The sequence below is a fragment of the Pongo pygmaeus genome, chromosome 3, assembly GCF_028885625.2.
Source record: "Pongo pygmaeus isolate AG05252 chromosome 3, NHGRI_mPonPyg2-v2.0_pri, whole genome shotgun sequence".
NCBI classification, from domain to species: Eukaryota; Metazoa; Chordata; class Mammalia; order Primates; family Hominidae; genus Pongo; species Pongo pygmaeus.
The window spans coordinates 72,535,454-72,606,700 of record NC_072376.2 but is presented as its reverse complement, the minus strand read 5'-3'; positions in this window follow the sequence as shown (position 1 = coordinate 72,606,700).

The following is a 71,247-nucleotide window of genomic DNA, read 5'->3' as shown; positions in this document are numbered from 1 at the left end:
CAAATTCTGCAAAAAGAGTGTTTCAAAAAACTGCGCTCTCCAAAGGAAGAGTCCTCTCTGTGAGTTGAATGCATAAAGCTCAGGGTAGTTTCTGAGAACGCTTCCGTCCAGTTTTTAAGTGAAGATATTTCCTTTTCCAGTGTTGGCCTCTCGGCACAACGAATATCCCCTTGAAGATTCTACTCAAAGAGAGTTTCAAAACTGCTATAGCAAAGGGAAGCTTCAACTCTGCGAGTTGAACGCGCAGATCACAAAGAAGTTTCTGAGAATGCTTCTCTCTAGTTTTTATGTGAAGATATTTCCTTTTCCAGCATAGGCCTCAAAGCGTTCCAAGTATCGACTTGCAGATTCTACCAAAAGAGCGTTTCAAAGCTGTTCTATCAAAAGGAAGGTTCAACTCTGTGAGTTGAATGCAGAAAGCACAGGGAAGTCTCTGAGAATGCTTCCGTCTAGGTTCTAAGTGAAGTTATTTCCTTTTCCGGGGTAGGACTCAAAGCACTCCAAATCTCCACTTGCAGATTCTACAAAAAGAGTGTTTCAAAACTGCTCTATCGAAAGGAAGGTTCAACTCGGTGAGTTGAATGCGCACATCAGGAAAGGTTTCTGAGAATGCTTCTGTCTAGTTTTCGTGTGAAGATATTTCCTTTTCCAGCATAGGCATCAAAGCGCCCTAGGGATCCCCTTGCAGATTCCACAAAAAGAGTGTCTCAAAACTCTTCTCTCGAAAGGAAGGTTCGACTCTGTGAGTAGAAGGCACTCATCGCAAAGAAGTTTCTGACAAGAGTTCAATCTAGTTTTCATCGTAATGTATGTTCCTTTCCACTAGATGCCGCAATCGCACCAAATATCCACTTGCAGTCTCCACAAAAAAGTCACGCAGAACCGCTCTACGAAAAGGAATGTTCAACACTGTGAGTTCAATCCCCACGTGACAAAGAAGTTTCGGAGAATGCTTCCGTCTAGTTTGTATGTGAAGATATTTCCTTTTCCAACTCCAGCCTCAACGCGCTCCAAATATGCACTTGCGAATACTACAAAAACAGTGTTTCAAAACTGTTCTATCCAAACGAAGGTTCAACTCTGTGAGTTGAATGCACTCACCACAAAGAAGTTTGTGAGAATGCTTCCATCTAGTTTTTATGCAATGTTATTTCCTTTTGCAGCGTAGGCCTCAAAGCGCTCCAGTTATCCACTTGCAGACCCTACAGAAAGAGTGTTTCCAAACTGCTCTATCAAAAAGAAGGCTGAACTCTGTGAGTTGAATGCACAAAGCACAGGGAACTTTCTGAGAACGCCTTTGTCTCGTTTCTACGTGAAGACATTTCCTTTTCCAGCATAGGCCTCAAAGCACTCCATACATCCACCTGAAGATTCTACTAAAAGAGTGTTTCCAAACTTCTCTATCAAAAGGAAGGTTCTACTCTGTGAGTTCAATGCACACATGACCAAGACGTTTCTGAGAATGCTTCTGTCTAGTTTTTCTGTGAAGATATTTCCTTTTCCAGCAGAGGCCTCAAAGCGCTCCACATATCCACTTGCAGATTCTACAAAAAGAGTGTTTCAAAACTGCTCTTTCCAAAGGAAGCTTCAAGTCTGTGCGTTGAATGCACTCATCGCAAAGAAGTTTCTGAGAATGCTTCTGTCTAGTTTCTATGTGAAGATATTTCCTTTTCCAGCATAGGCCTCAAAGCGCTCCAAATAAACACTTGCAGATTCTACAAAAGGAGTGTTTCAAAACTGTTCTCTCAAGAGGGACGTTCAAGTCTGTGAGTGGAACGCACTCATCACAAAGAAGTTTCTGAGAATCCATCTGTCTAGTTTCTATGTGATGATATTTCGTTTCCCAGCATTGGCCTCGAAGCGCTCCCAAGATCCTCATTCAGATGCCTCTAAAAGAGTGTTTCAAAACTTCTCTATCAAAAGGAAGGTTCAAGTCTGTGAGTTGAATGCACTCATCACACAGAAGTTTCTGAGAAGGCTTCTGTCTAGTTTCTATGTGAAGATAGTTCCCTTTCCATCATAGGCCTCAAATCGCTCCAAATATCCACTTGCAGATGTTACAAAAAGGCTGTTTCCAAACGGCTCTATCAAACGGCCGGTTCAACTCTGTGAGTTGAATGCACACATCACAAAGAAGTTTCTGAGAATGCTTCTGTCTAGTGTTTATGTGAAGATATTCCCTTTTCCAGCACAGGCCTCAAAGCCCTCCAAATATCCACTTGCAGATTCTACACAAAGTGCGTTTCAAAACTGCTCTCTCAAAAGGAAGGTTCAACCCTGTGAGTTGAATGCACACATCGCAAAGATGTTTCTGAGAATGCTTCTGTCTAGTTTTTAGGTGAAGATATTTCATTTCCCAGCAAAGGCCTCAAAACGCTCCAAATATCCACTTGCAGATTCTACAAAAGGAGTGTTTCAAAACTGCTCTTTCAAAAGGAAGGTTCAAGTCTGTGAGTTGAAGGCACTCATCACAAAGAAGTTTGTGAGAATGCTTCCGTCTACTTGGTATGTGAAGATATTTCCTCTTCCAGCATAGGCCTCCAAAAGCTCCAAACATCCCCTAGCAAATTCTGCAAAAAGAGTGTTTCAAAAAACTGCGCTCTCCAAAGAAAGAGTCCTCTCTGTGAGTTGAATGCATAAAGCTCAGGGTAGTTTCTGAGAACGCTTCCGTCCAGTTTTTAAGTGAAGATATTTCCTTTTCCAGTGTTGGCCTCTCGGCACAACGAATATCCCCTTGAAGATTCTACTCAAAGAGAGTTTCAAAACTGCTATAGCAAAGGGAAGCTTCAACTCTGCGAGTTGAACGCGCAGATCACAAAGAAGTTTCTGAGAATGCTTCTCTCTAGTTTTTATGTGAAGATATTTCCTTTTCCAGCATAGGCCTCAAAGCGTTCCAAGTATCGACTTGCAGATTCTACCAAAAGAGCGTTTCAAAGCTGTTCTATCAAAAGGAAGGTTCAACTCTGTGAGTTGAATGCAGAAAGCACAGGGAAGTCTCTGAGAATGCTTCCGTCTAGGTTCTAAGTGAAGTTATTTCCTTTCCCGGGGTAGGACTCAAAGCACTCCAAATCTCCACTTGCAGATTCTACAAAAAGAGTGTTTCAAAACTGCTCTATCGAAAGGAAGGTTCAACTCGGTGAGTTGAATGCGCACATCAGGAAAGGTTTCTGAGAATGCTTCTGTCTAGTTTTCGTGTGAAGATATTTCCTTTTCCAGCATAGGCATCAAAGCGCCCTAGGGATCCCCTTGCAGATTCCACAAAAAGAGTGTCTCAAAACTCTTCTCTCGAAAGGAAGGTTCGACTCTGTGAGTAGAAGGCACTCATCGCAAAGAAGTTTCTGACAAGAGTTCAATCTAGTTTTCATCGTAATGTATGTTCCTTTCCACTAGATGCCGCAATCGCACCAAATATCCACTTGCAGTCTCCACAAAAAAGTCACGCAGAACCGCTCTACGAAAAGGAATGTTCAACACTGTGAGTTCAATCCCCACGTGACAAAGAAGTTTCGGAGAATGCTTCCGTCTAGTTTGTATGTGAAGATATTTCCTTTTCCAACTCCAGCCTCAACGCGCTCCAAATATGCACTTGCGAATACTACAAAAACAGTGTTTCAAAACTGTTCTATCCAAACGAAGGTTCAACTCTGTGAGTTGAATGCACTCACCACAAAGAAGTTTGTGAGAATGCTTCCATCTAGTTTTTATGCAATGTTATTTCCTTTTGCAGCGTAGGCCTCAAAGCGCTCCAGTTATCCACTTGCAGACCCTACAGAAAGAGTGTTTCCAAACTGCTCTATCAAAAAGAAGGCTGAACTCTGTGAGTTGAATGCACAAAGCACAGGGAACTTTCTGAGAATGCCTTTGTCTCGTTTCTACGTGAAGACATTTCCTTTTCCAGCATAGGCCTCAAAGCACTCCATACATCCACCTGAAGATTCTACTAAAAGAGTGTTTCCAAACTTCTCTATCAAAAGGAAGGTTCTACTCTGTGAGTTCAATGCACACATGACCAAGACGTTTCTGAGAATGCTTCTGTCTAGTTTTTCTGTGAAGATATTTCCTTTTCCAGCAGAGGCCTCAAAGCGCTCCACATATCCACTTGCAGATTCTACAAAAAGAGTGTTTCAAAACTGCTCTTTCCAAAGGAAGCTTCAAGTCTGTGCGTTGAATGCACTCATCGCAAAGAAGTTTCTGAGAATGCTTCTGTCTAGTTTCTATGTGAAGATATTTCCTTTTCCAGCATAGGCCTCAAAGCGCTCCAAATAAACACTTGCAGATTCTACAAAAGGAGTGTTTCAAAACTGTTCTCTCAAGAGGGACGTTCAAGTCTGTGAGTGGAACGCACTCATCACAAAGAAGTTTCTGAGAATCCATCTGTCTAGTTTCTATGTGATGATATTTCGTTTCCCAGCATTGGCCTCGAAGCGCTCCCAAGATCCTCATTCAGATGCCTCTAAAAGAGTGTTTCAAAACTTCTCTATCAAAAGGAAGGTTCAAGTCTGTGAGTTGAATGCACTCATCACACAGAAGTTTCTGAGAAGGCTTCTGTCTAGTTTCTATGTGAAGATAGTTCCCTTTCCATCATAGGCCTCAAATCGCTCCAAATATCCACTTGCAGATGTTACAAAAAGGCTGTTTCCAAACGGCTCTATCAAAAGGCCGGTTCAACTCTGTGAGTTGAATGCACACATCACAAAGAAGTTTCTGAGAATGCTTCTGTCTAGTGTTTATGTGAAGATATTCCCTTTTCCAGCACAGGCCTCAAAGCCCTCCAAATATCCACTTGCAGATTCTACACAAAGTGCGTTTCAAAACTGCTCTCTCAAAAGGAAGGTTCAACCCTGTGAGTTGAATGCACACATCGCAAAGATGTTTCTGAGAATGCTTCTGTCTAGTTTTTAGGTGAAGATATTTCATTTCCCAGCAAAGGCCTCAAAACGCTCCAAATATCCACTTGCAGATTCTACAAAAGGAGTGTTTCAAAACTGCTCTTTCAAAAGGAAGGTTCAAGTCTGTGAGTTGAAGGCACTCATCACAAAGAAGTTTGTGAGAATGCTTCCGTCTACTTGGTATGTGAAGATATTTCCTCTTCCAGCATAGGCCTCCAAAAGCTCCAAACATCCCCTAGCAAATTCTGCAAAAAGAGTGTTTCAAAAAACTGCGCTCTCCAAAGGAAGAGTCCTCTCTGTGAGTTGAATGCATAAAGCTCAGGGTAGTTTCTGAGAACGCTTCCGTCCAGTTTTTAAGTGAAGATATTTCCTTTTCCAGTGTTGGCCTCTCGGCACAACGAATATCCCCTTGAAGATTCTACTCAAAGAGAGTTTCAAAACTGCTATAGCAAAGGGAAGCTTCAGCTCTGCGAGTTGAACGCGCAGATCACAAAGAAGTTTCTGAGAATGCTTCTCTCTAGTTTTTATGTGAAGATATTTCCTTTTCCAGCATAGGCCTCAAAGCGTTCCAAGTATCGACTTGCAGATTCTACCAAAAGAGCGTTTCAAAGCTGTTCTATCAAAAGGAAGGTTCAACTCTGTGAGTTGAATGCAGAAAGCACAGGGAAGTCTCTGAGAATGCTTCCGTCTAGGTTCTAAGTGAAGTTATTTCCTTTCCCGCGGTAGGACTCAAAGCACTCCAAATCTCCACTTGCAGATTCTACAAAAAGAGTGTTTCAAAACTGCTCTATCGAAAGGAAGGTTCAACTCGGTGAGTTGAATGCGCACATCAGGAAAGGTTTCTGAGAATGCTTCTGTCTAGTTTTCGTGTGAAGATATTTCCTTTTCCAGCATAGGCATCAAAGCGCCCTAGGGATCCCCTTGCAGATTCCACAAAAAGAGTGTCTCAAAACTCTTCTCTCGAAAGGAAGGTTCGACTCTGTGAGTAGAAGGCACTCATCGCAAAGAAGTTTCTGACAAGAGTTCAATCTAGTTTTCATCGTAATGTATGTTCCTTTCCACTAGATGCCGCAATCGCACCAAATATCCACTTGCAGTCTCCACAAAAAAGTCACGCAGAACCGCTCTACGAAAAGGAATGTTCAACACTGTGAGTTCAATCCCCACGTGACAAAGAAGTTTCGGAGAATGCTTCCGTCTAGTTTGTATGTGAAGATATTTCCTTTTCCAACTCCAGCCTCAACGCGCTCCAAATATGCACTTGCGAATACTACAAAAACAGTGTTTCAAAACTGTTCTATCCAAACGAAGGTTCAACTCTGTGAGTTGAATGCACTCACCACAAAGAAGTTTGTGAGAATGCTTCCATCTAGTTTTTATGCAATGTTATTTCCTTTTGCAGCGTAGGCCTCAAAGCGCTCCAGTTATCCACTTGCAGACCCTACAGAAAGAGTGTTTCCAAACTGCTCTATCAAAAAGAAGGCTGAACTCTGTGAGTTGAATGCACAAAGCACAGGGAACTTTCTGAGAATGCCTTTGTCTCGTTTCTACGTGAAGACATTTCCTTTTCCAGCATAGGCCTCAAAGCACTCCATACATCCACCTGAAGATTCTACTAAAAGAGTGTTTCCAAACTTCTCTATCAAAAGGAAGGTTCTACTCTGTGAGTTCAATGCACACATGACCAAGACGTTTCTGAGAATGCTTCTGTCTAGTTTTTCTGTGAAGATATTTCCTTTTCCAGCAGAGGCCTCAAAGCGCTCCACATATCCACTTGCAGATTCTACAAAAAGAGTGTTTCAAAACTGCTCTTTCCAAAGGAAGCTTCAAGTCTGTGCGTTGAATGCACTCATCGCAAAGAAGTTTCTGAGAATGCTTCTGTCTAGTTTCTATGTGAAGATATTTCCTTTTCCAGCATAGGCCTCAAAGCGCTCCAAATAAACACTTGCAGATTCTACAAAAGGAGTGTTTCAAAACTGTTCTCTCAAGAGGGACGTTCAAGTCTGTGAGTGGAACGCACTCATCACAAAGAAGTTTCTGAGAATCCATCTGTCTAGTTTCTATGTGATGATATTTCGTTTCCCAGCATTGGCCTCGAAGCGCTCCCAAGATCCTCATTCAGATGCCTCTAAAAGAGTGTTTCAAAACTTCTCTATCAAAAGGAAGGTTCAAGTCTGTGAGTTGAATGCACTCATCACACAGAAGTTTCTGAGAAGGCTTCTGTCTAGTTTCTATGTGAAGATAGTTCCCTTTCCATCATAGGCCTCAAATCGCTCCAAATATCCACTTGCAGATGTTACAAAAAGGCTGTTTCCAAACGGCTCTATCAAAAGGCCGGTTCAACTCTGTGAGTTGAATGCACACATCACAAAGAAGTTTCTGAGAATGCTTCTGTCTAGTGTTTATGTGAAGATATTCCCTTTTCCAGCACAGGCCTCAAAGCCCTCCAAATATCCACTTGCAGATTCTACACAAAGTGCGTTTCAAAACTGCTCTCTCAAAAGGAAGGTTCAACCCTGTGAGTTGAATGCACACATCGCAAAGATGTTTCTGAGAATGCTTCTGTCTAGTTTTTAGGTGAAGATATTTCATTTCCCAGCAAAGGCCTCAAAACGCTCCAAATATCCACTTGCAGATTCTACAAAAGGAGTGTTTCAAAACTGCTCTTTCAAAAGGAAGGTTCAAGTCTGTGAGTTGAAGGCACTCATCACAAAGAAGTTTGTGAGAATGCTTCCGTCTACTTGGTATGTGAAGATATTTCCTCTTCCAGCATAGGCCTCCAAAAGCTCCAAACATCCCCTAGCAAATTCTGCAAAAAGAGTGTTTCAAAAAACTGCGCTCTCCAAAGGAAGAGTCCTCTCTGTGAGTTGAATGCATAAAGCTCAGGGTAGTTTCTGAGAACGCTTCCGTCCAGTTTTTAAGTGAAGATATTTCCTTTTCCAGTGTTGGCCTCTCGGCACAACGAATATCCCCTTGAAGATTCTACTCAAAGAGAGTTTCAAAACTGCTATAGCAAAGGGAAGCTTCAACTCTGCGAGTTGAACGCGCAGATCACAAAGAAGTTTCTGAGAATGCTTCTCTCTAGTTTTTATGTGAAGATATTTCCTTTTCCAGCATAGGCCTCAAAGCGTTCCAAGTATCGACTTGCAGATTCTACCAAAAGAGCGTTTCAAAGCTGTTCTATCAAAAGGAAGGTTCAACTCTGTGAGTTGAATGCACAAAGCACAGGGAAGTCTCTGAGAATGCTTCCGTCTAGGTTCTAAGTGAAGTTATTTCCTTTTCCGGGGTAGGACTCAAAGCACTCCAAATCTCCACTTGCAGATTCTACAAAAAGAGTGTTTCAAAACTGCTCTATCGAAAGGAAGGTTCAACTCGGTGAGTTGAATGCGCACATCAGGAAAGGTTTCTGAGAATGCTTCTGTCTAGTTTTCGTGTGAAGATATTTCCTTTTCCAGCATAGGCATCAAAGCGCCCTAGGGATCCCCTTGCAGATTCCACAAAAAGAGTGTCTCAAAACTCTTCTCTCGAAAGGAAGGTTCGACTCTGTGAGTAGAAGGCACTCATCGCAAAGAAGTTTCTGACAAGAGTTCAATCTAGTTTTCATCGTAATGTATGTTCCTTTCCACTAGATGCCGCAATCGCACCAAATATCCACTTGCAGTCTCCACAAAAAAGTCACGCAGAACCGCTCTACGAAAAGGAATGTTCAACACTGTGAGTTCAATCCCCACGTGACAAAGAAGTTTCGGAGAATGCTTCCGTCTAGTTTGTATGTGAAGATATTTCCTTTTCCAACTCCAGCCTCAACGCGCTCCAAATATGCACTTGCGAATACTACAAAAACAGTGTTTCAAAACTGTTCTATCCAAACGAAGGTTCAACTCTGTGAGTTGAATGCACTCACCACAAAGAAGTTTGTGAGAATGCTTCCATCTAGTTTTTATGCAATGTTATTTCCTTTTGCAGCGTAGGCCTCAAAGCGCTCCAGTTATCCACTTGCAGACCCTACAGAAAGAGTGTTTCCAAACTGCTCTATCAAAAAGAAGGCTGAACTCTGTGAGTTGAATGCACAAAGCACAGGGAACTTTCTGAGAATGCCTTTGTCTCGTTTCTACGTGAAGACATTTCCTTTTCCAGCATAGGCCTCAAAGCACTCCATACATCCACCTGAAGATTCTACTAAAAGAGTGTTTCCAAACTTCTCTATCAAAAGGAAGGTTCTACTCTGTGAGTTCAATGCACACATGACCAAGACGTTTCTGAGAATGCTTCTGTCTAGTTTTTCTGTGAAGATATTTCCTTTTCCAGCAGAGGCCTCAAAGCGCTCCACATATCCACTTGCAGATTCTACAAAAAGAGTGTTTCAAAACTGCTCTTTCCAAAGGAAGCTTCAAGTCTGTGCGTTGAATGCACTCATCGCAAAGAAGTTTCTGAGAATGCTTCTGTCTAGTTTCTATGTGAAGATATTTCCTTTTCCAGCATAGGCCTCAAAGCGCTCCAAATAAACACTTGCAGATTCTACAAAAGGAGTGTTTCAAAACTGTTCTCTCAAGAGGGACGTTCAAGTCTGTGAGTGGAACGCACTCATCACAAAGAAGTTTCTGAGAATCCATCTGTCTAGTTTCTATGTGATGATATTTCGTTTCCCAGCATTGGCCTCGAAGCGCTCCCAAGATCCTCATTCAGATGCCTCTAAAAGAGTGTTTCAAAACTTCTCTATCAAAAGGAAGGTTCAAGTCTGTGAGTTGAATGCACTCATCACACAGAAGTTTCTGAGAAGGCTTCTGTCTAGTTTCTATGTGAAGATAGTTCCCTTTCCATCATAGGCCTCAAATCGCTCCAAATATCCACTTGCAGATGTTACAAAAAGGCTGTTTCCAAACGGCTCTATCAAAAGGCCGGTTCAACTCTGTGAGTTGAATGCACACATCACAAAGAAGTTTCTGAGAATGCTTCTGTCTAGTGTTTATGTGAAGATATTCCCTTTTCCAGCACAGGCCTCAAAGCCCTCCAAATATCCACTTGCAGATTCTACACAAAGTGCGTTTCAAAACTGCTCTCTCAAAAGGAAGGTTCAACCCTGTGAGTTGAATGCACACATCGCAAAGATGTTTCTGAGAATGCTTCTGTCTAGTTTTTAGGTGAAGATATTTCATTTCCCAGCAAAGGCCTCAAAACGCTCCAAATATCCACTTGCAGATTCTACAAAAGGAGTGTTTCAAAACTGCTCTTTCAAAAGGAAGGTTCAAGTCTGTGAGTTGAAGGCACTCATCACAAAGAAGTTTGTGAGAATGCTTCCGTCTACTTGGTATGTGAAGATATTTCCTCTTCCAGCATAGGCCTCCAAAAGCTCCAAACATCCCCTAGCAAATTCTGCAAAAAGAGTGTTTCAAAAAACTGCGCTCTCCAAAGGAAGAGTCCTCTCTGTGAGTTGAATGCATAAAGCTCAGGGTAGTTTCTGAGAACGCTTCCGTCCAGTTTTTAAGTGAAGATATTTCCTTTTCCAGTGTTGGCCTCTCGGCACACCGAATATCCCCTTGAAGATTCTACTCAAAGAGAGTTTCAAAACTGCTATAGCAAAGGGAAGCTTCAACTCTGCGAGTTGAACGCGCAGATCACAAAGAAGTTTCTGAGAATGCTTCTCTCTAGTTTTTATGTGAAGATATTTCCTTTTCCAGCATAGGCCTCAAAGCGTTCCAAGTATCGACTTGCAGATTCTACAAAAAGAGCGTTTCAAAGCTGTTCTATCAAAAGGAAGGTTCAACTCTGTGAGTTGAATGCAGAAAGCACAGGGAAGTCTCTGAGAATGCTTCCGTCTAGGTTCTAAGTGAAGTTATTTCCTTTTCCAGGGTAGGACTCAAAGCACTCCAAATCTCCACTTGCAGATTCTACAAAAAGAGTGTTTCAAAACTGCTCTATCGAAAGGAAGGTTCAACTCGGTGAGTTGAATGCGCACATCAGAAAAGGTTTCTGAGAATGCTTCTGTCTAGTTTTCGTGTGAAGATATTTCCTTTTCCAGCATAGGCATCAAAGCGCCCTAGGGATCCCCTTGCAGATTCCACAAAAAGAGTGTCTCAAAACTCTTCTCTCGAAAGGAAGGTTCGACTCTGTGAGTAGAAGGCACTCATCGCAAAGAAGTTTCTGAGAAGAGTTCAATCTAGTTTTCATCGTAATGTATGTTCCTTTCCACTAGATGCCGCAATCGCACCAAATATCCACTTGCAGTCTCCACAAAAAGAGTCACGCAGAACCGCTCTACGAAAAGGAATGTTCAACACTCTGAGTTCAATCCCCACGTGACAAAGAAGTTTCGGAGAATGCTTCCGTCTAGTTTGTATGTGAAGAGATTTCCTTTTCCAACTCCAGCCTCAACGCGCTCCAAATATGCACTTGCGAATACTACAAAAACAGTGTTTCAAAACTGTTCTATCCAAACGAAGGTTCAACTCTGTGAGCTGAATGCACTCACCACAAAGAAGTTTGTGAGAATGCTTCCATCTAGTTTTTATGCAATGTTATTTCCTTATGCAGCGTAGGCCTCAAAGCGCTCCAATTATCCACTTGCAGACCCTACAGAAAGAGTGTTTCCAAACTGCTCTATCAAAAAGAAGGCTGAACTCTGTGAGTTGAATGCACAAAGCACAGGGAACTTTCTGAGAACGCCTTTGTCTCGTTTCTACGTGAAGACATTTCCTTTTCCAGCATAGGCCTCAAAGCACTCCATACATCCACCTGAAGATTCTACTAAAAGAGTGTTTCCAAACTTCTCTATCAAAAGGAAGGTTCTACTCTGTGAGTTCAATGCACACATGACCAAGACGTTTCTGAGAATGCTTCTGTCTAGTTTTTCTGTGAAGATATTTCCTTTTCCAGCAGAGGCCTCAAAGCGCTCCACATATCCACTTGCAGATTCTACAAAAAGAGTGTTTCAAAACTGCTCTTTCCAAAGGAAGCTTCAAGTCTGTGCGTTGAATGCACTCATCGCAAAGAAGTTTCTGAGAATGCTTCTGTCTAGTTTCTATGTGAAGATAGCAACATAGGCCTCAAAGCGCTCCAAATAAACACTTGCAGATTCTACAAAAGGAGTGTTTCAAAACTGTTCTCTCAAGAGGGACGTTCAAGTCTGTGAGTGGAACGCACTCATCACAAAGAAGTTTCTGAGAATCCATCTGTCTAGTTTCTATGTGATGATATTTCGTTTCCCAGCATTGGCCTCGAAGCGCTCCCAAGATCCTCATTCAGATGCCTCTAAAAGAGTGTTTCAAAACTTCTCTATCAAAAGGAAGGTTCAAGTCTGTGAGTTGAATGCACTCATCACACAGAAGTTTCTGAGAAGGCTTCTGTCTAGTTTCTATGTGAAGATAGTTCCCTTTCCATCATAGGCCTCAAATCGCTCCAAATATCCACTTGCAGATGTTACAAAAAGGCTGTTTCCAAACGGCTCTATCAAAAGGCCGGTTCAACTCTGTGAGTTGAATGCACACATCACAAAGAAGTTTCTGAGAATGCTTCTGTCTAGTGTTTATGTGAAGATATTCCCTTTTCCAGCACAGGCCTCAAAGCCCTCCAAATATCCACTTGCAGATTCTACACAAAGTGCGTTTCAAAACTGCTCTCTCAAAAGGAAGGTTCAACCCTGTGAGTTGAATGCACACATCGCAAAGATGTTTCTGAGAATGCTTCTGTCTAGTTTTTAGGTGAAGATATTTCATTTCCCAGCAAAGGCCTCAAAACGCTCCAAATATCCACTTGCAGATTCTACAAAAGGAGTGTTTCAAAACTGCTCTTTCAAAAGGAAGGTTCAAGTCTGTGAGTTGAAGGCACTCATCACAAAGAAGTTTGTGAGAATGCTTCCGTCTACTTGGTATGTGAAGATATTTCCTCTTCCAGCATAGGCCTCCAAAAGCTCCAAACATCCCCTAGCAAATTCTGCAAAAAGAGTGTTTCAAAAAACTGCGCTCTCCAAAGGAAGAGTCCTCTCTGTGAGTTGAATGCATAAAGCTCAGGGTAGTTTCTGAGAACGCTTCCGTCCAGTTTTTAAGTGAAGATATTTCCTTTTCCAGTGTTGGCCTCTCGGCACAACGAATATCCCCTTGCAGATTCTACTCAAAGAGAGTTTCAAAACTGCTATAGCAAAGGGAAGCTTCAACTCTGCGAGTTGAACGCGCAGATCACAAAGAAGTTTCTGAGAATGCTTCTCTCTAGTTTTTATGTGAAGATATTTCCTTTTCCAGCATAGGCCTCAAAGCGTTCCAAGTATCGACTTGCAGATTCTACAAAAAGAGCGTTTCAAAGCTGTTCTATCAAAAGGAAGGTTCAACTCTGTGAGTTGAATGCAGAAAGCACAGGGAAGTCTCTGAGAATGCTTCCGTCTAGGTTCTAAGTGAAGTTATTTCCTTTTCCGGGGTAGGACTCAAAGCACTCCAAATCTCCACTTGCAGATTCTACAAAAAGAGTGTTTCAAAACTGCTCTATCGAAAGGAAGGTTCAACTCGGTGAGTTGAATGCGCACATCAGGAAAGGTTTCTGAGAATGCTTCTGTCTAGTTTTCGTGTGAAGATATTTCCTTTTCCAGCATAGGCATCAAAGCGCCCTAGGGATCCCCTTGCAGATTCCACAAAAAGAGTGTCTCAAAACTCTTCTCTCGAAAGGAAGGTTCGACTCTGTGAGTAGAAGGCACTCATCGCAAAGAAGTTTCTGACAAGAGTTCAATCTAGTTTTCATCGTAATGTATGTTCCTTTCCACTAGATGCCGCAATCGCACCAAATATCCACTTGCAGTCTCCACAAAAATGTCACGCAGAACCGCTCTACGAAAAGGAATGTTCAACACTGTGAGTTCAATCCCCACGTGACAAAGAAGTTTCGGAGAATGCTTCCGTCTAGTTTGTATGTGAAGATATTTCCTTTTCCAACTCCAGCCTCAACGCGCTCCAAATATGCACTTGCGAATACTACAAAAACAGTGTTTCAAAACTGTTCTATCCAAACGAAGGTTCAACTCTGTGAGTTGAATGCACTCACCACAAAGAAGTTTGTGAGAATGCTTCCATCTAGTTTTTATGCAATGTTATTTCCTTTTGCAGCGTAGGCCTCAAAGCGCTCCAGTTATCCACTTGCAGACCCTACAGAAAGAGTGTTTCCAAACTGCTCTATCAAAAAGAAGGCTGAACTCTGTGAGTTGAATGCACAAAGCACAGGGAACTTTCTGAGAATGCCTTTGTCTCGTTTCTACGTGAAGACATTTCCTTTTCCAGCATAGGCCTCAAAGCACTCCATACATCCACCTGAAGATTCTACTAAAAGAGTGTTTCCAAACTTCTCTATCAAAAGGAAGGTTCTACTCTGTGAGTTCAATGCACACATGACCAAGACGTTTCTGAGAATGCTTCTGTCTAGTTTTTCTGTGAAGATATTTCCTTTTCCAGCAGAGGCCTCAAAGCGCTCCACATATCCACTTGCAGATTCTACAAAAAGAGTGTTTCAAAACTGCTCTTTCCAAAGGAAGCTTCAAGTCTGTGCGTTGAATGCACTCATCGCAAAGAAGTTTCTGAGAATGCTTCTGTCTAGTTTCTATGTGAAGATATTTCCTTTTCCAGCATAGGCCTCAAAGCGCTCCAAATAAACACTTGCAGATTCTACAAAAGGAGTGTTTCAAAACTGTTCTCTCAAGAGGGACGTTCAAGTCTGTGAGTGGAACGCACTCATCACAAAGAAGTTTCTGAGAATCCATCTGTCTAGTTTCTATGTGATGATATTTCGTTTCCCAGCATTGGCCTCGAAGCGCTCCCAAGATCCTCATTCAGATGCCTCTAAAAGAGTGTTTCAAAACTTCTCTATCAAAAGGAAGGTTCAAGTCTGTGAGTTGAATGCACTCATCACACAGAAGTTTCTGAGAAGGCTTCTGTCTAGTTTCTATGTGAAGATAGTTCCCTTTCCATCATAGGCCTCAAATCGCTCCAAATATCCACTTGCAGATGTTACAAAAAGGCTGTTTCCAAACGGCTCTATCAAAAGGCCGGTTCAACTCTGTGAGTTGAATGCACACATCACAAAGAAGTTTCTGAGAATGCTTCTGTCTAGTGTTTATGTGAAGATATTCCCTTTTCCAGCACAGGCCTCAAAGCCCTCCAAATATCCACTTGCAGATTCTACACAAAGTGCGTTTCAAAACTGCTCTCTCAAAAGGAAGGTTCAACCCTGTGAGTTGAATGCACACATCGCAAAGATGTTTCTGAGAATGCTTCTGTCTAGTTTTTAGGTGAAGATATTTCATTTCCCAGCAAAGGCCTCAAAACGCTCCAAATATCCACTTGCAGATTCTACAAAAGGAGTGTTTCAAAACTGCTCTTTCAAAAGGAAGGTTCAAGTCTGTGAGTTGAAGGCACTCATCACAAAGAAGTTTGTGAGAATGCTTCCGTCTACTTGGTATGTGAAGATATTTCCTCTTCCAGCATAGGCCTCCAAAAGCTCCAAACATCCCCTAGCAAATTCTGCAAAAAGAGTGTTTCAAAAAACTGCGCTCTCCAAAGGAAGAGTCCTCTCTGTGAGTTGAATGCATAAAGCTCAGGGTAGTTTCTGAGAACGCTTCCGTCCAGTTTTTAAGTGAAGATATTTCCTTTTCCAGTGTTGGCCTCTCGGCACAACGAATATCCCCTTGAAGATTCTACTCAAAGAGAGTTTCAAAACTGCTATAGCAAAGGGAAGCTTCAACTCTGCGAGTTGAACGCGCAGATCACAAAGAAGTTTCTGAGAATGCTTCTCTCTAGTTTTTATGTGAAGATATTTCCTTTTCCAGCATAGGCCTCAAAGCGTTCCAAGTATCGACTTGCAGATTCTACCAAAAGAGCGTTTCAAAGCTGTTCTATCAAAAGGAAGGTTCAACTCTGTGAGTTGAATGCAGAAAGCACAGGGAAGTCTCTGAGAATGCTTCCGTCTAGGTTCTAAGTGAAGTTATTTCCTTTTCCGGGGTAGGACTCAAAGCACTCCAAATCTCCACTTGCAGATTCTACAAAAAGAGTGTTTCAAAACTGCTCTATCGAAAGGAAGGTTCAACTCGGTGAGTTGAATGCGCACATCAGGAAAGGTTTCTGAGAATGCTTCTGTCTAGTTTTCGTGTGAAGATATTTCCTTTTCCAGCATAGGCATCAAAGCGCCCTAGGGATCCCCTTGCAGATTCCACAAAAAGAGTGTCTCAAAACTCTTCTCTCGAAAGGAAGGTTCGACTCTGTGAGTAGAAGGCACTCATCGCAAAGAAGTTTCTGACAAGAGTTCAATCTAGTTTTCATCGTAATGTATGTTCCTTTCCACTAGATGCCGCAATCGCACCAAATATCCACTTGCAGTCTCCACAAAAAAGTCACGCAGAACCGCTCTACGAAAAGGAATGTTCAACACTGTGAGTTCAATCCCCACGTGACAAAGAAGTTTCGGAGAATGCTTCCGTCTAGTTTGTATGTGAAGATATTTCCTTTTCCAACTCCAGCCTCAACGCGCTCCAAATATGCACTTGCGAATACTACAAAAACAGTGTTTCAAAACTGTTCTATCCAAACGAAGGTTCAACTCTGTGAGTTGAATGCACTCACCACAAAGAAGTTTGTGAGAATGCTTCCATCTAGTTTTTATGCAATGTTATTTCCTTTTGCAGCGTAGGCCTCAAAGCGCTCCAGTTATCCACTTGCAGACCCTACAGAAAGAGTGTTTCCAAACTGCTCTATCAAAAAGAAGGCTGAACTCTGTGAGTTGAATGCACAAAGCACAGGGAACTTTCTGAGAATGCCTTTGTCTCGTTTCTACGTGAAGACATTTCCTTTTCCAGCATAGGCCTCAAAGCACTCCATACATCCACCTGAAGATTCTACTAAAAGAGTGTTTCCAAACTTCTCTATCAAAAGGAAGGTTCTACTCTGTGAGTTCAATGCACACATGACCAAGACGTTTCTGAGAATGCTTCTGTCTAGTTTTTCTGTGAAGATATTTCCTTTTCCAGCAGAGGCCTCAAAGCGCTCCACATATCCACTTGCAGATTCTACAAAAAGAGTGTTTCAAAACTGCTCTTTCCAAAGGAAGCTTCAAGTCTGTGCGTTGAATGCACTCATCGCAAAGAAGTTTCTGAGAATGCTTCTGTCTAGTTTCTATGTGAAGATATTTCCTTTTCCAGCATAGGCCTCAAAGCGCTCCAAATAAACACTTGCAGATTCTACAAAAGGAGTGTTTCAAAACTGTTCTCTCAAGAGGGACGTTCAAGTCTGTGAGTGGAACGCACTCATCACAAAGAAGTTTCTGAGAATCCATCTGTCTAGTTTCTATGTGATGATATTTCGTTTCCCAGCATTGGCCTCGAAGCGCTCCCAAGATCCTCATTCAGATGCCTCTAAAAGAGTGTTTCAAAACTTCTCTATCAAAAGGAAGGTTCAAGTCTGTGAGTTGAATGCACTCATCACACAGAAGTTTCTGAGAAGGCTTCTGTCTAGTTTCTATGTGAAGATAGTTCCCTTTCCATCATAGGCCTCAAATCGCTCCAAATATCCACTTGCAGATGTTACAAAAAGGCTGTTTCCAAACGGCTCTATCAAAAGGCCGGTTCAACTCTGTGAGTTGAATGCACACATCACAAAGAAGTTTCTGAGAATGCTTCTGTCTAGTGTTTATGTGAAGATATTCCCTTTTCCAGCACAGGCCTCAAAGCCCTCCAAATATCCACTTGCAGATTCTACACAAAGTGCGTTTCAAAACTGCTCTATCAAAAGGAAGGTTCAACCCTGTGAGTTGAATGCACACATCGCAAAGATGTTTCTGAGAATGCTTCTGTCTAGTTTTTAGGTGAAGATATTTCATTTCCCAGCAAAGGCCTCAAAACGCTCCAAATATCCACTTGCAGATTCTACAAAAGGAGTGTTTCAAAACTGCTCTTTCAAAAGGAAGGTTCAAGTCTGTGAGTTGAAGGCACTCATCACAAAGAAGTTTGTGAGAATGCTTCTGTCTACTTGGTATGTGAAGATATTTCCTCTTCCAGCATAGGCCTCCAAAAGCTCCAAACATCCCCTAGCAAATTCTGCAAAAAGAGTGTTTCAAAAAACTGCGCTCTCCAAAGGAAGAGTCCTCTCTGTGAGTTGAATGCATAAAGCTCAGGGTAGTTTCTGAGAACGCTTCCGTCCAGTTTTTAAGTGAAGATATTTCCTTTTCCAGTGTTGGCCTCTCGGCACACCGAATATCCCCTTGAAGATTCTACTCAAAGAGAGTTTCAAAACTGCTATAGCAAAGGGAAGCTTCAACTCTGTGAGTTGAACGCGCAGATCACAAAGAAGTTTCTGAGAATGCTTCTCTCTAGTTTTTATGTGAAGATATTTCCTTTTCCAGCATAGGCCTCAAAGCGTTCCAAGTATCGACTTGCAGATTCTACCAAAAGAGCGTTTCAAAGCTGTTCTATCAAAAGGAAGGTTCAACTCTGTGAGTTGAATGCAGAAAGCACAGGGAAGTCTCTGAGAATGCTTCCGTCTAGGTTCTAAGTGAAGTTATTTCCTTTTCCAGGGTAGGACTCAAAGCACTCCCAATCTCCACTTGCAGATTCTACAAAAAGAGTGTTTCAAAACTGCTCTATCGAAAGGATGGTTCAACTCGGTGAGTTGAATGCGCACATCAGAAAAGGTTTCTGAGAATGCTTCTGTCTAGTTTTCGTGTGAAGATATTTCCTTTTCCAGCATAGGCATCAAAGCGCCCTAGGGATCCCCTTGCAGATTCCACAAAAAGAGTGTCTCAAAACTCTTCTCTCGAAAGGAAGGTTCGACTCTGTGAGTAGAAGGCACTCATCGCAAAGAAGTTTCTGAGAAGAGTTCAATCTAGTTTTCATCGTAATGTATGTTCCTTTCCACTAGATGCCGCAATCGCACCAAATATCCACTTGCAGTCTCCACAAAAAGAGTCACGCAGAACCGCTCTACGAAAAGGAATGTTCAACACTGTGAGTTCAATCCCCACGTGACAAAGAAGTTTCGGAGAATGCTTCCGTCTAGTTTGTATGTGAAGATATTTCCTTTTCCAACTCCAGCCTCAACGCGCTCCAAATATCCACTTGCGAATACTACAAAAACAGTGTTTCAAAACTGTTCTATCCAAACGAAGGTTCAACTCTGTGAGTTGAATGCACTCACCACAAAGAAGTTTGTGAGAATGCTTCCATCTAGTTTTTATGCAATGTTATTTCCTTTTGCAGCGTAGGCCTCAAAGCGCTCCAGTTATCCACTTGCAGACCCTACAGAAAGAGTGTTTCCAAACTGCTCTATCAAAAAGAAGGCTGAACTCTGTGAGTTGAATGCACAAAGCACAGGGAACTTTCTGAGAACGCCTTTGTCTCGTTTCTACGTGAAGACATTTCCTTTTCCAGCATAGGCCTCAAAGCACTCCATACATCCACCTGAAGATTCTACTAAAAGAGTGTTTCCAAACTTCTCTATCAAAAGGAAGGTTCTACTCTGTGAGTTCAATGCACACATGACCAAGACGTTTCTGAGAATGCTTCTGTCTAGTTTTTCTGTGAAGATATTTCCTTTTCCAGCAGAGGCCTCAAAGCGCTCCACATATCCACTTGCAGATTCTACAAAAAGAGTGTTTCAAAACTGCTCTTTCCAAAGGAAGCTTCAAGTCTGTGCGTTGAATGCACTCATCGCAAAGAAGTTTCTGAGAATGCTTCTGTCTAGTTTCTATGTGAAGATAGCAACATAGGCCTCAAAGCGCTCCAAATAAACACTTGCAGATTCTACAAAAGGAGTGTTTCAAAACTGTTCTCTCAAGAGGGACGTTCAAGTCTGTGAGTGGAACGCACTCATCACAAAGAAGTTTCTGAGAATCCATCTGTCTAGTTTCTATGTGATGATATTTCGTTTCCCAGCATTGGCCTCGAAGCGCTCCCAAGATCCTCATTCAGATGCCTCTAAAAGAGTGTTTCAAAACTTCTCTATCAAAAGGAAGGTTCAAGTCTGTGAGTTGAATGCACTCATCACACAGAAGTTTCTGAGAAGGCTTCTGTCTAGTTTCTATGTGAAGATAGTTCCCTTTCCATCATAGGCCTCAAATCGCTCCAAATATCCACTTGCAGATGTTACAAAAAGGCTGTTTCCAAACGGCTCTATCAAAAGGCCGGTTCAACTCTGTGAGTTGAATGCACACATCACAAAGAAGTTTCTGAGAATGCTTCTGTCTAGTGTTTATGTGAAGATATTCCCTTTTCCAGCACAGGCCTCAAAGCCCTCCAAATATCCACTTGCAGATTCTACACAAAGTGCGTTTCAAAACTGCTCTCTCAAAAGGAAGGTTCAACCCTGTGAGTTGAATGCACACATCGCAAAGATGTTTCTGAGAATGCTTCTGTCTAGTTTTTAGGTGAAGATATTTCATTTCCCAGCAAAGGCCTCAAAACGCTCCAAATATCCACTTGCAGATTCTACAAAAGGAGTGTTTCAAAACTGCTCTTTCAAAAGGAAGGTTCAAGTCTGTGAGTTGAAGGCACTCATCACAAAGAAGTTTGTGAGAATGCTTCCGTCTACTTGGTATGTGAAGATATTTCCTCTTCCAGCATAGGCCTCCAAAAGCTCCAAACATCCCCTAGCAAATTCTGCAAAAAGAGTGTTTCAAAAAACTGCGCTCTCCAAAGGAAGAGTCCTCTCTGTGAGTTGAATGCATAAAGCTCAGGGTAGTTTCTGAGAACGCTTCCGTCCAGTTTTTAAGTGAAGATATTTCCTTTTCCAGTGTTGGCCTCTCGGCACACCGAATATCCCCTTGAAGATTCTACTCAAAGAGAGTTTCAAAACTGCTATAGCAAAGGGAAGCTTCAACTCTGTGAGTTGAACGCGCAGATCACAAAGAAGTTTCTGAGAATGCTTCTCTCTAGTTTTTATGTGAAGATATTTCCTTTTCCAGCATAGGCCTCAAAGCGTTCCAAGTATCGACTTGCAGATTCTACCAAAAGAGCGTTTCAAAGCTGTTCTATCAAAAGGAAGGTTCAACTCTGTGAGTTGAATGCAGAAAGCACAGGGAAGTCTCTGAGAATGCTTCCGTCTAGGTTCTAAGTGAAGTTATTTCCTTTTCCAGGGTAGGACTCAAAGCACTCCCAATCTCCACTTGCAGATTCTACAAAAAGAGTGTTTCAAAACTGCTCTATCGAAAGGATGGTTCAACTCGGTGAGTTGAATGCGCACATCAGAAAAGGTTTCTGAGAATGCTTCTGTCTAGTTTTCGTGTGAAGATATTTCCTTTTCCAGCATAGGCATCAAAGCGCCCTAGGGATCCCCTTGCAGATTCCACAAAAAGAGTGTCTCAAAACTCTTCTCTCGAAAGGAAGGTTCGACTCTGTGAGTAGAAGGCACTCATCGCAAAGAAGTTTCTGAGAAGAGTTCAATCTAGTTTTCATCGTAATGTATGTTCCTTTCCACTAGATGCCGCAATCGCACCAAATATCCACTTGCAGTCTCCACAAAAAGAGTCACGCAGAACCGCTCTACGAAAAGGAATGTTCAACACTGTGAGTTCAATCCCCACGTGACAAAGAAGTTTCGGAGAATGCTTCCGTCTAGTTTGTATGTGAAGATATTTCCTTTTCCAACTCCAGCCTCAACGCGCTCCAAATATCCACTTGCGAATACTACAAAAACAGTGTTTCAAAACTGTTCTATCCAAACGAAGGTTCAACTCTGTGAGTTGAATGCACTCACCACAAAGAAGTTTGTGAGAATGCTTCCATCTAGTTTTTATGCAATGTTATTTCCTTTTGCAGCGTAGGCCTCAAAGCGCTCCAGTTATCCACTTGCAGACCCTACAGAAAGAGTGTTTCCAAACTGCTCTATCAAAAAGAAGGCTGAACTCTGTGAGTTGAATGCACAAAGCACAGGGAACTTTCTGAGAACGCCTTTGTCTCGTTTCTACGTGAAGACATTTCCTTTTCCAGCATAGGCCTCAAAGCACTCCATACATCCACCTGAAGATTCTACTAAAAGAGTGTTTCCAAACTTCTCTATCAAAAGGAAGGTTCTACTCTGTGAGTTCAATGCACACATGACCAAGACGTTTCTGAGAATGCTTCTGTCTAGTTTTTCTGTGAAGATATTTCCTTTTCCAGCAGAGGCCTCAAAGCGCTCCACATATCCACTTGCAGATTCTACAAAAAGAGTGTTTCAAAACTGCTCTTTCCAAAGGAAGCTTCAAGTCTGTGCGTTGAATGCACTCATCGCAAAGAAGTTTCTGAGAATGCTTCTGTCTAGTTTCTATGTGAAGATAGCAACATAGGCCTCAAAGCGCTCCAAATAAACACTTGCAGATTCTACAAAAGGAGTGTTTCAAAACTGTTCTCTCAAGAGGGACGTTCAAGTCTGTGAGTGGAACGCACTCATCACAAAGAAGTTTCTGAGAATCCATCTGTCTAGTTTCTATGTGATGATATTTCGTTTCCCAGCATTGGCCTCGAAGCGCTCCCAAGATCCTCATTCAGATGCCTCTAAAAGAGTGTTTCAAAACTTCTCTATCAAAAGGAAGGTTCAAGTCTGTGAGTTGAATGCACTCATCACACAGAAGTTTCTGAGAAGGCTTCTGTCTAGTTTCTATGTGAAGATAGTTCCCTTTCCATCATAGGCCTCAAATCGCTCCAAATATCCACTTGCAGATGTTACAAAAAGGCTGTTTCCAAACGGCTCTATCAAAAGGCCGGTTCAACTCTGTGAGTTGAATGCACACATCACAAAGAAGTTTCTGAGAATGCTTCTGTCTAGTGTTTATGTGAAGATATTCCCTTTTCCAGCACAGGCCTCAAAGCCCTCCAAATATCCACTTGCAGATTCTACACAAAGTGCGTTTCAAAACTGCTCTCTCAAAAGGAAGGTTCAACCCTGTGAGTTGAATGCACACATCGCAAAGATGTTTCTGAGAATGCTTCTGTCTAGTTTTTAGGTGAAGATATTTCATTTCCCAGCAAAGGCCTCAAAACGCTCCAAATATCCACTTGCAGATTCTACAAAAGGAGTGTTTCAAAACTGCTCTTTCAAAAGGAAGGTTCAAGTCTGTGAGTTGAAGGCACTCATCACAAAGAAGTTTGTGAGAATGCTTCCGTCTACTTGGTATGTGAAGATATTTCCTCTTCCAGCATAGGCCTCCAAAAGCTCCAAACATCCCCTAGCAAATTCTGCAAAAAGAGTGTTTCAAAAAACTGCGCTCTCCAAAGGAAGAGTCCTCTCTGTGAGTTGAATGCATAAAGCTCAGGGTAGTTTCTGAGAACGCTTCCGTCCAGTTTTTAAGTGAAGATATTTCCTTTTCCAGTGTTGGCCTCTCGGCACACCGAATATCCCCTTGAAGATTCTACTCAAAGAGAGTTTCAAAACTGCTATAGCAAAGGGAAGCTTCAACTCTGTGAGTTGAACGCGCAGATCACAAAGAAGTTTCTGAGAATGCTTCTCTCTAGTTTTTATGTGAAGATATTTCCTTTTCCAGCATAGGCCTCAAAGCGTTCCAAGTATCGACTTGCAGATTCTACCAAAAGAGCGTTTCAAAGCTGTTCTATCAAAAGGAAGGTTCAACTCTGTGAGTTGAATGCAGAAAGCACAGGGAAGTCTCTGAGAATGCTTCCGTCTAGGTTCTAAGTGAAGTTATTTCCTTTTCCAGGGTAGGACTCAAAGCACTCCCAATCTCCACTTGCAGATTCTACAAAAAGAGTGTTTCAAAACTGCTCTATCGAAAGGATGGTTCAACTCGGTGAGTTGAATGCGCACATCAGAAAAGGTTTCTGAGAATGCTTCTGTCTAGTTTTCGTGTGAAGATATTTCCTTTTCCAGCATAGGCATCAAAGCGCCCTAGGGATCCCCTTGCAGATTCCACAAAAAGAGTGTCTCAAAACTCTTCTCTCGAAAGGAAGGTTCGACTCTGTGAGTAGAAGGCACTCATCGCAAAGAAGTTTCTGAGAAGAGTTCAATCTAGTTTTCATCGTAATGTATGTTCCTTTCCACTAGATGCCGCAATCGCACCAAATATCCACTTGCAGTCTCCACAAAAAGAGTCACGCAGAACCGCTCTACGAAAAGGAATGTTCAACACTGTGAGTTCAATCCCCACGTGACAAAGAAGTTTCGGAGAATGCTTCCGTCTAGTTTGTATGTGAAGATATTTCCTTTTCCAACTCCAGCCTCAACGCGCTCCAAATATCCACTTGCGAATACTACAAAAACAGTGTTTCAAAACTGTTCTATCCAAACGAAGGTTCAACTCTGTGAGTTGAATGCACTCACCACAAAGAAGTTTGTGAGAATGCTTCCATCTAGTTTTTATGCAATGTTATTTCCTTTTGCAGCGTAGGCCTCAAAGCGCTCCAGTTATCCACTTGCAGACCCTACAGAAAGAGTGTTTCCAAACTGCTCTATCAAAAAGAAGGCTGAACTCTGTGAGTTGAATGCACAAAGCACAGGGAACTTTCTGAGAACGCCTTTGTCTCGTTTCTACGTGAAGACATTTCCTTTTCCAGCATAGGCCTCAAAGCACTCCATACATCCACCTGAAGATTCTACTAAAAGAGTGTTTCCAAACTTCTCTATCAAAAGGAAGGTTCTACTCTGTGAGTTCAATGCACACATGACCAAGACGTTTCTGAGAATGCTTCTGTCTAGTTTTTCTGTGAAGATATTTCCTTTTCCAGCAGAGGCCTCAAAGCGCTCCACATATCCACTTGCAGATTCTACAAAAAGAGTGTTTCAAAACTGCTCTTTCCAAAGGAAGCTTCAAGTCTGTGCGTTGAATGCACTCATCGCAAAGAAGTTTCTGAGAATGCTTCTGTCTAGTTTCTATGTGAAGATAGCAACATAGGCCTCAAAGCGCTCCAAATAAACACTTGCAGATTCTACAAAAGGAGTGTTTCAAAACTGTTCTCTCAAGAGGGACGTTCAAGTCTGTGAGTGGAACGCACTCATCACAAAGAAGTTTCTGAGAATCCATCTGTCTAGTTTCTATGTGATGATATTTCGTTTCCCAGCATTGGCCTCGAAGCGCTCCCAAGATCCTCATTCAGATGCCTCTAAAAGAGTGTTTCAAAACTTCTCTATCAAAAGGAAGGTTCAAGTCTGTGAGTTGAATGCACTCATCACACAGAAGTTTCTGAGAAGGCTTCTGTCTAGTTTCTATGTGAAGATAGTTCCCTTTCCATCATAGGCCTCAAATCGCTCCAAATATCCACTTGCAGATGTTACAAAAAGGCTGTTTCCAAACGGCTCTATCAAAAGGCCGGTTCAACTCTGTGAGTTGAATGCACACATCACAAAGAAGTTTCTGAGAATGCTTCTGTCTAGTGTTTATGTGAAGATATTCCCTTTTCCAGCACAGGCCTCAAAGCCCTCCAAATATCCACTTGCAGATTCTACACAAAGTGCGTTTCAAAACTGCTCTCTCAAAAGGAAGGTTCAACCCTGTGAGTTGAATGCACACATCGCAAAGATGTTTCTGAGAATGCTTCTGTCTAGTTTTTAGGTGAAGATATTTCATTTCCCAGCAAAGGCCTCAAAACGCTCCAAATATCCACTTGCAGATTCTACAAAAGGAGTGTTTCAAAACTGCTCTTTCAAAAGGAAGGTTCAAGTCTGTGAGTTGAAGGCACTCATCACAAAGAAGTTTGTGAGAATGCTTCCGTCTACTTGGTATGTGAAGATATTTCCTCTTCCAGCATAGGCCTCCAAAAGCTCCAAACATCCCCTAGCAAATTCTGCAAAAAGAGTGTTTCAAAAAACTGCGCTCTCCAAAGGAAGAGTCCTCTCTGTGAGTTGAATGCATAAAGCTCAGGGTAGTTTCTGAGAACGCTTCCGTCCAGTTTTTAAGTGAAGATATTTCCTTTTCCAGTGTTGGCCTCTCGGCACACCGAATATCCCCTTGAAGATTCTACTCAAAGAGAGTTTCAAAACTGCTATAGCAAAGGGAAGCTTCAACTCTGTGAGTTGAACGCGCAGATCACAAAGAAGTTTCTGAGAATGCTTCTCTCTAGTTTTTATGTGAAGATATTTCCTTTTCCAGCATAGGCCTCAAAGCGTTCCAAGTATCGACTTGCAGATTCTACCAAAAGAGCGTTTCAAAGCTGTTCTATCAAAAGGAAGGTTCAACTCTGTGAGTTGAATGCAGAAAGCACAGGGAAGTCTCTGAGAATGCTTCCGTCTAGGTTCTAAGTGAAGTTATTTCCTTTTCCGGGGTAGGACTCAAAGCACTCCAAATCTCCACTTGCAGATTCTACAAAAAGAGTGTTTCAAAACTGCTCTATCGAAAGGAAGGTTCAACTCGGTGAGTTGAATGCGCACATCAGAAAATGTTTCTGAGAATGCTTCTGTCTAGTTTTCGTGTGAAGATATTTCCTTTTCCAGCATAGGCATCAAAGCGCCCTAGGGATCCCCTTGCAGATTCCACAAAAAGAGTGTCTCAAAACTCTTCTCTCGAAAGGAAGGTTCGACTCTGTTAGTAGAAGGCACTCATCGCAAAGAAGTTTCTGAGAAGAGTTCAATCTAGTTTTCATCGTAATGTATGTTCCTTTCCACTAGATGCCGCAATCGCACCAAATATCCACTTGCAGTCTCCACAAAAAGAGTCACGCAGAACCGCTCTACGAAAAGGAATGTTCAACACTGTGAGTTCAATCCCCACGTGACAAAGAAGTTTCGGAGAATGCTTCCGTCTAGTTTGTATGTGAAGATATTTCCTTTTCCAACTCCAGCCTCAACGCGCTCCAAATATGCACTTGCGAATACTACAAAAACAGTGTTTCAAAACTGTTCTATCCAAACGAAGGTTCAACTCTGTGAGTTGAATGCACTCACCACAAAGAAGTTTGTGAGAATGCTTCCATCTAGTTTTTATGCAATGTTATTTCCTTTTGCAGCGTAGGCCTCAAAGCGCTCCAGTTATCCACTTGCAGACCCTCCAGAAAGAGTGTTTCCAAACTGCTCTATCAAAAAGAAGGCTGAACTCTGTGAGTTGAATGCACAAAGCACAGGGAACTTTCTGAGAACGCCTTTGTCTCGTTTCTACGTGAAGACATTTCCTTTTCCAGCATAGGCCTCAAAGCACTCCATACATCCACCTGAAGATTCTACTAAAAGAGTGTTTCCAAACTTCTCTATCAAAAGGAAGGTTCTACTCTGTGAGTTCAATGCACACATGACCAAGACGTTTCTGAGAATGCTTCTGTCTAGTTTTTCTGTGAAGATATTTCCTTTTCCAGCAGAGGCCTCAAAGCGCTCCACATATCCACTTGCAGATTCTACAAAAAGAGTGTTTCAAAACTGCTCTTTCCAAAGGAAGCTTCAAGTCTGTGCGTTGAATGCACTCATCGCAAAGAAGTTTCTGAGAATGCTTCTGTCTAGTTTCTATGTGAAGATATTTCCTTTTCCAGCATAGGCCTCAAAGCGCTCCAAATAAACACTTGCAGATTCTACAAAAGGAGTGTTTCAAAACTGTTCTCTCAAGAGGGACGTTCAAGTCTGTGAGTGGAACGCACTCATCACAAAGAAGTTTCTGAGAATCCATCTGTCTAGTTTCTATGTGATGATATTTCGTTTCCCAGCATTGGCCTCGAAGCGCTCCCAAGATCCTCATTCAGATGCCTCTAAAAGAGTGTTTCAAAACTTCTCTATCAAAAGGAAGGTTCAAGTCTGTGAGTTGAATGCACTCATCACACAGAAGTTTCTGAGAAGGCTTCTGTCTAGTTTCTATGTGAAGATAGTTCCCTTTCCATCATAGGCCTCAAATCGCTCCAAATATCCACTTGCAGATGTTACAAAAAGGCTGTTTCCAAACGGCTCTATCAAAAGGCCGGTTCAACTCTGTGAGTTGAATGCACACATCACAAAGAAGTTTCTGAGAATGCTTCTGTCTAGTGTTTATGTGAAGATATTCCCTTTTCCAGCACAGGCCTCAAAGCCCTCCAAATATCCACTTGCAGATTCTACACAAAGTGCGTTTCAAAACTGCTCTCTCAAAAGGAAGGTTCAACCCTGTGAGTTGAATGCACACATCGCAAAGATGTTTCTGAGAATGCTTCTGTCTAGTTTTTAGGTGAAGATATTTCATTTCCCAGCAAAGGCCTCAAAACGCTCCAAATATCCACTTGCAGATTCTACAAAAGGAGTGTTTCAAAACTGCTCTTTCAAAAGGAAGGTTCAAGTCTGTGAGTTGAAGGCACTCATCACAAAGAAGTTTGTGAGAATGCTTCCGTCTACTTGGTATGTGAAGATATTTCCTCTTCCAGCATAGGCCTCCAAAAGCTCCAAACATCCCCTAGCAAATTCTGCAAAAAGAGTGTTTCAAAAAACTGCGCTCTCCAAAGGAAGAGTCCTCTCTGTGAGTTGAATGCATAAAGCTCAGGGTAGTTTCTGAGAACGCTTCCGTCCAGTTTTTAAGTGAAGATATTTCCTTTTCCAGTGTTGGCCTCTCGGCACAACGAATATCCCCTTGAAGATTCTACTCAAAGAGAGTTTCAAAACTGCTATAGCAAAGGGAAGCTTCAACTCTGCGAGTTGAACGCGCAGATCACAAAGAAGTTTCTGAGAATGCTTCTCTCTAGTTTTTATGTGAAGATATTTCCTTTTCCAGCATAGGCCTCAAAGCGTTCCAAGTATCGACTTGCAGATTCTACCAAAAGAGCGTTTCAAAGCTGTTCTATCAAAAGGAAGGTTCAACTCTGTGAGTTGAATGCAGAAAGCACAGGGAAGTCTCTGAGAATGCTTCCGTCTAGGTTCTAAGTGAAGTTATTTCCTTTTCCGGGGTAGGACTCAAAGCACTCCAAATCTCCACTTGCAGATTCTACAAAAAGAGTGTTTCAAAACTGCTCTATCGAAAGGAAGGTTCAACTCGGTGAGTTGAATGCGCACATCAGGAAAGGTTTCTGAGAATGCTTCTGTCTAGTTTTCGTGTGAAGATATTTCCTTTTCCAGCATAGGCATCAAAGCGCCCTAGGGATCCCCTTGCAGATTCCACAAAAAGAGTGTCTCAAAACTCTTCTCTCGAAAGGAAGGTTCGACTCTGTGAGTAGAAGGCACTCATCGCAAAGAAGTTTCTGACAAGAGTTCAATCTAGTTTTCATCGTAATGTATGTTCCTTTCCACTAGATGCCGCAATCGCACCAAATATCCACTTGCAGTCTCCACAAAAAAGTCACGCAGAACCGCTCTACGAAAAGGAATGTTCAACACTGTGAGTTCAATCCCCACGTGACAAAGAAGTTTCGGAGAATGCTTCCGTCTAGTTTGTATGTGAAGATATTTCCTTTTCCAACTCCAGCCTCAACGCGCTCCAAATATGCACTTGCGAATACTACAAAAACAGTGTTTCAAAACTGTTCTATCCAAACGAAGGTTCAACTCTGTGAGTTGAATGCACTCACCACAAAGAAGTTTGTGAGAATGCTTCCATCTAGTTTTTATGCAATGTTATTTCCTTTTGCAGCGTAGGCCTCAAAGCGCTCCAGTTATCCACTTGCAGACCCTACAGAAAGAGTGTTTCCAAACTGCTCTATCAAAAAGAAGGCTGAACTCTGTGAGTTGAATGCACAAAGCACAGGGAACTTTCTGAGAATGCCTTTGTCTCGTTTCTACGTGAAGACATTTCCTTTTCCAGCATAGGCCTCAAAGCACTCCATACATCCACCTGAAGATTCTACTAAAAGAGTGTTTCCAAACTTCTCTATCAAAAGGAAGGTTCTACTCTGTGAGTTCAATGCACACATGACCAAGACGTTTCTGAGAATGCTTCTGTCTAGTTTTTCTGTGAAGATATTTCCTTTTCCAGCAGAGGCCTCAAAGCGCTCCACATATCCACTTGCAGATTCTACAAAAAGAGTGTTTCAAAACTGCTCTTTCCAAAGGAAGCTTCAAGTCTGTGCGTTGAATGCACTCATCGCAAAGAAGTTTCTGAGAATGCTTCTGTCTAGTTTCTATGTGAAGATATTTCCTTTTCCAGCATAGGCCTCAAAGCGCTCCAAATAAACACTTGCAGATTCTACAAAAGGAGTGTTTCAAAACTGTTCTCTCAAGAGGGACGTTCAAGTCTGTGAGTGGAACGCACTCATCACAAAGAAGTTTCTGAGAATCCATCTGTCTAGTTTCTATGTGATGATATTTCGTTTCCCAGCATTGGCCTCGAAGCGCTCCCAAGATCCTCATTCAGATGCCTCTAAAAGAGTGTTTCAAAACTTCTCTATCAAAAGGAAGGTTCAAGTCTGTGAGTTGAATGCACTCATCACACAGAAGTTTCTGAGAAGGCTTCTGTCTAGTTTCTATGTGAAGATAGTTCCCTTTCCATCATAGGCCTCAAATCGCTCCAAATATCCACTTGCAGATGTTACAAAAAGGCTGTTTCCAAACGGCTCTATCAAAAGGCCGGTTCAACTCTGTGAGTTGAATGCACACATCACAAAGAAGTTTCTGAGAATGCTTCTGTCTAGTGTTTATGTGAAGATATTCCCTTTTCCAGCACAGGCCTCAAAGCCCTCCAAATATCCACTTGCAGATTCTACACAAAGTGCGTTTCAAAACTGCTCTATCAAAAGGAAGGTTCAACCCTGTGAGTTGAATGCACACATCGCAAAGATGTTTCTGAGAATGCTTCTGTCTAGTTTTTAGGTGAAGATATTTCATTTCCCAGCAAAGGCCTCAAAACGCTCCAAATATCCACTTGCAGATTCTACAAAAGGAGTGTTTCAAAACTGCTCTTTCAAAAGGAAGGTTCAAGTCTGTGAGTTGAAGGCACTCATCACAAAGAAGTTTGTGAGAATGCTTCTGTCTACTTGGTATGTGAAGATATTTCCTCTTCCAGCATAGGCCTCCAAAAGCTCCAAACATCCCCTAGCAAATTCTGCAAAAAGAGTGTTTCAAAAAACTGCGCTCTCCAAAGGAAGAGTCCTCTCTGTGAGTTGAATGCATAAAGCTCAGGGTAGTTTCTGAGAACGCTTCCGTCCAGTTTTTAAGTGAAGATATTTCCTTTTCCAGTGTTGGCCTCTCGGCACACCGAATATCCCCTTGAAGATTCTACTCAAAGAGAGTTTCAAAACTGCTATAGCAAAGGGAAGCTTCAACTCTGTGAGTTGAACGCGCAGATCACAAAGAAGTTTCTGAGAATGCTTCTCTCTAGTTTTTATGTGAAGATATTTCCTTTTCCAGCATAGGCCTCAAAGCGTTCCAAGTATCGACTTGCAGATTCTACCAAAAGAGCGTTTCAAAGCTGTTCTATCAAAAGGAAGGTTCAACTCTGTGAGTTGAATGCAGAAAGCACAGGGAAGTCTCTGAGAATGCTTCCGTCTAGGTTCTAAGTGAAGTTATTTCCTTTTCCAGGGTAGGACTCAAAGCACTCCCAATCTCCACTTGCAGATTCTACAAAAAGAGTGTTTCAAAACTGCTCTATCGAAAGGATGGTTCAACTCGGTGAGTTGAATGCGCACATCAGAAAAGGTTTCTGAGAATGCTTCTGTCTAGTTTTCGTGTGAAGATATTTCCTTTTCCAGCATAGGCATCAAAGCGCCCTAGGGATCCCCTTGCAGATTCCACAAAAAGAGTGTCTCAAAACTCTTCTCTCGAAAGGAAGGTTCGACTCTGTGAGTAGAAGGCACTCATCGCAAAGAAGTTTCTGAGAAGAGTTCAATCTAGTTTTCATCGTAATGTATGTTCCTTTCCACTAGATGCCGCAATCGCACCAAATATCCACTTGCAGTCTCCACAAAAAGAGTCACGCAGAACCGCTCTACGAAAAGGAATGTTCAACACTGTGAGTTCAATCCCCACGTGACAAAGAAGTTTCGGAGAATGCTTCCGTCTAGTTTGTATGTGAAGATATTTCCTTTTCCAACTCCAGCCTCAACGCGCTCCAAATATCCACTTGCGAATACTACAAAAACAGTGTTTCAAAACTGTTCTATCCAAACGAAGGTTCAACTCTGTGAGTTGAATGCACTCACCACAAAGAAGTTTGTGAGAATGCTTCCATCTAGTTTTTATGCAATGTTATTTCCTTTTGCAGCGTAGGCCTCAAAGCGCTCCAGTTATCCACTTGCAGACCCTACAGAAAGAGTGTTTCCAAACTGCTCTATCAAAAAGAAGGCTGAACTCTGTGAGTTGAATGCACAAAGCACAGGGAACTTTCTGAGAACGCCTTTGTCTCGTTTCTACGTGAAGACATTTCCTTTTCCAGCATAGGCCTCAAAGCACTCCATACATCCACCTGAAGATTCTACTAAAAGAGTGTTTCCAAACTTCTCTATCAAAAGGAAGGTTCTACTCTGTGAGTTCAATGCACACATGACCAAGACGTTTCTGAGAATGCTTCTGTCTAGTTTTTCTGTGAAGATATTTCCTTTTCCAGCAGAGGCCTCAAAGCGCTCCACATATCCACTTGCAGATTCTACAAAAAGAGTGTTTCAAAACTGCTCTTTCCAAAGGAAGCTTCAAGTCTGTGCGTTGAATGCACTCATCGCAAAGAAGTTTCTGAGAATGCTTCTGTCTAGTTTCTATGTGAAGATAGCAACATAGGCCTCAAAGCGCTCCAAATAAACACTTGCAGATTCTACAAAAGGAGTGTTTCAAAACTGTTCTCTCAAGAGGGACGTTCAAGTCTGTGAGTGGAACGCACTCATCACAAAGAAGTTTCTGAGAATCCATCTGTCTAGTTTCTATGTGATGATATTTCGTTTCCCAGCATTGGCCTCGAAGCGCTCCCAAGATCCTCATTCAGATGCCTCTAAAAGAGTGTTTCAAAACTTCTCTATCAAAAGGAAGGTTCAAGTCTGTGAGTTGAATGCACTCATCACACAGAAGTTTCTGAGAAGGCTTCTGTCTAGTTTCTATGTGAAGATAGTTCCCTTTCCATCATAGGCCTCAAATCGCTCCAAATATCCACTTGCAGATGTTACAAAAAGGCTGTTTCCAAACGGCTCTATCAAAAGGCCGGTTCAACTCTGTGAGTTGAATGCACACATCACAAAGAAGTTTCTGAGAATGCTTCTGTCTAGTGTTTATGTGAAGATATTCCCTTTTCCAGCACAGGCCTCAAAGCCCTCCAAATATCCACTTGCAGATTCTACACAAAGTGCGTTTCAAAACTGCTCTCTCAAAAGGAAGGTTCAACCCTGTGAGTTGAATGCACACATCGCAAAGATGTTTCTGAGAATGCTTCTGTCTAGTTTTTAGGTGAAGATATTTCATTTCCCAGCAAAGGCCTCAAAACGCTCCAAATATCCACTTGCAGATTCTACAAAAGGAGTGTTTCAAAACTGCTCTTTCAAAAGGAAGGTTCAAGTCTGTGAGTTGAAGGCACTCATCACAAAGAAGTTTGTGAGAATGCTTCCGTCTACTTGGTATGTGAAGATATTTCCTCTTCCAGCATAGGCCTCCAAAAGCTCCAAACATCCCCTAGCAAATTCTGCAAAAAGAGTGTTTCAAAAAACTGCGCTCTCCAAAGGAAGAGTCCTCTCTGTGAGTTGAATGCATAAAGCTCAGGGTAGTTTCTGAGAACGCTTCCGTCCAGTTTTTAAGTGAAGATATTTCCTTTTCCAGTGTTGGCCTCTCGGCACACCGAATATCCCCTTGAAGATTCTACTCAAAGAGAGTTTCAAAACTGCTATAGCAAAGGGAAGCTTCAACTCTGTGAGTTGAACGCGCAGATCACAAAGAAGTTTCTGAGAATGCTTCTCTCTAGTTTTTATGTGAAGATATTTCCTTTTCCAGCATAGGCCTCAAAGCGTTCCAAGTATCGACTTGCAGATTCTACCAAAAGAGCGTTTCAAAGCTGTTCTATCAAAAGGAAGGTTCAACTCTGTGAGTTGAATGCAGAAAGCACAGGGAAGTCTCTGAGAATGCTTCCGTCTAGGTTCTAAGTGAAGTTATTTCCTTTTCCAGGGTAGGACTCAAAGCACTCCCAATCTCCACTTGCAGATTCTACAAAAAGAGTGTTTCAAAACTGCTCTATCGAAAGGATGGTTCAACTCGGTGAGTTGAATGCGCACATCAGAAAAGGTTTCTGAGAATGCTTCTGTCTAGTTTTCGTGTGAAGATATTTCCTTTTCCAGCATAGGCATCAAAGCGCCCTAGGGATCCCCTTGCAGATTCCACAAAAAGAGTGTCTCAAAACTCTTCTCTCGAAAGGAAGGTTCGACTCTGTGAGTAGAAGGCACTCATCGCAAAGAAGTTTCTGAGAAGAGTTCAATCTAGTTTTCATCGTAATGTATGTTCCTTTCCACTAGATGCCGCAATCGCACCAAATATCCACTTGCAGTCTCCACAAAAAGAGTCACGCAGAACCGCTCTACGAAAAGGAATGTTCAACACTGTGAGTTCAATCCCCACGTGACAAAGAAGTTTCGGAGAATGCTTCCGTCTAGTTTGTATGTGAAGATATTTCCTTTTCCAACTCCAGCCTCAACGCGCTCCAAATATCCACTTGCGAATACTACAAAAACAGTGTTTCAAAACTGTTCTATCCAAACGAAGGTTCAACTCTGTGAGTTGAATGCACTCACCACAAAGAAGTTTGTGAGAATGCTTCCATCTAGTTTTTATGCAATGTTATTTCCTTTTGCAGCGTAGGCCTCAAAGCGCTCCAGTTATCCACTTGCAGACCCTACAGAAAGAGTGTTTCCAAACTGCTCTATCAAAAAGAAGGCTGAACTCTGTGAGTTGAATGCACAAAGCACAGGGAACTTTCTGAGAACGCCTTTGTCTCGTTTCTACGTGAAGACATTTCCTTTTCCAGCATAGGCCTCAAAGCACTCCATACATCCACCTGAAGATTCTACTAAAAGAGTGTTTCCAAACTTCTCTATCAAAAGGAAGGTTCTACTCTGTGAGTTCAATGCACACATGACCAAGACGTTTCTGAGAATGCTTCTGTCTAGTTTTTCTGTGAAGATATTTCCTTTTCCAGCAGAGGCCTCAAAGCGCTCCACATATCCACTTGCAGATTCTACAAAAAGAGTGTTTCAAAACTGCTCTTTCCAAAGGAAGCTTCAAGTCTGTGCGTTGAATGCACTCATCGCAAAGAAGTTTCTGAGAATGCTTCTGTCTAGTTTCTATGTGAAGATAGCAACATAGGCCTCAAAGCGCTCCAAATAAACACTTGCAGATTCTACAAAAGGAGTGTTTCAAAACTGTTCTCTCAAGAGGGACGTTCAAGTCTGTGAGTGGAACGCACTCATCACAAAGAAGTTTCTGAGAATCCATCTGTCTAGTTTCTATGTGATGATATTTCGTTTCCCAGCATTGGCCTCGAAGCGCTCCCAAGATCCTCATTCAGATGCCTCTAAAAGAGTGTTTCAAAACTTCTCTATCAAAAGGAAGGTTCAAGTCTGTGAGTTGAATGCACTCATCACACAGAAGTTTCTGAGAAGGCTTCTGTCTAGTTTCTATGTGAAGATAGTTCCCTTTCCATCATAGGCCTCAAATCGCTCCAAATATCCACTTGCAGATGTTACAAAAAGGCTGTTTCCAAACGGCTCTATCAAAAGGCCGGTTCAACTCTGTGAGTTGAATGCACACATCACAAAGAAGTTTCTGAGAATGCTTCTGTCTAGTGTTTATGTGAAGATATTCCCTTTTCCAGCACAGGCCTCAAAGCCCTCCAAATATCCACTTGCAGATTCTACACAAAGTGCGTTTCAAAACTGCTCTCTCAAAAGGAAGGTTCAACCCTGTGAGTTGAATGCACACATCGCAAAGATGTTTCTGAGAATGCTTCTGTCTAGTTTTTAGGTGAAGATATTTCATTTCCCAGCAAAGGCCTCAAAACGCTCCAAATATCCACTTGCAGATTCTACAAAAGGAGTGTTTCAAAACTGCTCTTTCAAAAGGAAGGTTCAAGTCTGTGAGTTGAAGGCACTCATCACAAAGAAGTTTGTGAGAATGCTTCCGTCTACTTGGTATGTGAAGATATTTCCTCTTCCAGCATAGGCCTCCAAAAGCTCCAAACATCCCCTAGCAAATTCTGCAAAAAGAGTGTTTCAAAAAACTGCGCTCTCCAAAGGAAGAGTCCTCTCTGTGAGTTGAATGCATAAAGCTCAGGGTAGTTTCTGAGAACGCTTCCGTCCAGTTTTTAAGTGAAGATATTTCCTTTTCCAGTGTTGGCCTCTCGGCACACCGAATATCCCCTTGAAGATTCTACTCAAAGAGAGTTTCAAAACTGCTATAGCAAAGGGAAGCTTCAACTCTGTGAGTTGAACGCGCAGATCACAAAGAAGTTTCTGAGAATGCTTCTCTCTAGTTTTTATGTGAAGATATTTCCTTTTCCAGCATAGGCCTCAAAGCGTTCCAAGTATCGACTTGCAGATTCTACCAAAAGAGCGTTTCAAAGCTGTTCTATCAAAAGGAAGGTTCAACTCTGTGAGTTGAATGCAGAAAGCACAGGGAAGTCTCTGAGAATGCTTCCGTCTAGGTTCTAAGTGAAGTTATTTCCTTTTCCGGGGTAGGACTCAAAGCACTCCAAATCTCCACTTGCAGATTCTACAAAAAGAGTGTTTCAAAACTGCTCTATCGAAAGGAAGGTTCAACTCGGTGAGTTGAATGCGCACATCAGAAAATGTTTCTGAGAATGCTTCTGTCTAGTTTTCGTGTGAAGATATTTCCTTTTCCAGCATAGGCATCAAAGCGCCCTAGGGATCCCCTTGCAGATTCCACAAAAAGAGTGTCTCAAAACTCTTCTCTCGAAAGGAAGGTTCGACTCTGTTAGTAGAAGGCACTCATCGCAAAGAAGTTTCTGAGAAGAGTTCAATCTAGTTTTCATCGTAATGTATGTTCCTTTCCACTAGATGCCGCAATCGCACCAAATATCCACTTGCAGTCTCCACAAAAAGAGTCACGCAGAACCGCTCTACGAAAAGGAATGTTCAACACTGTGAGTTCAATCCCCACGTGACAAAGAAGTTTCGGAGAATGCTTCCGTCTAGTTTGTATGTGAAGATATTTCCTTTTCCAACTCCAGCCTCAACGCGCTCCAAATATGCACTTGCGAATACTACAAAAACAGTGTTTCAAAACTGTTCTATCCAAACGAAGGTTCAACTCTGTGAGTTGAATGCACTCACCACAAAGAAGTTTGTGAGAATGCTTCCATCTAGTTTTTATGCAATGTTATTTCCTTTTGCAGCGTAGGCCTCAAAGCGCTCCAGTTATCCACTTGCAGACCCTCCAGAAAGAGTGTTTCCAAACTGCTCTATCAAAAAGAAGGCTGAACTCTGTGAGTTGAATGCACAAAGCACAGGGAACTTTCTGAGAACGCCTTTGTCTCGTTTCTACGTGAAGACATTTCCTTTTCCAGCATAGGCCTCAAAGCACTCCATACATCCACCTGAAGATTCTACTAAAAGAGTGTTTCCAAACTTCTCTATCAAAAGGAAGGTTCTACTCTGTGAGTTCAATGCACACATGACCAAGACGTTTCTGAGAATGCTTCTGTCTAGTTTTTCTGTGAAGATATTTCCTTTTCCAGCAGAGGCCTCAAAGCGCTCCACATATCCACTTGCAGATTCTACAAAAAGAGTGTTTCAAAACTGCTCTTTCCAAAGGAAGCTTCAAGTCTGTGCATTGAATGCACTCATCGCAAAGAAGTTTCTGAGAATGCTTCTGTCTAGTTTCTATGTGAAGATATTTCCTTTTCCAACATAGGCCTCAAAGCGCTCCAAATAAACACTTGCAGATTCTACAAAAGGAGTGTTTCAAAACTGTTCTCTCAAGAGGGACGTTCAAGTCTGTGAGTGGAACGCACTCATCACAAAGAAGTTTCTGAGAATCCATCTGTCTAGTTTCTATGTGATGATATTTCGTTTCCCAGCATTGGCCTCGAAGCGCTCCCAAGATCCTCATTCAGATGCCTCTAAAAGAGTGTTTCAAAACTTCTCTATCAAAAGGAAGGTTCAAGTCTGTGAGTTGAATGCACTCATCACACAGAAGTTTCTGAGAAGGCTTCTGTCTAGTTTCTATGTGAAGATAGTTCCCTTTCCATCATAGGCCTCAAATCGCTCCAAATATCCACTTGCAGATGTTACAAAAAGGCTGTTTCCAAACGGCTCTATCAAAAGGCCGGTTCAACTCTGTGAGTTGAATGCACACATCACAAAGAAGTTTCTGAGAATGCTTCTGTCTAGTGTTTATGTGAAGATATTCCCTTTTCCAGCACAGGCCTCAAAGCCCTCCAAATATCCACTTGCAGATTCTACACAAAGTGCGTTTCAAAACTGCTCTCTCAAAAGGAAGGTTCAACCCTGTGAGTTGAATGCACACATCGCAAAGATGTTTCTGAGAATGCTTCTGTCTAGTTTTTAGGTGAAGATATTTCATTTCCCAGCAAAGGCCTCAAAACGCTCCAAATATCCACTTGCAGATTCTACAAAAGGAGTGTTTCAAAACTGCTCTTTCAAAAGGAAGGTTCAAGTCTGTGAGTTGAAGGCACTCATCACAAAGAAGTTTGTGAGAATGCTTCTGTCTACTTGGTATGTGAAGATATTTCCTCTTCCAGCATAGGCCTCCAAAAGCTCCAAACATCCCCTAGCAAATTCTGCAAAAAGAGTGTTTCAAAAAACTGCGCTCTCCAAAGGAAGAGTCCTCTCTGTGAGTTGAATGCATAAAGCTCAGGGTAGTTTCTGAGAACGCTTCCGTCCAGTTTTTAAGTGAAGATATTTCCTTTTCCAGTGTTGGCCTCTCGGCACACCGAATATCCCCTTGAAGATTCTACTCAAAGAGAGTTTCAAAACTGCTATAGCAAAGGGAAGCTTCAACTCTGTGAGTTGAACGCGCAGATCACAAAGAAGTTTCTGAGAATGCTTCTCTCTAGTTTTTATGTGAAGATATTTCCTTTTCCAGCATAGGCCTCAAAGCGTTCCAAGTATCGACTTGCAGATTCTACCAAAAGAGCGTTTCAAAGCTGTTCTATCAAAAGGAAGGTTCAACTCTGTGAGTTGAATGCAGAAAGCACAGGGAAGTCTCTGAGAATGCTTCCGTCTAGGTTCTAAGTGAAGTTATTTCCTTTTCCAGGGTAGGACTCAAAGCACTCCAAATCTCCACTTGCAGATTCTACAAAAAGAGTGTTTCAAAACTGCTCTATCGAAAGGAAGGTTCAACTCGGTGAGTTGAATGCGCACATCAGAAAAGGTTTCTGAGAATGCTTCTGTCTAGTTTTCGTGTGAAGATATTTCCTTTTCCAGCATAGGCATCAAAGCGCCCTAGGGATCCCCTTGCAGATTCCACAAAAAGAGTGTCTCAAAACTCTTCTCTCGAAAGGAAGGTTCGACTCTGTGAGTAGAAGGCACTCATCGCAAAGAAGTTTCTGAGAAGAGTTCAATCTAGTTTTCATCGTAATGTATGTTCCTTTCCACTAGATGCCGCAATCGCACCAAATATCCACTTGCAGTCTCCACAAAAAGAGTCACGCAGAACCGCTCTACGAAAAGGAATGTTCAACACTGTGAGTTCAATCCCCACGTGACAAAGAAGTTTCGGAGAATGCTTCCGTCTAGTTTGTATGTGAAGATATTTCCTTTTCCAACTCCAGCCTCAACGCGCTCCAAATATCCACTTGCGAATACTACAAAAACAGTGTTTCAAAACTGTTCTATCCAAACGAAGGTTCAACTCTGTGAGTTGAATGCACTCACCACAAAGAAGTTTGTGAGAATGCTTCCATCTAGTTTTTATGCAATGTTATTTCCTTTTGCAGCGTAGGCCTCAAAGCGCTCCAGTTATCCACTTGCAGACCCTACAGAAAGAGTGTTTCCAAACTGCTCTATCAAAAAGAAGGCTGAACTCTGTGAGTTGAATGCACAAAGCACAGGGAACTTTCTGAGAACGCCTTTGTCTCGTTTCTACGTGAAGACATTTCCTTTTCCAGCATAGGCCTCAAAGCACTCCATACATCCACCTGAAGATTCTACTAAAAGAGTGTTTCCAAACTTCTCTATCAAAAGGAAGGTTCTACTCTGTGAGTTCAATGCACACATGACCAAGACGTTTCTGAGAATGCTTCTGTCTAGTTTTTCTGTGAAGATATTTCCTTTTCCAGCAGAGGCCTCAAAGCGCTCCACATATCCACTTGCAGATTCTACAAAAAGAGTGTTTCAAAACTGCTCTTTCCAAAGGAAGCTTCAAGTCTGTGCGTTGAATGCACTCATCGCAAAGAAGTTTCTGAGAATGCTTCTGTCTAGTTTCTATGTGAAGATAGCAACATAGGCCTCAAAGCGCTCCAAATAAACACTTGCAGATTCTACAAAAGGAGTGTTTCAAAACTGTTCTCTCAAGAGGGACGTTCAAGTCTGTGAGTGGAACGCACTCATCACAAAGAAGTTTCTGAGAATCCATCTGTCTAGTTTCTATGTGATGATATTTCGTTTCCCAGCATTGGCCTCGAAGCGCTCCCAAGATCCTCATTCAGATGCCTCTAAAAGAGTGTTTCAAAACTTCTCTATCAAAAGGAAGGTTCAAGTCTGTGAGTTGAATGCACTCATCACACAGAAGTTTCTGAGAAGGCTTCTGTCTAGTTTCTATGTGAAGATAGTTCCCTTTCCATCATAGGCCTCAAATCGCTCCAAATATCCACTTGCAGATGTTACAAAAAGGCTGTTTCCAAACGGCTCTATCAAAAGGCCGGTTCAACTCTGTGAGTTGAATGCACACATCACAAAGAAGTTTCTGAGAATGCTTCTGTCTAGTGTTTATGTGAAGATATTCCCTTTTCCAGCACAGGCCTCAAAGCCCTCCAAATATCCACTTGCAGATTCTACACAAAGTGCGTTTCAAAACTGCTCTCTCAAAAGGAAGGTTCAACCCTGTGAGTTGAATGCACACATCGCAAAGATGTTTCTGAGAATGCTTCTGTCTAGTTTTTAGGTGAAGATATTTCATTTCCCAGCAAAGGCCTCAAAACGCTCCAAATATCCACTTGCAGATTCTACAAAAGGAGTGTTTCAAAACTGCTCTTTCAAAAGGAAGGTTCAAGTCTGTGAGTTGAAGGCACTCATCACAAAGAAGTTTGTGAGAATGCTTCCGTCTACTTGGTATGTGAAGATATTTCCTCTTCCAGCATAGGCCTCCAAAAGCTCCAAACATCCCCTAGCAAATTCTGCAAAAAGAGTGTTTCAAAAAACTGCGCTCTCCAAAGGAAGAGTCCTCTCTGTGAGTTGAATGCATAAAGCTCAGGGTAGTTTCTGAGAACGCTTCCGTCCAGTTTTTAAGTGAAGATATTTCCTTTTCCAGTGTTGGCCCCTCGGCACACCGAATATCCCCTTGAAGATTCTACTCAAAGAGAGTTTCAAAACTGCTATAGCAAAGGGAAGCTTCAACTCTGTGAGTTGAACGCGCAGATCACAAAGAAGTTTCTGAGAATGCTTCTCTCTAGTTTTTATGTGAAGATATTTCCTTTTCCAGCATAGGCCTCAAAGCGTTCCAAGTATCGACTTGCAGATTCTACCAAAAGAGCGTTTCAAAGCTGTTCTATCAAAAGGAAGGTTCAACTCTGTGAGTTGAATGCAGAAAGCACAGGGAAGTCTCTGAGAATGCTTCCGTCTAGGTTCTAAGTGAAGTTATTTCCTTTTCCAGGGTAGGACTCAAAGCACTCCAAATCTCCACTTGCAGATTCTACAAAAAGAGTGTTTCAAAACTGCTCTATCGAAAGGAAGGTTCAACTCGGTGAGTTGAATGCGCACATCAGAAAATGTTTCTGAGAATGCTTCTGTCTAGTTTTCGTGTGAAGATATTTCCTTTTCCAGCATAGGCATCAAAGCGCCCTAGGGATCCCCTTGCAGATTCCACAAAAAGAGTGTCTCAAAACTCTTCTCTCGAAAGGAAGGTTCGACTCTGTGAGTAGAAGGCACTCATCGCAAAGAAGTTTCTGAGAAGAGTTCAATCTAGTTTTCATCGTAATGTATGTTCCTTTCCACTAGATGCCGCAATCGCACCAAATATCCACTTGCAGTCTCCACAAAAAGAGTCACGCAGAACCGCTCTACGAAAAGGAATGTTCAACACTGTGAGTTCAATCCCCACGTGACAAAGAAGTTTCGGAGAATGCTTCCGTCTAGTTTGTATGTGAAGATATTTCCTTTTCCAACTCCAGCCTCAACGCGCTCCAAATATGCACTTGCGAATACTACAAAAACAGTGTTTCAAAACTGTTCTATCCAAACGAAGGTTCAACTCTGTGAGTTGAATGCACTCACCACAAAGAAGTTTGTGAGAATGCTTCCATCTAGTTTTTATGCAATGTTATTTCCTTTTGCAGCGTAGGCCTCAAAGCGCTCCAGTTATCCACTTGCAGACCCTACAGAAAGAGTGTTTCCAAACTGCTCTATCAAAAAGAAGGCTGAACTCTGTGAGTTGAATGCACAAAGCACAGGGAACTTTCTGAGAACGCCTTTGTCTCGTTTCTACGTGAAGACATTTCCTTTTCCAGCATAGGCCTCAAAGCACTCCATACATCCACCTGAAGATTCTACTAAAAGAGTGTTTCCAAACTTCTCTATCAAAAGGAAGGTTCTACTCTGTGAGTTCAATGCACACATGACCAAGACGTTTCTGAGAATGCTTCTGTCTAGTTTTTCTGTGAAGATATTTCCTTTTCCAGCAGAGGCCTCAAAGCGCTCCACATATCCACTTGCAGATTCTACAAAAAGAGTGTTTCAAAACTGCTCTTTCCAAAGGAAGCTTCAAGTCTGTGCGTTGAATGCACTCATCGCAAAGAAGTTTCTGAGAATGCTTCTGTCTAGTTTCTATGTGAAGATAGCAACATAGGCCTCAAAGCGCTCCAAATAAACACTTGCAGATTCTACAAAAGGAGTGTTTCAAAACTGTTCTCTCAAGAGGGACGTTCAAGTCTGTGAGTGGAACGCACTCATCACAAAGAAGTTTCTGAGAATCCATCTGTCTAGTTTCTATGTGATGATATTTCGTTTCCCAGCATTGGCCTCGAAGCGCTCCCAAGATCCTCATTCAGATGCCTCTAAAAGAGTGTTTCAAAACTTCTCTATCAAAAGGAAGGTTCAAGTCTGTGAGTTGAATGCACTCATCACACAGAAGTTTCTGAGAAGGCTTCTGTCTAGTTTCTATGTGAAGATAGTTCCCTTTCCATCATAGGCCTCAAATCGCTCCAAATATCCACTTGCAGATGTTACAAAAAGGCTGTTTCCAAACGGCTCTATCAAAAGGCCGGTTCAACTCTGTGAGTTGAATGCACACATCACAAAGAAGTTTCTGAGAATGCTTCTGTCTAGTGTTTATGTGAAGATATTCCCTTTTCCAGCACAGGCCTCAAAGCCCTCCAAATATCCACTTGCAGATTCTACACAAAGTGCGTTTCAAAACTGCTCTCTCAAAAGGAAGGTTCAACCCTGTGAGTTGAATGCACACATCGCAAAGATGTTTCTGAGAATGCTTCTGTCTAGTTTTTAGGTGAAGATATTTCATTTCCCAGCAAAGGCCTCAAAACGCTCCAAATATCCACTTGCAGATTCTACAAAAGGAGTGTTTCAAAACTGCTCTTTCAAAAGGAAGGTTCAAGTCTGTGAGTTGAAGGCACTCATCACAAAGAAGTTTGTGAGAATGCTTCCGTCTACTTGGTATGTGAAGATATTTCCTCTTCCAGCATAGGCCTCCAAAAGCTCCAAACATCCCCTAGCAAATTCTGCAAAAAGAGTGTTTCAAAAAACTGCGCTCTCCAAAGGAAGAGTCCTCTCTGTGAGTTGAATGCATAAAGCTCAGGGTAGTTTCTGAGAACGCTTCCGTCCAGTTTTTAAGTGAAGATATTTCCTTTTCCAGTGTTGGCCTCTCGGCACACCGAATATCCCCTTGAAGATTCTACTCAAAGAGAGTTTCAAAACTGCTATAGCAAAGGGAAGCTTCAACTCTGTGAGTTGAACGCGCAGATCACAAAGAAGTTTCTGAGAATGCTTCTCTCTAGTTTTTATGTGAAGATATTTCCTTTTCCAGCATAGGCCTCAAAGCGTTCCAAGTATCGACTTGCAGATTCTACCAAAAGAGCGTTTCAAAGCTGTTCTATCAAAAGGAAGGTTCAACTCTGTGAGTTGAATGCAGAAAGCACAGGGAAGTCTCTGAGAATGCTTCCGTCTAGGTTCTAAGTGAAGTTATTTCCTTTTCCAGGGTAGGACTCAAAGCACTCCAAATCTCCACTTGCAGATTCTACAAAAAGAGTGTTTCAAAACTGCTCTATCGAAAGGAAGGTTCAACTCGGTGAGTTGAATGCGCACATCAGAAAAGGTTTCTGAGAATGCTTCTGTCTAGTTTTCGTGTGAAGATATTTCCTTTTCCAGCATAGGCATCAAAGCGCCCTAGGGATCCCCTTGCAGATTCCACAAAAAGAGTGTCTCAAAACTCTTCTCTCGAAAGGAAGGTTCGACTCTGTGAGTAGAAGGCACTCATCGCAAAGAAGTTTCTGAGAAGAGTTCAATCTAGTTTTCATCGTAATGTATGTTCCTTTCCACTAGATGCCGCAATCGCACCAAATATCCACTTGCAGTCTCCACAAAAAGAGTCACGCAGAACCGCTCTACGAAAAGGAATGTTCAACACTGTGAGTTCAATCCCCACGTGACAAAGAAGTTTCGGAGAATGCTTCCGTCTAGTTTGTATGTGAAGATATTTCCTTTTCCAACTCCAGCCTCAACGCGCTCCAAATATCCACTTGCGAATACTACAAAAACAGTGTTTCAAAACTGTTCTATCCAAACGAAGGTTCAACTCTGTGAGTTGAATGCACTCACCACAAAGAAGTTTGTGAGAATGCTTCCATCTAGTTTTTATGCAATGTTATTTCCTTTTGCAGCGTAGGCCTCAAAGCGCTCCAGTTATCCACTTGCAGACCCTACAGAAAGAGTGTTTCCAAACTGCTCTATCAAAAAGAAGGCTGAACTCTGTGAGTTGAATGCACAAAGCACAGGGAACTTTCTGAGAACGCCTTTGTCTCGTTTCTACGTGAAGACATTTCCTTTTCCAGCATAGGCCTCAAAGCACTCCATACATCCACCTGAAGATTCTACTAAAAGAGTGTTTCCAAACTTCTCTATCAAAAGGAAGGTTCTACTCTGTGAGTTCAATGCACACATGACCAAGACGTTTCTGAGAATGCTTCTGTCTAGTTTTTCTGTGAAGATATTTCCTTTTCCAGCAGAGGCCTCAAAGCGCTCCACATATCCACTTGCAGATTCTACAAAAAGAGTGTTTCAAAACTGCTCTTTCCAAAGGAAGCTTCAAGTCTGTGCGTTGAATGCACTCATCGCAAAGAAGTTTCTGAGAATGCTTCTGTCTAGTTTCTATGTGAAGATAGCAACATAGGCCTCAAAGCGCTCCAAATAAACACTTGCAGATTCTACAAAAGGAGTGTTTCAAAACTGTTCTCTCAAGAGGGACGTTCAAGTCTGTGAGTGGAACGCACTCATCACAAAGAAGTTTCTGAGAATCCATCTGTCTAGTTTCTATGTGATGATATTTCGTTTCCCAGCATTGGCCTCGAAGCGCTCCCAAGATCCTCATTCAGATGCCTCTAAAAGAGTGTTTCAAAACTTCTCTATCAAAAGGAAGGTTCAAGTCTGTGAGTTGAATGCACTCATCACACAGAAGTTTCTGAGAAGGCTTCTGTCTAGTTTCTATGTGAAGATAGTTCCCTTTCCATCATAGGCCTCAAATCGCTCCAAATATCCACTTGCAGATGTTACAAAAAGGCTGTTTCCAAACGGCTCTATCAAAAGGCCGGTTCAACTCTGTGAGTTGAATGCACACATCACAAAGAAGTTTCTGAGAATGCTTCTGTCTAGTGTTTATGTGAAGATATTCCCTTTTCCAGCACAGGCCTCAAAGCCCTCCAAATATCCACTTGCAGATTCTACACAAAGTGCGTTTCAAAACTGCTCTCTCAAAAGGAAGGTTCAACCCTGTGAGTTGAATGCACACATCGCAAAGATGTTTCTGAGAATGCTTCTGTCTAGTTTTTAGGTGAAGATATTTCATTTCCCAGCAAAGGCCTCAAAACGCTCCAAATATCCACTTGCAGATTCTACAAAAGGAGTGTTTCAAAACTGCTCTTTCAAAAGGAAGGTTCAAGTCTGTGAGTTGAAGGCACTCATCACAAAGAAGTTTGTGAGAATGCTTCCGTCTACTTGGTATGTGAAGATATTTCCTCTTCCAGCATAGGCCTCCAAAAGCTCCAAACATCCCCTAGCAAATTCTGCAAAAAGAGTGTTTCAAAAAACTGCGCTCTCCAAAGGAAGAGTCCTCTCTGTGAGTTGAATGCATAAAGCTCAGGGTAGTTTCTGAGAACGCTTCCGTCCAGTTTTTAAGTGAAGATATTTCCTTTTCCAGTGTTGGCCTCACGGCACACCGAATATCCCCTTGAAGATTCTACTCAAAGAGAGTTTCAAAACTGCTATAGCAAAGGGAAGCTTCAACTCTGTGAGTTGAACGCGCAGATCACAAAGAAGTTTCTGAGAATGCTTCTCTCTAGTTTTTATGTGAAGATATTTCCTTTTCCAGCATAGGCCTCAAAGCGTTCCAAGTATCGACTTGCAGATTCTACCAAAAGAGCGTTTCAAAGCTGTTCTATCAAAAGGAAGGTTCAACTCTGTGAGTTGAATGCACAAAGCACAGGGAAGTCTCTGAGAATGCTTCCGTCTAGGTTCTAAGTGAAGTTATTTCCTTTTCCAGGGTAGGACTCAAAGCACTCCAAATCTCCACTTGCAGATTCTACAAAAAGAGTGTTTCAAAACTGCTCTATCGAAAGGAAGGTTCAACTCGGTGAGTTGAATGCGCACATCAGAAAATGTTTCTGAGAATGCTTCTGTCTAGTTTTCGTGTGAAGATATTTCCTTTTCCAGCATAGGCATCAAAGCGCCCTAGGGATCCCCTTGCAGATTCCACAAAAAGAGTGTCTCAAAACTCTTCTCTCGAAAGGAAGGTTCGACTCTGTGAGTAGAAGGCACTCATCGCAAAGAAGTTTCTGAGAAGAGTTCAATCTAGTTTTCATCGTAATGTATGTTCCTTTCCACTAGATGCCGCAATCGCACCAAATATCCACTTGCAGTCTCCACAAAAAGAGTCACGCAGAACCGCTCTACGAAAAGGAATGTTCAACACTGTGAGTTCAATCCCCACGTGACAAAGAAGTTTCGGAGAATGCTTCCGTCTAGTTTGTATGTGAAGATATTTCCTTTTCCAACTCCAGCCTCAACGCGCTCCAAATATGCACTTGCGAATACTACAAAAACAGTGTTTCAAAACTGTTCTATCCAAACGAAGGTTCAACTCTGTGAGTTGAATGCACTCACCACAAAGAAGTTTGTGAGAATGCTTCCATCTAGTTTTTATGCAATGTTATTTCCTTTTGCAGCGTAGGCCTCAAAGCGCTCCAGTTATCCACTTGCAGACCCTACAGAAAGAGTGTTTCCAAACTGCTCTATCAAAAAGAAGGCTGAACTCTGTGAGTTGAATGCACAAAGCACAGGGAACTTTCTGAGAACGCCTTTGTCTCGTTTCTACGTGAAGACATTTCCTTTTCCAGCATAGGCCTCAAAGCACTCCATACATCCACCTGAAGATTCTACTAAAAGAGTGTTTCCAAACTTCTCTATCAAAAGGAAGGTTCTACTCTGTGAGTTCAATGCACACATGACCAAGACGTTTCTGAGAATGCTTCTGTCTAGTTTTTCTGTGAAGATATTTCCTTTTCCAGCAGAGGCCTCAAAGCGCTCCACATATCCACTTGCAGATTCTACAAAAAGAGTGTTTCAAAACTGCTCTTTCCAAAGGAAGCTTCAAGTCTGTGCGTTGAATGCACTCATCGCAAAGAAGTTTCTGAGAATGCTTCTGTCTAGTTTCTATGTGAAGATAGCAACATAGGCCTCAAAGCGCTCCAAATAAACACTTGCAGATTCTACAAAAGGAGTGTTTCAAAACTGTTCTCTCAAGAGGGACGTTCAAGTCTGTGAGTGGAACGCACTCATCACAAAGAAGTTTCTGAGAATCCATCTGTCTAGTTTCTATGTGATGATATTTCGTTTCCCAGCATTGGCCTCGAAGCGCTCCCAAGATCCTCATTCAGATGCCTCTAAAAGAGTGTTTCAAAACTTCTCTATCAAAAGGAAGGTTCAAGTCTGTGAGTTGAATGCACTCATCACACAGAAGTTTCTGAGAAGGCTTCTGTCTAGTTTCTATGTGAAGATAGTTCCCTTTCCATCATAGGCCTCAAATCGCTCCAAATATCCACTTGCAGATGTTACAAAAAGGCTGTTTCCAAACGGCTCTATCAAAAGGCCGGTTCAACTCTGTGAGTTGAATGCACACATCACAAAGAAGTTTCTGAGAATGCTTCTGTCTAGTGTTTATGTGAAGATATTCCCTTTTCCAGCACAGGCCTCAAAGCCCTCCAAATATCCACTTGCAGATTCTACACAAAGTGCGTTTCAAAACTGCTCTCTCAAAAGGAAGGTTCAACCCTGTGAGTTGAATGCACACATCGCAAAGATGTTTCTGAGAATGCTTCTGTCTAGTTTTTAGGTGAAGATATTTCATTTCCCAGCAAAGGCCTCAAAACGCTCCAAATATCCACTTGCAGATTCTACAAAAGGAGTGTTTCAAAACTGCTCTTTCAAAAGGAAGGTTCAAGTCTGTGAGTTGAAGGCACTCATCACAAAGAAGTTTGTGAGAATGCTTCCGTCTACTTGGTATGTGAAGATATTTCCTCTTCCAGCATAGGCCTCCAAAAGCTCCAAACATCCCCTAGCAAATTCTGCAAAAAGAGTGTTTCAAAAAACTGCGCTCTCCAAAGGAAGAGTCCTCTCTGTGAGTTGAATGCATAAAGCTCAGGGTAGTTTCTGAGAACGCTTCCGTCCAGTTTTTAAGTGAAGATATTTCCTTTTCCAGTGTTGGCCTCTCGGCACACCGAATATCCCCTTGAAGATTCTACTCAAAGAGAGTTTCAAAACTGCTATAGCAAAGGGAAGCTTCAACTCTGTGAGTTGAACGCGCAGATCACAAAGAAGTTTCTGAGAATGCTTCTCTCTAGTTTTTATGTGAAGATATTTCCTTTTCCAGCATAGGCCTCAAAGCGTTCCAAGTATCGACTTGCAGATTCTACCAAAAGAGCGTTTCAAAGCTGTTCTATCAAAAGGAAGGTTCAACTCTGTGAGTTGAATGCAGAAAGCACAGGGAAGTCTCTGAGAATGCTTCCGTCTAGGTTCTAAGTGAAGTTATTTCCTTTTCCAGGGTAGGACTCAAAGCACTCCAAATCTCCACTTGCAGATTCTACAAAAAGAGTGTTTCAAAACTGCTCTATCGAAAGGAAGGTTCAACTCGGTGAGTTGAATGCGCACATCAGAAAATGTTTCTGAGAATGCTTCTGTCTAGTTTTCGTGTGAAGATATTTCCTTTTCCAGCATAGGCATCAAAGCGCCCTAGGGATCCCCTTGCAGATTCCACAAAAAGAGTGTCTCAAAACTCTTCTCTCGAAAGGAAGGTTCGACTCTGTGAGTAGAAGGCACTCATCGCAAAGAAGTTTCTGAGAAGAGTTCAATCTAGTTTTCATCGTAATGTATGTTCCTTTCCACTAGATGCCGCAATCGCACCAAATATCCACTTGCAGTCTCCACAAAAAGAGTCACGCAGAACCGCTCTACGAAAAGGAATGTTCAACACTGTGAGTTCAATCCCCACGTGACAAAGAAGTTTCGGAGAATGCTTCCGTCTAGTTTGTATGTGAAGATATTTCCTTTTCCAACTCCAGCCTCAACGCGCTCCAAATATGCACTTGCGAATACTACAAAAACAGTGTTTCAAAACTGTTCTATCCAAACGAAGGTTCAACTCTGTGAGTTGAATGCACTCACCACAAAGAAGTTTGTGAGAATGCTTCCATCTAGTTTTTATGCAATGTTATTTCCTTTTGCAGCGTAGGCCTCAAAGCGCTCCAGTTATCCACTTGCAGACCCTACAGAAAGAGTGTTTCCAAACTGCTCTATCAAAAAGAAGGCTGAACTCTGTGAGTTGAATGCACAAAGCACAGGGAACTTTCTGAGAACGCCTTTGTCTCGTTTCTACGTGAAGACATTTCCTTTTCCAGCATAGGCCTCAAAGCACTCCATACATCCACCTGAAGATTCTACTAAAAGAGTGTTTCCAAACTTCTCTATCAAAAGGAAGGTTCTACTCTGTGAGTTCAATGCACACATGACCAAGACGTTTCTGAGAATGCTTCTGTCTAGTTTTTCTGTGAAGATATTTCCTTTTCCAGCAGAGGCCTCAAAGCGCTCCACATATCCACTTGCAGATTCTACAAAAAGAGTGTTTCAAAACTGCTCTTTCCAAAGGAAGCTTCAAGTCTGTGCGTTGAATGCACTCATCGCAAAGAAGTTTCTGAGAATGCTTCTGTCTAGTTTCTATGTGAAGATAGCAACATAGGCCTCAAAGCGCTCCAAATAAACACTTGCAGATTCTACAAAAGGAGTGTTTCAAAACTGTTCTCTCAAGAGGGACGTTCAAGTCTGTGAGTGGAACGCACTCATCACAAAGAAGTTTCTGAGAATCCATCTGTCTAGTTTCTATGTGATGATATTTCGTTTCCCAGCATTGGCCTCGAAGCGCTCCCAAGATCCTCATTCAGATGCCTCTAAAAGAGTGTTTCAAAACTTCTCTATCAAAAGGAAGGTTCAAGTCTGTGAGTTGAATGCACTCATCACACAGAAGTTTCTGAGAAGGCTTCTGTCTAGTTTCTATGTGAAGATAGTTCCCTTTCCATCATAGGCCTCAAATCGCTCCAAATATCCACTTGCAGATGTTACAAAAAGGCTGTTTCCAAACGGCTCTATCAAAAGGCCGGTTCAACTCTGTGAGTTGAATGCACACATCACAAAGAAGTTTCTGAGAATGCTTCTGTCTAGTGTTTATGTGAAGATATTCCCTTTTCCAGCACAGGCCTCAAAGCCCTCCAAATATCCACTTGCAGATTCTACACAAAGTGCGTTTCAAAACTGCTCTCTCAAAAGGAAGGTTCAACCCTGTGAGTTGAATGCACACATCGCAAAGATGTTTCTGAGAATGCTTCTGTCTAGTTTTTAGGTGAAGATATTTCATTTCCCAGCAAAGGCCTCAAAACGCTCCAAATATCCACTTGCAGATTCTACAAAAGGAGTGTTTCAAAACTGCTCTTTCAAAAGGAAGGTTCAAGTCTGTGAGTTGAAGGCACTCATCACAAAGAAGTTTGTGAGAATGCTTCCGTCTACTTGGTATGTGAAGATATTTCCTCTTCCAGCATAGGCCTCCAAAAGCTCCAAACATCCCCTAGCAAATTCTGCAAAAAGAGTGTTTCAAAAAACTGCGCTCTCCAAAGGAAGAGTCCTCTCTGTGAGTTGAATGCATAAAGCTCAGGGTAGTTTCTGAGAACGCTTCCGTCCAGTTTTTAAGTGAAGATATTTCCTTTTCCAGTGTTGGCCTCTCGGCACAACGAATATCCCCTTGCAGATTCTACTCAAAGAGAGTTTCAAAACTGCTATAGCAAAGGGAAGCTTCAACTCTGCGAGTTGAACGCGCAGATCACAAAGAAGTTTCTGAGAATGCTTCTCTCTAGTTTTTATGTGAAGATATTTCCTTTTCCAGCATAGGCCTCAAAGCGTTCCAAGTATCGACTTGCAGATTCTACCAAAAGAGCGTTTCAAAGCTGTTCTATCAAAAGGAAGGTTCAACTCTGTGAGTTGAATGCAGAAAGCACAGGGAAGTCTCTGAGAATGCTTCCGTCTAGGTTCTAAGTGAAGTTATTTCCTTTTCCGGGGTAGGACTCAAAGCACTCCAAATCTCCACTTGCAGATTCTACAAAAAGAGTGTTTCAAAACTGCTCTATCGAAAGGAAGGTTCAACTCGGTGAGTTGAATGCGCACATCAGGAAAGGTTTCTGAGAATGCTTCTGTCAAGTTTTCGTGTGAAGATATTTCCTTTTCCAGCATAGGCATCAAAGCGCCCTAGGGATCCCCTTGCAGATTCCACAAAAAGAGTGTCTCAAAACTCTTCTCTCGAAAGGAAGGTTCGACTCTGTGAGTAGAAGGCACTCATCGCAAAGAAGTTTCTGACAAGAGTTCAATCTAGTTTTCATCGTAATGTATGTTCCTTTCCACTAGATGCCGCAATCGCACCAAATATCCACTTGCAGTCTCCACAAAAATGTCACGCAGAACCGCTCTACGAAAAGGAATGTTCAACACTGTGAGTTCAATCCCCACGTGACAAAGAAGTTTCGGAGAATGCTTCCGTCTAGTTTGTATGTGAAGATATTTCCTTTTCCAACTCCAGCCTCAACGCGCTCCAAATATGCACTTGCGAATACTACAAAAACAGTGTTTCAAAACTGTTCTATCCAAACGAAGGTTCAACTCTGTGAGTTGAATGCACTCACCACAAAGAAGTTTGTGAGAATGCTTCCATCTAGTTTTTATGCAATGTTATTTCCTTTTGCAGCGTAGGCCTCAAAGCGCTCCAGTTATCCACTTGCAGACCCTACAGAAAGAGTGTTTCCAAACTGCTCTATCAAAAAGAAGGCTGAACTCTGTGAGTTGAATGCACAAAGCACAGGGAACTTTCTGAGAATGCCTTTGTCTCGTTTCTACGTGAAGACATTTCCTTTTCCAGCATAGGCCTCAAAGCACTCCATACATCCACCTGAAGATTCTACTAAAAGAGTGTTTCCAAACTTCTCTATCAAAAGGAAGGTTCTACTCTGTGAGTTCAATGCACACATGACCAAGACGTTTCTGAGAATGCTTCTGTCTAGTTTTTCTGTGAAGATATTTCCTTTTCCAGCAGAGGCCTCAAAGCGCTCCACATATCCACTTGCAGATTCTACAAAAAGAGTGTTTCAAAACTGCTCTTTCCAAAGGAAGCTTCAAGTCTGTGCGTTGAATGCACTCATCGCAAAGAAGTTTCTGAGAATGCTTCTGTCTAGTTTCTATGTGAAGATATTTCCTTTTCCAGCATAGGCCTCAAAGCGCTCCAAATAAACACTTGCAGATTCTACAAAAGGAGTGTTTCAAAACTGTTCTCTCAAGAGGGACGTTCAAGTCTGTGAGTGGAACGCACTCATCACAAAGAAGTTTCTGAGAATCCATCTGTCTAGTTTCTATGTGATGATATTTCGTTTCCCAGCATTGGCCTCGAAGCGCTCCCAAGATCCTCATTCAGATGCCTCTAAAAGAGTGTTTCAAAACTTCTCTATCAAAAGGAAGGTTCAAGTCTGTGAGTTGAATGCACTCATCACACAGAAGTTTCTGAGAAGGCTTCTGTCTAGTTTCTATGTGAAGATAGTTCCCTTTCCATCATAGGCCTCAAATCGCTCCAAATATCCACTTGCAGATGTTACAAAAAGGCTGTTTCCAAACGGCTCTATCAAAAGGCCGGTTCAACTCTGTGAGTTGAATGCACACATCACAAAGAAGTTTCTGAGAATGCTTCTGTCTAGTGTTTATGTGAAGATATTCCCTTTTCCAGCACAGGCCTCAAAGCCCTCCAAATATCCACTTGCAGATTCTACACAAAGTGCGTTTCAAAACTGCTCTCTCAAAAGGAAGGTTCAACCCTGTGAGTTGAATGCACACATCGCAAAGATGTTTCTGAGAATGCTTCTGTCTAGTTTTTAGGTGAAGATATTTCATTTCCCAGCAAAGGCCTCAAAACGCTCCAAATATCCACTTGCAGATTCTACAAAAGGAGTGTTTCAAAACTGCTCTTTCAAAAGGAAGGTTCAAGTCTGTGAGTTGAAGGCACTCATCACAAAGAAGTTTGTGAGAATGCTTCCGTCTACTTGGTATGTGAAGATATTTCCTCTTCCAGCATAGGCCTCCAAAAGCTCCAAACATCCCCTAGCAAATTCTGCAAAAAGAGTGTTTCAAAAAACTGCGCTCTCCAAAGGAAGAGTCCTCTCTGTGAGTTGAATGCATAAAGCTCAGGGTAGTTTCTGAGAACGCTTCCGTCCAGTTTTTAAGTGAAGATATTTCCTTTTCCAGTGTTGGCCTCACGGCACACCGAATATCCCCTTGAAGATTCTACTCAAAGAGAGTTTCAAAACTGCTATAGCAAAGGGAAGCTTCAACTCTGTGAGTTGAACGCGCAGATCACAAAGAAGTTTCTGAGAATGCTTCTCTCTAGTTTTTATGTGAAGATATTTCCTTTTCCAGCATAGGCCTCAAAGCGTTCCAAGTATCGACTTGCAGATTCTACCAAAAGAGCGTTTCAAAGCTGTTCTATCAAAAGGAAGGTTCAACTCTGTGAGTTGAATGCACAAAGCACAGGGAAGTCTCTGAGAATGCTTCCGTCTAGGTTCTAAGTGAAGTTATTTCCTTTTCCGGGGTAGGACTCAAAGCACTCCAAATCTCCACTTGCAGATTCTACAAAAAGAGTGTTTCAAAACTGCTCTATCGAAAGGAAGGTTCAACTCGGTGAGTTGAATGCGCACATCAGAAAATGTTTCTGAGAATGCTTCTGTCTAGTTTTCGTGTGAAGATATTTCCTTTTCCAGCATAGGCATCAAAGCGCCCTAGGGATCCCCTTGCAGATTCCACAAAAAGAGTGTCTCAAAACTCTTCTCTCGAAAGGAAGGTTCGACTCTGTGAGTAGAAGGCACTCATCGCAAAGAAGTTTCTGAGAAGAGTTCAATCTAGTTTTCATCGTAATGTATGTTCCTTTCCACTAGATGCCGCAATCGCACCAAATATCCACTTGCAGTCTCCACAAAAAGAGTCACGCAGAACCGCTCTACGAAAAGGAATGTTCAACACTGTGAGTTCAATCCCCACGTGACAAAGAAGTTTCGGAGAATGCTTCCGTCTAGTTTGTATGTGAAGATATTTCCTTTTCCAACTCCAGCCTCAACGCGCTCCAAATATGCACTTGCGAATACTACAAAAACAGTGTTTCAAAACTGTTCTATCCAAACGAAGGTTCAACTCTGTGAGTTGAATGCACTCACCACAAAGAAGTTTGTGAGAATGCTTCCATCTAGTTTTTATGCAATGTTATTTCCTTTTGCAGCGTAGGCCTCAAAGCGCTCCAGTTATCCACTTGCAGACCCTACAGAAAGAGTGTTTCCAAACTGCTCTATCAAAAAGAAGGCTGAACTCTGTGAGTTGAATGCACAAAGCACAGGGAACTTTCTGAGAACGCCTTTGTCTCGTTTCTACGTGAAGACATTTCCTTTTCCAGCATAGGCCTCAAAGCACTCCATACATCCACCTGAAGATTCTACTAAAAGAGTGTTTCCAAACTTCTCTATCAAAAGGAAGGTTCTACTCTGTGAGTTCAATGCACACATGACCAAGACGTTTCTGAGAATGCTTCTGTCTAGTTTTTCTGTGAAGATATTTCCTTTTCCAGCAGAGGCCTCAAAGCGCTCCACATATCCACTTGCAGATTCTACAAAAAGAGTGTTTCAAAACTGCTCTTTCCAAAGGAAGCTTCAAGTCTGTGCGTTGAATGCACTCATCGCAAAGAAGTTTCTGAGAATGCTTCTGTCTAGTTTCTATGTGAAGATAGCAACATAGGCCTCAAAGCGCTCCAAATAAACACTTGCAGATTCTACAAAAGGAGTGTTTCAAAACTGTTCTCTCAAGAGGGACGTTCAAGTCTGTGAGTGGAACGCACTCATCACAAAGAAGTTTCTGAGAATCCATCTGTCTAGTTTCTATGTGATGATATTTCGTTTCCCAGCATTGGCCTCGAAGCGCTCCCAAGATCCTCATTCAGATGCCTCTAAAAGAGTGTTTCAAAACTTCTCTATCAAAAGGAAGGTTCAAGTCTGTGAGTTGAATGCACTCATCACACAGAAGTTTCTGAGAAGGCTTCTGTCTAGTTTCTATGTGAAGATAGTTCCCTTTCCATCATAGGCCTCAAATCGCTCCAAATATCCACTTGCAGATGTTACAAAAAGGCTGTTTCCAAACGGCTCTATCAAAAGGCCGGTTCAACTCTGTGAGTTGAATGCACACATCACAAAGAAGTTTCTGAGAATGCTTCTGTCTAGTGTTTATGTGAAGATATTCCCTTTTCCAGCACAGGCCTCAAAGCCCTCCAAATATCCACTTGCAGATTCTACACAAAGTGCGTTTCAAAACTGCTCTCTCAAAAGGAAGGTTCAACCCTGTGAGTTGAATGCACACATCGCAAAGATGTTTCTGAGAATGCTTCTGTCTAGTTTTTAGGTGAAGATATTTCATTTCCCAGCAAAGGCCTCAAAACGCTCCAAATATCCACTTGCAGATTCTACAAAAGGAGTGTTTCAAAACTGCTCTTTCAAAAGGAAGGTTCAAGTCTGTGAGTTGAAGGCACTCATCACAAAGAAGTTTGTGAGAATGCTTCCGTCTACTTGGTATGTGAAGATATTTCCTCTTCCAGCATAGGCCTCCAAAAGCTCCAAACATCCCCTAGCAAATTCTGCAAAAAGAGTGTTTCAAAAAACTGCGCTCTCCAAAGGAAGAGTCCTCTCTGTGAGTTGAATGCATAAAGCTCAGGGTAGTTTCTGAGAACGCTTCCGTCCAGTTTTTAAGTGAAGATATTTCCTTTTCCAGTGTTGGCCTCTCGGCACACCGAATATCCCCTTGAAGATTCTACTCAAAGAGAGTTTCAAAACTGCTATAGCAAAGGGAAGCTTCAACTCTGTGAGTTGAACGCGCAGATCACAAAGAAGTTTCTGAGAATGCTTCTCTCTAGTTTTTATGTGAAGATATTTCCTTTTCCAGCATAGGCCTCAAAGCGTTCCAAGTATCGACTTGCAGATTCTACCAAAAGAGCGTTTCAAAGCTGTTCTATCAAAAGGAAGGTTCAACTCTGTGAGTTGAATGCAGAAAGCACAGGGAAGTCTCTGAGAATGCTTCCGTCTAGGTTCTAAGTGAAGTTATTTCCTTTTCCAGGGTAGGACTCAAAGCACTCCAAATCTCCACTTGCAGATTCTACAAAAAGAGTGTTTCAAAACTGCTCTATCGAAAGGAAGGTTCAACTCGGTGAGTTGAATGCGCACATCAGAAAATGTTTCTGAGAATGCTTCTGTCTAGTTTTCGTGTGAAGATATTTCCTTTTCCAGCATAGGCATCAAAGCGCCCTAGGGATCCCCTTGCAGATTCCACAAAAAGAGTGTCTCAAAACTCTTCTCTCGAAAGGAAGGTTCGACTCTGTGAGTAGAAGGCACTCATCGCAAAGAAGTTTCTGAGAAGAGTTCAATCTAGTTTTCATCGTAATGTATGTTCCTTTCCACTAGATGCCGCAATCGCACCAAATATCCACTTGCAGTCTCCACAAAAAGAGTCACGCAGAACCGCTCTACGAAAAGGAATGTTCAACACTGTGAGTTCAATCCCCACGTGACAAAGAAGTTTCGGAGAATGCTTCCGTCTAGTTTGTATGTGAAGATATTTCCTTTTCCAACTCCAGCCTCAACGCGCTCCAAATATGCACTTGCGAATACTACAAAAACAGTGTTTCAAAACTGTTCTATCCAAACGAAGGTTCAACTCTGTGAGTTGAATGCACTCACCACAAAGAAGTTTGTGAGAATGCTTCCATCTAGTTTTTATGCAATGTTATTTCCTTTTGCAGCGTAGGCCTCAAAGCGCTCCAGTTATCCACTTGCAGACCCTACAGAAAGAGTGTTTCCAAACTGCTCTATCAAAAAGAAGGCTGAACTCTGTGAGTTGAATGCACAAAGCACAGGGAACTTTCTGAGAACGCCTTTGTCTCGTTTCTACGTGAAGACATTTCCTTTTCCAGCATAGGCCTCAAAGCACTCCATACATCCACCTGAAGATTCTACTAAAAGAGTGTTTCCAAACTTCTCTATCAAAAGGAAGGTTCTACTCTGTGAGTTCAATGCACACATGACCAAGACGTTTCTGAGAATGCTTCTGTCTAGTTTTTCTGTGAAGATATTTCCTTTTCCAGCAGAGGCCTCAAAGCGCTCCACATATCCACTTGCAGATTCTACAAAAAGAGTGTTTCAAAACTGCTCTTTCCAAAGGAAGCTTCAAGTCTGTGCGTTGAATGCACTCATCGCAAAGAAGTTTCTGAGAATGCTTCTGTCTAGTTTCTATGTGAAGATAGCAACATAGGCCTCAAAGCGCTCCAAATAAACACTTGCAGATTCTACAAAAGGAGTGTTTCAAAACTGTTCTCTCAAGAGGGACGTTCAAGTCTGTGAGTGGAACGCACTCATCACAAAGAAGTTTCTGAGAATCCATCTGTCTAGTTTCTATGTGATGATATTTCGTTTCCCAGCATTGGCCTCGAAGCGCTCCCAAGATCCTCATTCAGATGCCTCTAAAAGAGTGTTTCAAAACTTCTCTATCAAAAGGAAGGTTCAAGTCTGTGAGTTGAATGCACTCATCACACAGAAGTTTCTGAGAAGGCTTCTGTCTAGTTTCTATGTGAAGATAGTTCCCTTTCCATCATAGGCCTCAAATCGCTCCAAATATCCACTTGCAGATGTTACAAAAAGGCTGTTTCCAAACGGCTCTATCAAAAGGCCGGTTCAACTCTGTGAGTTGAATGCACACATCACAAAGAAGTTTCTGAGAATGCTTCTGTCTAGTGTTTATGTGAAGATATTCCCTTTTCCAGCACAGGCCTCAAAGCCCTCCAAATATCCACTTGCAGATTCTACACAAAGTGCGTTTCAAAACTGCTCTCTCAAAAGGAAGGTTCAACCCTGTGAGTTGAATGCACACATCGCAAAGATGTTTCTGAGAATGCTTCTGTCTAGTTTTTAGGTGAAGATATTTCATTTCCCAGCAAAGGCCTCAAAACGCTCCAAATATCCACTTGCAGATTCTACAAAAGGAGTGTTTCAAAACTGCTCTTTCAAAAGGAAGGTTCAAGTCTGTGAGTTGAAGGCACTCATCACAAAGAAGTTTGTGAGAATGCTTCCGTCTACTTGGTATGTGAAGATATTTCCTCTTCCAGCATAGGCCTCCAAAAGCTCCAAACATCCCCTAGCAAATTCTGCAAAAAGAGTGTTTCAAAAAACTGCGCTCTCCAAAGGAAGAGTCCTCTCTGTGAGTTGAATGCATAAAGCTCAGGGTAGTTTCTGAGAACGCTTCCGTCCAGTTTTTAAGTGAAGATATTTCCTTTTCCAGTGTTGGCCTCTCGGCACAACGAATATCCCCTTGCAGATTCTACTCAAAGAGAGTTTCAAAACTGCTATAGCAAAGGGAAGCTTCAACTCTGCGAGTTGAACGCGCAGATCACAAAGAAGTTTCTGAGAATGCTTCTCTCTAGTTTTTATGTGAAGATATTTCCTTTTCCAGCATAGGCCTCAAAGCGTTCCAAGTATCGACTTGCAGATTCTACCAAAAGAGCGTTTCAAAGCTGTTCTATCAAAAGGAAGGTTCAACTCTGTGAGTTGAATGCAGAAAGCACAGGGAAGTCTCTGAGAATGCTTCCGTCTAGGTTCTAAGTGAAGTTATTTCCTTTTCCGGGGTAGGACTCAAAGCACTCCAAATCTCCACTTGCAGATTCTACAAAAAGAGTGTTTCAAAACTGCTCTATCGAAAGGAAGGTTCAACTCGGTGAGTTGAATGCGCACATCAGGAAAGGTTTCTGAGAATGCTTCTGTCAAGTTTTCGTGTGAAGATATTTCCTTTTCCAGCATAGGCATCAAAGCGCCCTAGGGATCCCCTTGCAGATTCCACAAAAAGAGTGTCTCAAAACTCTTCTCTCGAAAGGAAGGTTCGACTCTGTGAGTAGAAGGCACTCATCGCAAAGAAGTTTCTGACAAGAGTTCAATCTAGTTTTCATCGTAATGTATGTTCCTTTCCACTAGATGCCGCAATCGCACCAAATATCCACTTGCAGTCTCCACAAAAATGTCACGCAGAACCGCTCTACGAAAAGGAATGTTCAACACTGTGAGTTCAATCCCCACGTGACAAAGAAGTTTCGGAGAATGCTTCCGTCTAGTTTGTATGTGAAGATATTTCCTTTTCCAACTCCAGCCTCAACGCGCTCCAAATATGCACTTGCGAATACTACAAAAACAGTGTTTCAAAACTGTTCTATCCAAACGAAGGTTCAACTCTGTGAGTTGAATGCACTCACCACAAAGAAGTTTGTGAGAATGCTTCCATCTAGTTTTTATGCAATGTTATTTCCTTTTGCAGCGTAGGCCTCAAAGCGCTCCAGTTATCCACTTGCAGACCCTACAGAAAGAGTGTTTCCAAACTGCTCTATCAAAAAGAAGGCTGAACTCTGTGAGTTGAATGCACAAAGCACAGGGAACTTTCTGAGAATGCCTTTGTCTCGTTTCTACGTGAAGACATTTCCTTTTCCAGCATAGGCCTCAAAGCACTCCATACATCCACCTGAAGATTCTACTAAAAGAGTGTTTCCAAACTTCTCTATCAAAAGGAAGGTTCTACTCTGTGAGTTCAATGCACACATGACCAAGACGTTTCTGAGAATGCTTCTGTCTAGTTTTTCTGTGAAGATATTTCCTTTTCCAGCAGAGGCCTCAAAGCGCTCCACATATCCACTTGCAGATTCTACAAAAAGAGTGTTTCAAAACTGCTCTTTCCAAAGGAAGCTTCAAGTCTGTGCGTTGAATGCACTCATCGCAAAGAAGTTTCTGAGAATGCTTCTGTCTAGTTTCTATGTGAAGATATTTCCTTTTCCAGCATAGGCCTCAAAGCGCTCCAAATAAACACTTGCAGATTCTACAAAAGGAGTGTTTCAAAACTGTTCTCTCAAGAGGGACGTTCAAGTCTGTGAGTGGAACGCACTCATCACAAAGAAGTTTCTGAGAATCCATCTGTCTAGTTTCTATGTGATGATATTTCGTTTCCCAGCATTGGCCTCGAAGCGCTCCCAAGATCCTCATTCAGATGCCTCTAAAAGAGTGTTTCAAAACTTCTCTATCAAAAGGAAGGTTCAAGTCTGTGAGTTGAATGCACTCATCACACAGAAGTTTCTGAGAAGGCTTCTGTCTAGTTTCTATGTGAAGATAGTTCCCTTTCCATCATAGGCCTCAAATCGCTCCAAATATCCACTTGCAGATGTTACAAAAAGGCTGTTTCCAAACGGCTCTATCAAAAGGCCGGTTCAACTCTGTGAGTTGAATGCACACATCACAAAGAAGTTTCTGAGAATGCTTCTGTCTAGTGTTTATGTGAAGATATTCCCTTTTCCAGCACAGGCCTCAAAGCCCTCCAAATATCCACTTGCAGATTCTACACAAAGTGCGTTTCAAAACTGCTCTCTCAAAAGGAAGGTTCAACCCTGTGAGTTGAATGCACACATCGCAAAGATGTTTCTGAGAATGCTTCTGTCTAGTTTTTAGGTGAAGATATTTCATTTCCCAGCAAAGGCCTCAAAACGCTCCAAATATCCACTTGCAGATTCTACAAAAGGAGTGTTTCAAAACTGCTCTTTCAAAAGGAAGGTTCAAGTCTGTGAGTTGAAGGCACTCATCACAAAGAAGTTTGTGAGAATGCTTCCGTCTACTTGGTATGTGAAGATATTTCCTCTTCCAGCATAGGCCTCCAAAAGCTCCAAACATCCCCTAGCAAATTCTGCAAAAAGAGTGTTTCAAAAAACTGCGCTCTCCAAAGAAAGAGTCCTCTCTGTGAGTTGAATGCATAAAGCTCAGGGTAGTTTCTGAGAACGCTTCCGTCCAGTTTTTAAGTGAAGATATTTCCTTTTCCAGTGTTGGCCTCTCGGCACAACGAATATCCCCTTGAAGATTCTACTCAAAGAGAGTTTCAAAACTGCTATAGCAAAGGGAAGCTTCAACTCTGCGAGTTGAACGCGCAGATCACAAAGAAGTTTCTGAGAATGCTTCTCTCTAGTTTTTATGTGAAGATATTTCCTTTTCCAGCATAGGCCTCAAAGCGTTCCAAGTATCGACTTGCAGATTCTACCAAAAGAGCGTTTCAAAGCTGTTCTATCAAAAGGAAGGTTCAACTCTGTGAGTTGAATGCAGAAAGCACAGGGAAGTCTCTGAGAATGCTTCCGTCTAGGTTCTAAGTGAAGTTATTTCCTTTTCCGGGGTAGGACTCAAAGCACTCCAAATCTCCACTTGCAGATTCTACAAAAAGAGTGTTTCAAAACTGCTCTATCGAAAGGAAGGTTCAACTCGGTGAGTTGAATGCGCACATCAGGAAAGGTTTCTGAGAATGCTTCTGTCTAGTTTTCGTGTGAAGATATTTCCTTTTCCAGCATAGGCATCAAAGCGCCCTAGGGATCCCCTTGCAGATTCCACAAAAAGAGTGTCTCAAAACTCTTCTCTCGAAAGGAAGGTTCGACTCTGTGAGTAGAAGGCACTCATCGCAAAGAAGTTTCTGACAAGAGTTCAATCTAGTTTTCATCGTAATGTATGTTCCTTTCCACTAGATGCCGCAATCGCACCAAATATCCACTTGCAGTCTCCACAAAAAAGTCACGCAGAACCGCTCTACGAAAAGGAATGTTCAACACTGTGAGTTCAATCCCCACGTGACAAAGAAGTTTCGGAGAATGCTTCCGTCTAGTTTGTATGTGAAGATATTTCCTTTTCCAACTCCAGCCTCAACGCGCTCCAAATATGCACTTGCGAATACTACAAAAACAGTGTTTCAAAACTGTTCTATCCAAACGAAGGTTCAACTCTGTGAGTTGAATGCACTCACCACAAAGAAGTTTGTGAGAATGCTTCCATCTAGTTTTTATGCAATGTTATTTCCTTTTGCAGCGTAGGCCTCAAAGCGCTCCAGTTATCCACTTGCAGACCCTACAGAAAGAGTGTTTCCAAACTGCTCTATCAAAAAGAAGGCTGAACTCTGTGAGTTGAATGCACAAAGCACAGGGAACTTTCTGAGAACGCCTTTGTCTCGTTTCTACGTGAAGACATTTCCTTTTCCAGCATAGGCCTCAAAGCACTCCATACATCCACCTGAAGATTCTACTAAAAGAGTGTTTCCAAACTTCTCTATCAAAAGGAAGGTTCTACTCTGTGAGTTCAATGCACACATGACCAAGACGTTTCTGAGAATGCTTCTGTCTAGTTTTTCTGTGAAGATATTTCCTTTTCCAGCAGAGGCCTCAAAGCGCTCCACATATCCACTTGCAGATTCTACAAAAAGAGTGTTTCAAAACTGCTCTTTCCAAAGGAAGCTTCAAGTCTGTGCGTTGAATGCACTCATCGCAAAGAAGTTTCTGAGAATGCTTCTGTCTAGTTTCTATGTGAAGATAGCAACATAGGCCTCAAAGCGCTCCAAATAAACACTTGCAGATTCTACAAAAGGAGTGTTTCAAAACTGTTCTCTCAAGAGGGACGTTCAAGTCTGTGAGTGGAACGCACTCATCACAAAGAAGTTTCTGAGAATCCATCTGTCTAGTTTCTATGTGATGATATTTCGTTTCCCAGCATTGGCCTCGAAGCGCTCCCAAGATCCTCATTCAGATGCCTCTAAAAGAGTGTTTCAAAACTTCTCTATCAAAAGGAAGGTTCAAGTCTGTGAGTTGAATGCACTCATCACACAGAAGTTTCTGAGAAGGCTTCTGTCTAGTTTCTATGTGAAGATAGTTCCCTTTCCATCATAGGCCTCAAATCGCTCCAAATATCCACTTGCAGATGTTACAAAAAGGCTGTTTCCAAACGGCTCTATCAAAAGGCCGGTTCAACTCTGTGAGTTGAATGCACACATCACAAAGAAGTTTCTGAGAATGCTTCTGTCTAGTGTTTATGTGAAGATATTCCCTTTTCCAGCACAGGCCTCAAAGCCCTCCAAATATCCACTTGCAGATTCTACACAAAGTGCGTTTCAAAACTGCTCTCTCAAAAGGAAGGTTCAACCCTGTGAGTTGAATGCACACATCGCAAAGATGTTTCTGAGAATGCTTCTGTCTAGTTTTTAGGTGAAGATATTTCATTTCCCAGCAAAGGCCTCAAAACGCTCCAAATATCCACTTGCAGATTCTACAAAAGGAGTGTTTCAAAACTGCTCTTTCAAAAGGAAGGTTCAAGTCTGTGAGTTGAAGGCACTCATCACAAAGAAGTTTGTGAGAATGCTTCCGTCTACTTGGTATGTGAAGATATTTCCTCTTCCAGCATAGGCCTCCAAAAGCTCCAAACATCCCCTAGCAAATTCTGCAAAAAGAGTGTTTCAAAAAACTGCGCTCTCCAAAGGAAGAGTCCTCTCTGTGAGTTGAATGCATAAAGCTCAGGGTAGTTTCTGAGAACGCTTCCGTCCAGTTTTTAAGTGAAGATATTTCCTTTTCCAGTGTTGGCCTCTCGGCACACCGAATATCCCCTTGAAGATTCTACTCAAAGAGAGTTTCAAAACTGCTATAGCAAAGGGAAGCTTCAACTCTGTGAGTTGAACGCGCAGATCACAAAGAAGTTTCTGAGAATGCTTCTCTCTAGTTTTTATGTGAAGATATTTCCTTTTCCAGCATAGGCCTCAAAGCGTTCCAAGTATCGACTTGCAGATTCTACCAAAAGAGCGTTTCAAAGCTGTTCTATCAAAAGGAAGGTTCAACTCTGTGAGTTGAATGCAGAAAGCACAGGGAAGTCTCTGAGAATGCTTCCGTCTAGGTTCTAAGTGAAGTTATTTCCTTTTCCAGGGTAGGACTCAAAGCACTCCAAATCTCCACTTGCAGATTCTACAAAAAGAGTGTTTCAAAACTGCTCTATCGAAAGGAAGGTTCAACTCGGTGAGTTGAATGCGCACATCAGAAAATGTTTCTGAGAATGCTTCTGTCTAGTTTTCGTGTGAAGATATTTCCTTTTCCAGCATAGGCATCAAAGCGCCCTAGGGATCCCCTTGCAGATTCCACAAAAAGAGTGTCTCAAAACTCTTCTCTCGAAAGGAAGGTTCGACTCTGTGAGTAGAAGGCACTCATCGCAAAGAAGTTTCTGAGAAGAGTTCAATCTAGTTTTCATCGTAATGTATGTTCCTTTCCACTAGATGCCGCAATCGCACCAAATATCCACTTGCAGTCTCCACAAAAAGAGTCACGCAGAACCGCTCTACGAAAAGGAATGTTCAACACTGTGAGTTCAATCCCCACGTGACAAAGAAGTTTCGGAGAATGCTTCCGTCTAGTTTGTATGTGAAGATATTTCCTTTTCCAACTCCAGCCTCAACGCGCTCCAAATATGCACTTGCGAATACTACAAAAACATTGTTTCAATACTGTTCTATCCAAACGAAGGTTCAACTCTGTGAGTTGAATGCACTCACCACAAAGAAGTTTGTGAGAATGCTTCCATCTAGTTTTTATGCAATGTTATTTCCTTTTGCAGCGTAGGCCTCAAAGCGCTCCAGTTATCCACTTGCAGACCCTACAGAAAGAGTGTTTCCAAACTGCTCTATCAAAAAGAAGGCTGAACTCTGTGAGTTGAATGCACAAAGCACAGGGAACTTTCTGAGAACGCCTTTGTCTCGTTTCTACGTGAAGACATTTCCTTTTCCAGCATAGGCCTCAAAGCACTCCATACATCCACCTGAAGATTCTACTAAAAGAGTGTTTCCAAACTTCTCTATCAAAAGGAAGGTTCTACTCTGTGAGTTCAATGCACACATGACCAAGACGTTTCTGAGAATGCTTCTGTCTAGTTTTTCTGTGAAGATATTTCCTTTTCCAGCAGAGGCCTCAAAGCGCTCCACATATCCACTTGCAGATTCTACAAAAAGAGTGTTTCAAAACTGCTCTTTCCAAAGGAAGCTTCAAGTCTGTGCGTTGAATGCACTCATCGCAAAGAAGTTTCTGAGAATGCTTCTGTCTAGTTTCTATGTGAAGATAGCAACATAGGCCTCAAAGCGCTCCAAATAAACACTTGCAGATTCTACAAAAGGAGTGTTTCAAAACTGTTCTCTCAAGAGGGACGTTCAAGTCTGTGAGTGGAACGCACTCATCACAAAGAAGTTTCTGAGAATCCATCTGTCTAGTTTCTATGTGATGATATTTCGTTTCCCAGCATTGGCCTCGAAGCGCTCCCAAGATCCTCATTCAGATGCCTCTAAAAGAGTGTTTCAAAACTTCTCTATCAAAAGGAAGGTTCAAGTCTGTGAGTTGAATGCACTCATCACACAGAAGTTTCTGAGAAGGCTTCTGTCTAGTTTCTATGTGAAGATAGTTCCCTTTCCATCATAGGCCTCAAATCGCTCCAAATATCCACTTGCAGATGTTACAAAAAGGCTGTTTCCAAACGGCTCTATCAAAAGGCCGGTTCAACTCTGTGAGTTGAATGCACACATCACAAAGAAGTTTCTGAGAATGCTTCTGTCTAGTGTTTATGTGAAGATATTCCCTTTTCCAGCACAGGCCTCAAAGCCCTCCAAATATCCACTTGCAGATTCTACACAAAGTGCGTTTCAAAACTGCTCTCTCAAAAGGAAGGTTCAACCCTGTGAGTTGAATGCACACATCGCAAAGATGTTTCTGAGAATGCTTCTGTCTAGTTTTTAGGTGAAGATATTTCATTTCCCAGCAAAGGCCTCAAAACGCTCCAAATATCCACTTGCAGATTCTACAAAAGGAGTGTTTCAAAACTGCTCTTTCAAAAGGAAGGTTCAAGTCTGTGAGTTGAAGGCACTCATCACAAAGAAGTTTGTGAGAATGCTTCCGTCTACTTGGTATGTGAAGATATTTCCTCTTCCAGCATAGGCCTCCAAAAGCTCCAAACATCCCCTAGCAAATTCTGCAAAAAGAGTGTTTCAAAAAACTGCGCTCTCCAAAGGAAGAGTCCTCTCTGTGAGTTGAATGCATAAAGCTCAGGGTAGTTTCTGAGAACGCTTCCGTCCAGTTTTTAAGTGAAGATATTTCCTTTTCCAGTGTTGGCCTCTCGGCACAACGAATATCCCCTTGCAGATTCTACTCAAAGAGAGTTTCAAAACTGCTATAGCAAAGGGAAGCTTCAACTCTGCGAGTTGAACGCGCAGATCACAAAGAAGTTTCTGAGAATGCTTCTCTCTAGTTTTTATGTGAAGATATTTCCTTTTCCAGCATAGGCCTCAAAGCGTTCCAAGTATCGACTTGCAGATTCTACCAAAAGAGCGTTTCAAAGCTGTTCTATCAAAAGGAAGGTTCAACTCTGTGAGTTGAATGCAGAAAGCACAGGGAAGTCTCTGAGAATGCTTCCGTCTAGGTTCTAAGTGAAGTTATTTCCTTTTCCGGGGTAGGACTCAAAGCACTCCAAATCTCCACTTGCAGATTCTACAAAAAGAGTGTTTCAAAACTGCTCTATCGAAAGGAAGGTTCAACTCGGTGAGTTGAATGCGCACATCAGGAAAGGTTTCTGAGAATGCTTCTGTCAAGTTTTCGTGTGAAGATATTTCCTTTTCCAGCATAGGCATCAAAGCGCCCTAGGGATCCCCTTGCAGATTCCACAAAAAGAGTGTCTCAAAACTCTTCTCTCGAAAGGAAGGTTCGACTCTGTGAGTAGAAGGCACTCATCGCAAAGAAGTTTCTGACAAGAGTTCAATCTAGTTTTCATCGTAATGTATGTTCCTTTCCACTAGATGCCGCAATCGCACCAAATATCCACTTGCAGTCTCCACAAAAATGTCACGCAGAACCGCTCTACGAAAAGGAATGTTCAACACTGTGAGTTCAATCCCCACGTGACAAAGAAGTTTCGGAGAATGCTTCCGTCTAGTTTGTATGTGAAGATATTTCCTTTTCCAACTCCAGCCTCAACGCGCTCCAAATATGCACTTGCGAATACTACAAAAACAGTGTTTCAAAACTGTTCTATCCAAACGAAGGTTCAACTCTGTGAGTTGAATGCACTCACCACAAAGAAGTTTGTGAGAATGCTTCCATCTAGTTTTTATGCAATGTTATTTCCTTTTGCAGCGTAGGCCTCAAAGCGCTCCAGTTATCCACTTGCAGACCCTCCAGAAAGAGTGTTTCCAAACTGCTCTATCAAAAAGAAGGCTGAACTCTGTGAGTTGAATGCACAAAGCACAGGGAACTTTCTGAGAACGCCTTTGTCTCGTTTCTACGTGAAGACATTTCCTTTTCCAGCATAGGCCTCAAAGCACTCCATACATCCACCTGAAGATTCTACTAAAAGAGTGTTTCCAAACTTCTCTATCAAAAGGAAGGTTCTACTCTGTGAGTTCAATGCACACATGACCAAGACGTTTCTGAGAATGCTTCTGTCTAGTTTTTCTGTGAAGATATTTCCTTTTCCAGCAGAGGCCTCAAAGCGCTCCACATATCCACTTGCAGATTCTACAAAAAGAGTGTTTCAAAACTGCTCTTTCCAAAGGAAGCTTCAAGTCTGTGCATTGAATGCACTCATCGCAAAGAAGTTTCTGAGAATGCTTCTGTCTAGTTTCTATGTGAAGATATTTCCTTTTCCAACATAGGCCTCAAAGCGCTCCAAATAAACACTTGCAGATTCTACAAAAGGAGTGTTTCAAAACTGTTCTCTCAAGAGGGACGTTCAAGTCTGTGAGTGGAACGCACTCATCACAAAGAAGTTTCTGAGAATCCATCTGTCTAGTTTCTATGTGATGATATTTCGTTTCCCAGCATTGGCCTCGAAGCGCTCCCAAGATCCTCATTCAGATGCCTCTAAAAGAGTGTTTCAAAACTTCTCTATCAAAAGGAAGGTTCAAGTCTGTGAGTTGAATGCACTCATCACACAGAAGTTTCTGAGAAGGCTTCTGTCTAGTTTCTATGTGAAGATAGTTCCCTTTCCATCATAGGCCTCAAATCGCTCCAAATATCCACTTGCAGATGTTACAAAAAGGCTGTTTCCAAACGGCTCTATCAAAAGGCCGGTTCAACTCTGTGAGTTGAATGCACACATCACAAAGAAGTTTCTGAGAATGCTTCTGTCTAGTGTTTATGTGAAGATATTCCCTTTTCCAGCACAGGCCTCAAAGCCCTCCAAATATCCACTTGCAGATTCTACACAAAGTGCGTTTCAAAACTGCTCTCTCAAAAGGAAGGTTCAACCCTGTGAGTTGAATGCACACATCGCAAAGATGTTTCTGAGAATGCTTCTGTCTAGTTTTTAGGTGAAGATATTTCATTTCCCAGCAAAGGCCTCAAAACGCTCCAAATATCCACTTGCAGATTCTACAAAAGGAGTGTTTCAAAACTGCTCTTTCAAAAGGAAGGTTCAAGTCTGTGAGTTGAAGGCACTCATCACAAAGAAGTTTGTGAGAATGCTTCTGTCTACTTGGTATGTGAAGATATTTCCTCTTCCAGCATAGGCCTCCAAAAGCTCCAAACATCCCCTAGCAAATTCTGCAAAAAGAGTGTTTCAAAAAACTGCGCTCTCCAAAGGAAGAGTCCTCTCTGTGAGTTGAATGCATAAAGCTCAGGGTAGTTTCTGAGAACGCTTCCGTCCAGTTTTTAAGTGAAGATATTTCCTTTTCCAGTGTTGGCCTCTCGGCACACCGAATATCCCCTTGAAGATTCTACTCAAAGAGAGTTTCAAAACTGCTATAGCAAAGGGAAGCTTCAACTCTGTGAGTTGAACGCGCAGATCACAAAGAAGTTTCTGAGAATGCTTCTCTCTAGTTTTTATGTGAAGATATTTCCTTTTCCAGCATAGGCCTCAAAGCGTTCCAAGTATCGACTTGCAGATTCTACCAAAAGAGCGTTTCAAAGCTGTTCTATCAAAAGGAAGGTTCAACTCTGTGAGTTGAATGCAGAAAGCACAGGGAAGTCTCTGAGAATGCTTCCGTCTAGGTTCTAAGTGAAGTTATTTTCTTTTCCAGGGTAGGACTCAAAGCACTCCCAATCTCCACTTGCAGATTCTACAAAAAGAGTGTTTCAAAACTGCTCTATCGAAAGGAAGGTTCAACTCGGTGAGTTGAATGCGCACATCAGAAAAGGTTTCTGAGAATGCTTCTGTCTAGTTTTCGTGTGAAGATATTTCCTTTTCCAGCATAGGCATCAAAGCGCCCTAGGGATCCCCTTGCAGATTCCACAAAAAGAGTGTCTCAAAACTCTTCTCTCGAAAGGAAGGTTCGACTCTGTGAGTAGAAGGCACTCATCGCAAAGAAGTTTCTGAGAAGAGTTCAATCTAGTTTTCATCGTAATGTATGTTCCTTTCCACTAGATGCCGCAATCGCACCAAATATCCACTTGCAGTCTCCACAAAAAGAGTCACGCAGAACCGCTCTACGAAAAGGAATGTTCAACACTGTGAGTTCAATCCCCACGTGACAAAGAAGTTTCGGAGAATGCTTCCGTCTAGTTTGTATGTGAAGATATTTCCTTTTCCACCTCCAGCCTCAACGCGCTCCAAATATCCACTTGCGAATACTACAAAAACAGTGTTTCAAAACTGTTCTATCCAAACGAAGGTTCAACTCTGTGAGTTGAATGCACTCACCACAAAGAAGTTTGTGAGAATGCTTCCATCTAGTTTTTATGCAATGTTATTTCCTTTTGCAGCGTAGGCCTCAAAGCGCTCCAGTTATCCACTTGCAGACCCTACAGAAAGAGTGTTTCCAAACTGCTCTATCAAAAAGAAGGCTGAACTCTGTGAGTTGAATGCACAAAGCACAGGGAACTTTCTGAGAACGCCTTTGTCTCGTTTCTACGTGAAGACATTTCCTTTTCCAGCATAGGCCTCAAAGCACTCCATACATCCACCTGAAGATTCTACTAAAAGAGTGTTTCCAAACTTCTCTATCAAAAGGAAGGTTCTACTCTGTGAGTTCAATGCACACATGACCAAGACGTTTCTGAGAATGCTTCTGTCTAGTTTTTCTGTGAAGATATTTCCTTTTCCAGCAGAGGCCTCAAAGCGCTCCACATATCCACTTGCAGATTCTACAAAAAGAGTGTTTCAAAACTGCTCTTTCCAAAGGAAGCTTCAAGTCTGTGCGTTGAATGCACTCATCGCAAAGAAGTTTCTGAGAATGCTTCTGTCTAGTTTCTATGTGAAGATAGCAACATAGGCCTCAAAGCGCTCCAAATAAACACTTGCAGATTCTACAAAAGGAGTGTTTCAAAACTGTTCTCTCAAGAGGGACGTTCAAGTCTGTGAGTGGAACGCACTCATCACAAAGAAGTTTCTGAGAATCCATCTGTCTAGTTTCTATGTGATGATATTTCGTTTCCCAGCATTGGCCTCGAAGCGCTCCCAAGATCCTCATTCAGATGCCTCTAAAAGAGTGTTTCAAAACTTCTCTATCAAAAGGAAGGTTCAAGTCTGTGAGTTGAATGCACTCATCACACAGAAGTTTCTGAGAAGGCTTCTGTCTAGTTTCTATGTGAAGATAGTTCCCTTTCCATCATAGGCCTCAAATCGCTCCAAATATCCACTTGCAGATGTTACAAAAAGGCTGTTTCCAAACGGCTCTATCAAAAGGCCGGTTCAACTCTGTGAGTTGAATGCACACATCACAAAGAAGTTTCTGAGA